General features: G+C 37.4%; 2 protein-coding genes across 2 annotated transcripts; both read left to right on the forward strand.

Annotated features, from left to right (window-relative positions):
- The first annotated feature begins 7469 nt into the window (after nt 1-7469).
- LOC128638747 (gamma-crystallin 2-like) lies at nt 7470-10129 on the forward strand. Its single transcript, XM_053690887.1, has 3 exons — nt 7470-7478; nt 8284-8530; nt 9861-10129. Exons 1-3 carry the CDS (start codon nt 7470-7472, stop codon nt 10127-10129), a joined length of 525 nt encoding a protein of 174 aa, XP_053546862.1.
- A 23224-nt stretch (nt 10130-33353) lies between these two features.
- LOC128638757 (gamma-crystallin 1-like) lies at nt 33354-37374 on the forward strand. Its single transcript, XM_053690897.1, has 3 exons — nt 33354-33362; nt 35932-36174; nt 37099-37374. The coding sequence occupies exons 1-3, from the start codon at nt 33354-33356 to the stop codon at nt 37372-37374; spliced, it is 528 nt and encodes a 175-aa protein (XP_053546872.1).
- Nucleotides 37375-72089: the final 34715 nt, after the last annotated feature.

The raw sequence follows: 72089 nt of genomic DNA on the forward strand, positions 1-72089 counted from the left end.
CTGCTGTGCCCACCTCCTTAGTGACTACTCAAATGACTGGGACACTTAATGTGATATCTTGGAATGTAGGGGGTATAACATCCCCAGCCAAACGAAGCAAAATTCTCCAACACCTAAAATCGCTGCATGTAGACATTGCGCTATTGCAAGAGACACATCTCACTGCGGAGGAACATGAAAAACTAAAAATTAGATGGGTTGGGCAAATCCTATACTCACCATCTGAGGGGAGGAAGCGTGGGGTGGCAATCCTAATACGCAAGCAATTACCCATAACATTTTCCAACACAAAGATTGACAAGCAGGGTCGCTACATTTTCACTTCGCTTCACATAGACACACGTACTTTTCAATTATGTAACGTTTATGGCCCAAACCATTCTGACCGACTTTTCTGGTCATCCTTGCAATCCCTTATAGCCCAACACTCGGAATCTCCAGTAATAGTGGGGGGGGGGGGACTTCAACATGGCACAGGCATACCCACTAGATAGGTTTCTTGACCCATCCCAACCCAATACAACAGGGAGGGGAATACATTCCAAACACAAACAAGAAACACAAATAATATCTATGTTTAGAGATGGACTGGGGCTACAGGATCTGTGGAGATCTCAACACCCTGATCAAAGGGATTATACATGTGTCTCTAAGACGCACCACACCCTCTCCCGTATAGACTTTTTCCTCACTTCCCCGCAAATCACTCCAAACATAATAAACACATCTATTCTCCCAATCACAATATCAGATCACGCCCCCATAAGAATAAAGCTTCAGCCTTTTGGAACTGAATCTACTAAAAAGACATGGAGGTTCCCATCCTACCTGTACACTAATGCAGATTTTAGACAACACCTGAAGGCGTTTTGGCTGGAATATACTTTTGACAATGGACAGCATAGGGACAATCTTGACCTGTTTTGGCATGCCTCTAAGGCAGTTATAAGAGGTAAAATCACTGCATACACAGCACACCATTTTCAGTCTAAAAAAAAAATCGCTACACAGCTCCTTTCAGAGCTAACTAATGCCTACAACATCTATCTAACTAACCCTACAGCAGCGAATCACCAGAAATACTATGACGCCAAGAAAGAGAGAGACACACACTTGCACATTCTTGACCACAAGTTCAATCTGCACAGACAGGGTAGGTTTTACCGCCACGGCAACAAAGCTGGCAAGCTCTTAGCAAATCTGGTAAGACTTCATACGCCTAAATCCATCATAGCTGCAATTAAGTCTGGAGCACACCTTAAGACAAATACCAAGGACATAATGGAGGTATTTACAGATTATTACAAATCTCTATACACTAAACAGATCATAAACGAAGAAGACAAACACACATTTTGGCGCAGCGTTACAGTACCTCGACTTTCTGAAGCTCAAAAAGACAGTCTTAATGCCCCCATACATGTACAAGAAGTGATACCCGCCATTGGTAGTTCAAAATTAGGGAAAGCTCCAGGTCCAGATTCACTCCCAATAGAGTACTATAAGATTAAGTCCAGATATAGCATCAGTGTTAGCCGACACCTACACTAGCTATTTACAAGGTACATCAATACCAGACGCAAGATTTACGGACGCTAATATATGCATAATCCCTAAACCAAACAGAGACCACACGCTTCCCTCCTCATACAGGCTGATCTCTTTGCTCAACAGTGACTACAAACTGTTTACAAAGATATTGGCGGACAGACTGGCAGAAATGCTCCCAGACATAATACAACCAGATCAGACTGGCTTCATCAAACGCCGCACCTCAGTAATTAACATCAGGAAAACGCTAGCTGTCATATCCCACTACAATAACTCATACTACCACGACTTTCAAAGACCCAATACAGACGCATGCCTTCTCGCCATTGACGCTGAGAAGGCGTTTGATAGAATAGAATGGGATCACCTCTACACCTCCTTAGAAAAATTCTGCATATCTGGGAACTTCCTCAATGTAATCCAACAATTGTATACCTCGCCCTCTGCTTCGGTAATTGTCAATGGCCAAACATCCCCTTCATTCCTACTGGAAAGGGGGACTAGACAGGGGTGTCCCCTGTCCCCGTTGCTCTTTGACTTGGCGATAGAACCCTTGGCATGTCACATTCGCCAAAGTAGTGAAGGCCTGAAAATTCATAGACAAATCATACACTTATCACTCTACGCCGACGGCCTTCTTCTATATGTTCCTAACCCTCACAACAATATACCCAAACTAAATTTGGTGCCATATCAGGCTACAAAATAAATATAGATAAATCAGAACTCACATGGCTACTCAATACCCAAAAAATCCTACTACAAGACATTGACCTGAAAATAACTGCAGGCCACTTCACATACCTAGGGATCCATCTACACGTCGACACTAACAAATTATACCACCTAAACATAGGCAAAACAATAGCCCTCATCCAAAACCAAGTGAAAGGTTGGAGAAACCTACCACTGTCACTCACAGGTAGAATCCAACTTTTAAAAATGATTATCCTACCAAAACTGCTATACCCCCTCCAGATGCTTCCTATCTTGCTAACAAAGAAAGATTTAAGTGAATTGGCAACCTTGTTTGGCACGTTTGTGTGGCGACATGGGAAGCCAAGGATTAACAGATTACACTTAGCAATGCCAATCGGTTCGGGTGGACTTAGTCTCCCAAATCTTAAATGGTACAGCTGGGCATCCTTGGTGAAGGTGATTGTGGGCTGGTTGGCACACTCAGATTATTTCTGTCACCCAGTGGAAAAAGAATTACTAGCTCCCACACATCCTGCTTTTTTGCCACACACCCCGCTACCATCCCTTCCCCCACAAATCAAGCAAAACATACTATTTAGAGATCCACTGAGGGCATGGGCCAGGCTTTGTAAAACATGGGGGATGACATTTACATTTAGTAAATACCTACCTCTTCAAGGTAACCCCAACTTCATACCGGGATACACGACCGCTGTCTTTAAAGACTGGGAACGTCAGGGATTGACAATGGTGGCACAACTGATTAACCCCGCAACACATCAAATAATTCCTTTCCCAGACCTACAAGCACAATATAATCTCCCTGGCGCACACAGGTTTGCCTACTTTCAGAGCCGACATTATGTTCAAAGTCTATTAACAGAGGGCCTAGCATCCTTAGCGGTCCCCAAAATTGTTACTCTCTGTACTTTGGCCTCTCAGGGAACACACTCTATCACGCCCATTTATAAACTCATAATGACACATAATGAGACGCAAACAATGCAGAGTATTACACTCAAGTGGCAGGGACAGGGGATTCCAGAGGTCACACAAGACCATATCACGCACAGCATATTGGCAGTCAGGACAGCCACACTATCCTCTTACCTACGTCAAATAAAATTACTACATCAAGCATACATAACTCCCAAAATCAGATCGAAATGGGTGAAAGACGCTGTAGATGAATGCCCCAAATGTTCAATACCTACCCCAGATATGGTACACCTGGTTTGGGGCTGCCCCAAGGTGCAGAGATTTTGGGGCAAGGTTACATTCTGGCTGTCCAAGATACTTAAAACTAACATAAAATTGACATCAGCACAGGTACTCTTCTTCCAGGACACCTCCATAACACATAACCGTCAAAGATTTCTAAACTTAGTTGTGCTGATGGCCAGGAAATTAATTCTACAATACTGGGTCAGAACTAGAGAACCTCCTTTTAAAAAGCTTACCCATGCATTATACCAACAGCTATTGATAGAACATGCAGACACCCAGGGGGACCGTGAAGCTAGAGTAAAGGCATTTATAACTAAATGGGAGGCATATTTACTTTACCTGCCAGATGGTCTAAGAAAAAAAACTAATACAGCCCTTTCAACATTCTGCATTCATCCTAAATGAAAACCTACATGGTCGCTGGTGCCTGCAGGGACTTGACTTAGACACATGATGGATTACACTGACATTATATAGACTATAGCCCGGGCGAGGCAACTCCCTGACTGTGACTGCACCCATCCGCCGACACGTGCATTTTCCTATGGAAGGGACACTCGATTCATTAGGTTTAATTACCACTGTTATTGTACTAATCACTATTTCAGTTTCCACTTCTTGAGTGAGGACACTGAGCACGACCAAAGGAGGAGAAACATGTACTGTTGTAAGTCAATCTATAACCAGATGTTGGCAGGTACCTTTATGTAATCTATGATATGATGCCTTCAGGCCTCAACCCCGCCCTTTGGTCGACATTAACCACTAATTGTTGTTTTAATGTTGTACTTGTTTATGTTTTATGGTTATATATGACGATTGGCTACGCCACACAGCTCAAGAAGCAAACTTATCGGACTCAAAACTAACTCACCTATATTGTTGAAACTGTATACTGTTACTTACACTAAGCTTTATGATGATTGTAATTGCATAATGTTGTGTGGAGCTGTCCAAGCTCCTCTTTAAAAATTTCAAAAATAAAGTTTTAAAAAAAAAAAAAATATTCTAGTGCAGTTTATGCTTGTGCTTGAGAGCAGCCTATAACTTTCATCTTGTAATACCAGAGCAAATTAGCATGGTCACAATATCTATTGAAAGTATAGGCTGCTCTTGAGTGAAGTCGGTCATGCTAACCCTTCTCTGGTTAGCGCGCTTTTCCATGGATTATGTAAAACTGGTTATTGTGCGATATCATTAGCTCACCACTTGCTATCTAGTCCTATGTGTTTAGAAATATGTGCAATACACTCAGAGATAGTACTGTTTTAGAGGTTTGTTTGTATATATATATATATGATCTAGATTAATTAAAGCTCAATTTATGTATAGTCCACCTCCAGGGGGGAGGCAGAAATTTTAATATTAACCCATAATTCTTAACAATAGGAAATAATAAACTGTTCTAGAATATTTTATTATTGACCTTTCATGTCCCTTTAAAAATTAAAAATACCAATGAAACCTCCTTCTTCAAAATCTTTTAGGTATTAATTCATTTAGAAGAATATCTTTCTTTTTTCTTTACCTTTTTGGCAAGACTTTAATTTTCAATAAACTTTTGTAAGGTCTATGACAATCATGGCAGTGCAACATGAGAACTAATCAAACAAGAAGAAGGAAGAACATGTTAAGAAGGAAGATGAAGTTCTATTTAAATGTAATATGTTTGCGACTTGAATATGTAAAGTCAAAATTAAACATTCATGATTCAGACAAAACATGCCATTTTAAACAATAACTAGTGTTCCAGTGAAGATATCACTAGAACACTTGTAAGATGCGCCTAGGATAGGTATTGATAAGATATGGTAGTAAAAAGAATAAATAAACTGTATAGATAAAAATAGTAAAAATAATTATATATAAATGTATATAAAATGACAATGACAGTATTATAATATTAGTATCAGAACATTAATTGTAATAACACTCGAAATTAAAATAAAAGTAAAAGTGTCAATGAAACCTGTAAATTTCAATGTATGTATTCTGATACAGAGTCCAAGAATATACAGTGGCAATATACCCTGGACTCTCCCTGGTGAGACGAGGAATCCCACCTGACGACATCCCTTGAAAGAGGTCTACCGGACGACGTGGGGTTCCGGACTGCGAATACTGCACATTAGTGCCTCACACTGTGTGAGTAAGATTCTTGTGATCCATTTGTTGTTGTTTTTATTATCTTTATGATCTGCACCATGTGGCGCCCTCTATCCTTTCCTTCCATTTTAAACAACTTTCCAATTTAATTATAATATTACATTTGTTTAGTTCTCTTGTTATCATTTGTTAAAGAGTAATCATGCGTAATCTCACAAGTGTGTACCTGTCCTTAGACATCTGGCAGAAGTGCTTGCAAAAAAGTTTATATCAATGTGATACATAGTTACAAACTCTGCTGCCCTAGAGTATCTGTAGCATTCTAAGGCAGTAGTATTTGTAACTATTCATAACATTGATATTAACGTTGTTGCAAACAATACGGCGAGATGGTTAAGAACAAGTGCACACTCCTGAGCTCACCTACTATTAATATTTAACAAAGGATAACAAGATAACTAAGTAAAATTGATGATAGAAGTACATTAGAAAGTTGTTTAAAATGCCATGCTCTATCCAACCCATTTAAGTTTCAATCTGACATTACTCCCCCTTTAAGGGCAAGATTACAAGTAGCGCGTAATGAGTTTTCTGCAAGCGATATGGTCTTTTCGCAATCAATTTCCATTGTGCAGCTATTACAAGTCTTGTAAAATCGCAATTGCATGTGCGCATTTGCATTTTACGCAACAATCCTTTCCACGCACAAAGAGCTGTAATTAACAGTTTTACGAAACACTTCAAAAATACATTACAAAGTACAGTTACACTCATATTAACACTGTCTAATAACAATTATTTTAAAAAATATTGCACACAAAAGTTATAAGGGCTAAAAGATAGGAGATCTCGGGAGAAAAAAACAAGCTGACGCAGGGATTTTACAATGACATACATACACATACATAGAGAAACATGCATTTATATGTATAGAGATATGTTTAACATTGGAGATAATGAAAATATTTTACATTATAATCTAATGCACATTAAACAATATGTCAGAGGGATTTTCAAAGAGATATTCGCATACAGATCTCGAGATATCTAGACATACTGTATATATATATTCATATGCATATCTCGCTATAAATAGATATATCAATCCAAAAATCATCACATATATAGAGAAATATTTATTTATAAGTAGAACATATTCCGTTACGAAAACATTTTCGCAATATAAAATATTTTCATGTACACTTTTCGAGAAGAATACGTCAAGGGCTTTGTGCAACATATTAGTTTTTTTTTTTTTTCCTATTTCTTTTCTCCATTGGCATCTATGGGGAATACGTGAACACACACGTGATTTGGCTGTTTGGATTACTTAACTTAACGCAACTTATAATAGCTGTGCAACCCCAAATGCGAAAAAGCCATAAAGCGGGCTGTGTTTTCAAAACTGATTTGCCACGCGACTTGAAATCTTGCCCTAAGTATCTTTAATTAGAAACGTGATCAAATAAAAACTGCATAAACTATTTCTTGGTTTATTAGTAAATATATAGCTTTATAGTTATCATAATCATTTTGTAATTCAAAAAGAAAATATTTAGCAAATATTATGTTTGCAGTAAACTCTAGCATCATTTCTTTTTTGTGAAATGTGGGACATTGTTTTAATTGAAATAATGGCTATGCTGACGGTCTGTATAGTGGACATTTCATTGGTACCAGCAATAAATAAAAACCCTGTGCTTAGAAAAGCTAACAGTGATATAAGACAAACAATTGTCATTACCTACCAGAATAAATCAGAGAATTACTGTTGGATCAATTGCAGTGGATGAAGCAATACATCTTTTGTTTCAATAAAGTGTAATAATGCTATAAAGGGAGACATGAGCTATATTACACTGAGGAGTTGCACAAGGGCAGACAACATGGGAAAGGTAAGTACAAAGCGAGTATATTCTCTTGCCTACACTAAAGTTACATTTGGTAAAAGATTATTGACCCTAGTATAAATGATAAATTCTGATACTGTTTTAATACATTTTTATATCTGTAATAATAGCAGTTCATTGCTAACTAGAAAGAAACCAGGGAGATTTTTACTGTAAATTTATAATTGAAATAGACATTATATGTGAGAAATCATCATCTATTCCCAGAGAGAACATATAAGTTAGCCCATCATTACATGGCAAAATACACAAACTCTCCTCTAGTTTTTTTCAGAGTTACCAGTTTCTATGTAGTTTTGTGTGTCTGTTTTACTAGGGAATTAAAAGATGAACAAGTCAGTGAACCAGCTGTATAAATACCATAGGAATTGTTGAAGGTGGGAAACAAATAAAAAATGTCTTTAGTGAGTTTATTCCATTTATAGGCAGGATTCTCTATGTATTTTCTAATAATGGTTTAAGTCATGTCTCTAGATTTGAAATTTGGATGTGATATAATACAAAGCATTACTAAGCAGACTAAGGACTGCAAAAGAAAGCTGTCTAAGAGAGATATGTCATTTTTCCTTTTAAAGAGATCTGAATTTTAGTTAGAAGATTTAACGGAATAAAAATTGAAACCTCTGAATCGGCATCTAAATAGTAAACAAAAAAAACAACAACAATAGTCTCATATCTAATATCTGCAATCTGGTTATTAAAACATTTTTGCCTTTTCTTCCACATATAGATCATGATGTCCCATTATTAAAGGTCAATCAGATAATTTGTTTTTTGCTTTCCATTATAGATCATCTTCTTTGAGGACAGGAACTTCCAGGGCCGCTCCTATGAATGCAGCTCTGACTGTTCTGATCTACACCCATTTTTTACCCGATGTAACTCCATTCGAGTGGAGAATGGAAACTGGATGCTCTATGAGCGCCCCAACTTTGCTGGTCACCAGTACTTTCTAAAGAAAGGAGAATATCCTGACTTCCGGAAGTGGTTGGGTTTTAACGATTCTATCAGGTCCGTCCGTCTAGTTTCTGCAGTAAGTATTTCTGAATAATGGGGAAATCTTTTTGTATGGTATTATTTGGAAAACAGTAATGTTTTGCTGATCACAATCCAAATTGTTGATTCTTATCAATAGATTTATGAGACCATTTTCATTCACTGAATTCCAATAAATCATGCTTTAAAAGGACTTGATAAACCCAGGGCAACAATGTTTGATGTATTACTGGCTACCCAAAAAGACTTTGTATGTAGCATGGGCAAAACACACTGACATTACCATGCTCTATATTGACTAAAGTTAGGAAGAAACGCCACCAAACAAATAAAAATGCTATATGCAATCAGTTCATGTTTAATAATAAGCCCCTTTACAGTAATAAAAACTAGCCAAATCGATAACTCAACAAACTCACATGCACATTATACTGATAATTCCCCAGATTAAAACCCTTAGGGACACACAGATATCTCTATGGTTTTGGTTAATTGCACACACACATTGCCTATTAGCATCACTACACATTATTAAAGGGCATCAAAAACATGCATGTCCTAAACCCAAGAAATCACCATTTTTTTGTCCTGAATCATGTGCATTTGTTTTTTGGTTTATAAAAACCATAGATTAAAGATGCAGATGAGCAATTTTATGTTGTGTTTTAAGGTAACAATTTCAAGTGTCGGGGGTATTAACAGCAGAGGCATTTTGGGACTGAGATCACTGAAGATGCCAGCTAAAGTTAAAAATCCTTATCTACCACAAACAAAATGGTACAGTTTTTTCCACACAATTTAAACCATGCAAAAATGTTAAAGAATTTAACAAAGAAGGAACTCAGGATCAAAGTAGCAGGTTTTTCCATAACCCCTCACAGTCCCATGCAATTCCCCTTTTTCAACATCAAAAAAGTTAATACAAAATTCTGCAAGGCCTTATAATCCCCCTTAGCAAAAAGTTCTGCATATTCCAGTTGCAATGTCACTGCAGATTTTCTTGTTACAGATAGGTAGTAACATTTGCAAATGGAATGGAATCTAGATCTAGTCTGGTCAACTGCAGCTTCTGCCTTCTTGATTCCTATAATACGGTCTTCAGAGAGAAACCTTCTATTGTTATTTCATGGATAACCTCTAGTCACATAAAATGGGTCACAAGGATGCCATACAATGCATTGGGATTGGCTAACTATGGTCTTAGAACATGGTTGTACTTTACTAAGCATATTTCATACATATTAACAGTAAGATCTGCATTAAGTATATAATGATGTTCTGTGATTTGTTATAGAATGGTGCTGAATGTGCTATAGCTCACATATAATTATATAATGTTATATCCTCCTATTCTGTTGTTACAGTACAGAGGGTCACATAAGATCCGTGTCTATGAGAGAGAAGATTTCAGAGGTGAGATGCTGGAGCTCAGTGAAGATTGTCCAACTTTGTTTGAGCAGTTCAATTATCTTGATGTCCTGTCTTGCAATGTAATTGAGGGCTCCTGGATATTCTACGAGCTACCTAATTACAGAGGAAAGCAGTACTTCCTAAAACAAGGAGAATACAGAAGGTTTACTGAATGGGGTGCCCTGAATAGTAAAGTAGGCTCCTTAAAGCGCATCCTTGACAGTTACTAAATAATTAAAATTGTGACTCTAACAGTACAGATAATAAAAACATAAAACATATATGATTTTTTTTTTATTTATTTGTTCACCTGCTCATTTAAAGGGACAGTCTACACCAGAATTTTTATTGTTTTAAAAGATAGATAATCCCTTTATTACCCATTCCCAAGTTTTGCACAACCAACACAGTTATAATAATATACTTTTAACCTCTGTGATTATTTTGTATCTAAGCCTCTGCAAACTGCCCCTTTTTTCAGTTCTTTTGACAGACTTGCAGTCTAGCCAATCAGTGCCTGCTCCCAGATAACTTCACGTGCACGAGCACAGTGTTATCTATATAAAATACGTGAACTAACACCCTCTAGTGATGAAAAACTGTTAAAATGCAATCTGAAAAGAGGTGGGCTTCAAGGTCTAAGAAATTAGCATATGAACCTCCTAGGTTAAGCTTTCAACTAAGAATACCAAGAGAACAAAGCAAAATTGGTGATAAAAGTAAATTGGAAAATTGTTTAAAATTACATGCTCTATCTGAATCATGAAAGTTTATTTTGGCCTAGACTGTCCCTTTAAGTGTGTATGACTGTATATATTTAATTCTACACAAACAAGCATATACTCTCATCTACCTGTTACATAACCACTCCATTTACCCATTTAAATACTTTTCTCACTCTTGTTTCTTGTTGTTAAATTATAAAAGAATTAAAACATGTTTTGGTCAGGGCTTAGGCTTACTTTTCACATCTCCTAGTAAGGTCTAGCTTTATCTTATAAACAATACAGTTGCTATACGGTATATCAAATGTGCCAGCAAGTGTTTATTTATATGTTCCCTTGTTTTGAGATGTTGGTCTTTTTTTGACATAAATGGTATGTGAATGAAAACAATTACAATATTCATTCAGATAAAATTAATAAACACAATAACATAATTATTTATAAATCTCCCTAAATGTAATTTTAGGTCATTCCAATACATTAGAGTATTAAAGGGAAAAATAATAAATACATATTTATATAAATTTATATTTATATCAATTTTAAAGATGTTTCATCAAAATACTGCATTTATGGAAGTAACATAATGAAGTAAAATGTAAAAAAATAACATTTATAAAGGAAAACCAGAAAAAAAATCAAAAACAACATTAATTTCTAAATGAATCTTAAAAGGACACATGTTCTTCATTCTCTTGGTATCTTTATATGAAAAGCAAGAATGTAAGTTTAGATGCCGGCCCATTTTTTGTGAATAACCTTCTTTTTCAAATAAAGATAGCAAGAGAACAAAGAAAAATTGATAATAAGAGTAAATTAGAAAATTGTGTTCAGTGTCCCTTTAATGTACATAATGAAACACAATGTGCATCACAAAATGTGCATCCAATTAAAATACACAATAATAATAGGAAGATCCAGTGCTAATTGTATCCAATTATGTTTTTTTTTAATTACAAAGCAGCAAATAGTGCAGGCTGTAGGATATTTTAAACGGTGAGCAATTAAAATACATTGCATGTGATACTATGGCCTCCATTTACTAACAGGCAGACAAGGCCCCCAGCCAATCATTTGAACAGATCTTCCCCTGCTCTCATGCAATCAGTTAGGTTAGGAAACAGTGTTCTTCCCAGTCATAGTTTAAGATAGTTCAGACATTCTATGTTTTAGGGAATAGCTACAAACTGTGAACTGGTTTCAGTACTATTTATGACACTCTATTTTTTTTTTCAGTGTAGCGTATGAAAAAGCTTTACTTAAAGCTACTCAACTATTCATGTCATTTGGCATGGATATAAGGAATATAAGGTAGCCTGACAAGCAGTGAGCATGCCAAGCTACAGTATGTATACCAGTTCAAACAATAAAACTGAATTTATTTAGATTAGATAGATCCAGAAGATATTTTTACACTCTTATAAAACTATTTTTGAGGTAAATAGGGAATGTGGAAGTTATTTAGAAGAGCTAAACGCATTAAAACAAATCTCTTTTGGAAATAGGTTTCATAGACAGATTGTTTCTAAACGCATGAGTCCGATGTGTCAAGACTTTTTCTTTGTAATCTATTTATAAAACTACAATCATAGAGCACTATGCTGCTGAGCTAAATATGACAGGGTCTTGGCACATACAAGGCAGTTAATATATTTTTTTAATAGTAATAGTTACGTATCATGGTTCAGACTAAAATTATCTATACTTACTGTAATGCTTGTGGGATATTCCCCTATCAGACCAAACTTGGCCAGTAGTCTTCTTATACCAGCGTCAAGGGGAAGGATAAGGAAATATCCCAGAACAAGAGAATAGATAAGTAAATGAGGTAACAGTTCTCACAGTAGAGAGGCAATCCTTCTCGGCACTACAGGGAATAACTGGAGAGTAGTCAGGCAAGCAGAGATCGGCAACAATGAGGTAATTCACAGTAACAGCAGTTCAGGGGTTAATCAGAAGAGTCGTCAGAGGCAAGCAGAGTTCAGAAAAAATTAGGCAATCCAACAATTCAGGGGTTAAACAGGCAGAGGGGTGAGACAGGCAGAGTTCAGTAACTAATAGCCAACCCAGCAATTCAGGGGTTAAACAGACAGAGTGGTCAGGCATGCAGAGTTCAGTAACAATTAGGCAATCCAGCAATTCAGGGGTTAACAGTCAGAGTGGTCAGACAGGCAGAGTTCAAAAAATAATAAAGCAATCCAGCAATTCAGGCGTTAAACAGGCAGAGTGGTCAGACAGGCAGAGTTCAATAACGATAAAGCAATCCAGCAATTCAGTAGCACCCAGGAGCACACACAGTAACACTGGAGGTAAGTAATGCAGGTACTTACAGAGGCGCAGATTAGCACCAAGAGAACTCACAGGTGATCTGACCAACATCAGATGGGAAATGGTCACAGGAACCGTCTTGTCCATGGCAACAGCCATAGCAACAGGACGGAGCAGCGAGAGGAGCACCGAGGAGTGGCGTGACACTTACAAAAAGATCCACAGTTCATTTATAATGAACAAAGAAAAGTTCAATGCACATTATCTTGCATGTATTTTGAATTCTACAAGGCTTTATTTTTTATTTAACTGGGATTTATGACATGGAGAACCCTATGCTACTTGAGTAGTATTCAAGACTCTCTCTTCTATCTGGACAATGTGCTACGTGCGCCCATGAGGCTGGGTGCACCATGGACACAAACAATTCCTGTCATTATGTTTATTATGGCAACAGCTAACCAGCTAAAGGCTAGATTACAAGTGAATATCACTTTCGCAAGGGCGATATTTGTGCGCTGGTATTACAAGTTAGGTGCAATGACCTTGCATTCGCATTGCACGGAAGCATTGCACTGACAAGAGTGCGCTTCCATAGGCTCCAATAGGATGCTAGTTCTCATGCCATGAGACACGTCATAAGAACCTTTGCACAGTGAAGGGGGTAAGTTGCGCAGTAATGAGCTGCAGATTCAAATATATATGTATATGCTTATATACACATATATTTATGTGTTTATATGTGCATATACACATAAATATATATGTATATAAGCATATACATTTATATTTACAGAGAGCACACAGTTCCCATAGGCCGCAATGTAAAGGCACTTTTCAGTGCCATTTTTTTTCTAAACGCCCCACACCAGTCAACTATGATCCATAAAAAATGTTAAATTTTTAAATTTGCGGTAATTTTTTATTCATTTTTTAAAATATTTTATATGTACTATTTCAATAGCATACGCTAACCTAAATCTAAATCTCGAAACATAATGTGATATATATATATATATATATATATATATATATATATATATATATATATATATTTACACATATGTATATACACTCACTGGCCACTTTATTAGGTACACCTTGTTAGTACCGGGTTGGACCCCCTTTTGCCTTCATAACTGCCTTAATTCTTTGTGGCCTAGATTCAAAAAGGTGTTGGAAACATTCCTCTGAGATTTTGGTCCATATTGACATGATAGCATCACGCAGTTGCTGCAGATTTTTTGGCTGCACATCTATGATGCGAATCTCCCATTCCACCACATCCCAAAAGGGCTCTATTGGATTCAGATCTGGTGATTGTGGAGGCCATTGGAGTACAGTGAACTCATTGTCATGTTCAAGAAACCAGTTTGAGATGATTTGAGCTTTGTGACATGGTGCATTATGGTGATGGAAGAGCCATCAGAAGATGGGTACACTGTAGTCATAAAGGGATAGACTGTAAGGGTTTTTTTCCCTGCTTTGTTTGCCATGTGCTGCTGGCAGCCATTTTACTTACCTCTCTTACTGAATCTGATACAGAGTGTGTGATACTGCTCATTTCCTGCACGCCAGACTGGTGAACATCATCCGTGTGAGACAGGTTGCAGTCTCAGAATTGTGATGTCATCACTTATTATTTAAAGGGCCTCTGTTCAGTGTGCTTTGCCTCAGACCTGTTTGTGAGTTCCTGTGTTCCAGTTCCTGTGTATTACCTGGCTAATCTGACGTCCCATCTGGTTCCTGATCCCTGGCTTGTTCCTGACTCTGTTGTTCTCCTTGTTCCTGATTCCGGCTTGTCTGACTACTCGCTTTAGCTCCTGACTCGGCTTCTCTGACTACCAGCTCTGGCTTTGACTCCTGGCTTGTTATTTTACTTATGGACTTTTTATTATTTTTTGTTTTTAATAAATGTGTGATTATTTTTGCACTTCTCGTCTCTGTCTGATTCCTGGTACCCTGACATAGACATGGTCATTAACAATACTCAGGTAGGCTTTGGTGTTTAAACAATGCTCAATATGTACTAAGGGAACTGTGCCAAGAAAATATCCCTCACACCATTACACCACCACCACCACCAGCCTGAACCGTTGATACAAGGCAGGATAGATCCATGCTTTCATGTTGTTTATGCCAAATTCTGACCCTACCATCTGAATGTCGCAGCTGAAATTGAGACTCAACCGACCAGGCAACATTTTTCCAATCTTCTATTGTCCAATTTTGGTAAACCTGTGTGAATTGTAGCCTCAGTTTTCTGTTCTTAGCTGACAGAAGTGGCACCCAGTGTGGTCTCCTGCTGCTGTAGCCCATCTGCTTCAAAGTTTGATATCTTGTGCATTCAGAGATGGTTGTAACCAGTGGTTATTTGAGCTACTGTTGCCTTTCTATCATCTCAAACCAGTCTGCCCATTCTCCTCTGACCTCTGGCATCAAGGATATTTGCTCTTTTTCGGACCATTCTCTGTAAACCCTAGAAATGGTTATGAATGAAAATCCCAGTAGATCAGCAGTTTTTTGAATACTCAGACCAGTCCATCTGGCACCAACAACCATGCCACTTTCAATGTCACTAAAATCCCCTTTCTTCCCCATTCTGATGCTCAGTTTGAACTTCAGCAAGTCATCTTCACAACGTCTAGGTGCCTAAATGCATTGAGTTGCTGCCATGAGATTAGCTGATTAGCAATTTGTGTGTTACCTAATAAAGTTGCTGGTGAGTGTACATACATATGCATATTAAGACATGTGTATGTATGTTCCTCTGTGTTAAAGCCTTTTATTATGAGGGTAAGAGTACTGTTAAATGTATTTTTTATGAGTTTTGTGCTACTTTATGTCTTGCATAACAGTTAACCAGAGTTCTGAAGTCACGCTAACTCGACACACGTTAAATTAGATTGTGCTCAAGCAAACACTTTTACTTTCAACTCGTAATACGCACGCTATTTCCGAGGAGCCCAAAGAGCTGTGAAATACCAGTCATCGCTTGTGTGTGCAACAGTTAGCGCTCCACTCGTAATCTAGCCCTTTAGTGGGTATAATCTGGATTGGTATATAGGGATCTATGCCATCCTTTAATGTTACATAAAGTGCAGCATACTAAGATGTTCTACACACATATAATGAATCAAGGGACCTCTAATCTCACAAAATGACAACATCTCAACCGTATGCACACTACACATCAACACATGATGGAGAATTCTGTCTGCACGGATATAACTTAGGCTCTATGTTAATCTGTAACAGTGTCTTGTTACAAGAAATATTGCACTTATAAATAAGTTGACTGTAAGATTAAATGTAACTGTTTGCCATGATCCATGGCACAGTTATGCAGATTTTACATTTTTATAGGCACAATTCTCCTATTTGGAGGAAGAAGAAGTGTCAATAGCACTGCCTAATCAGTAATTGTGCAAAGCAAAATATTTTCTTCCAGCACTGGTGATAGGAGTGCAGGCTTGAAGAGCTCCTGCCAAAGCTCCAAACAGATAGATCAAATGAAAAAAGTTCAAGCAGCACCTCCAATTGTACAAATTATTTCAGTTTTATTGTACCAAGGCACACAAAATCATGACGTTTCGGGCTCAAATACCCTTAATCATATGACTTAAACATACTAAACACCTCTCTTAAATACCCTCTACCACAGGTGTTGCTCATTATAACATTCAGTGTCAGAGAATTTTAACTCTTAAGTGCAAATGCCACCTAGTGGTCAGTATAAAGAATAACATATAATATACTTTAGAAAAAAGTCTAACCGTGCTACATACATGCAATGAAGTATACAAGGGACACTTTTTTACAGAATTTTTACAGAGAAACAATTTTTTTTACAAAAAAACCTCTTATAGAGTAGTTACAGATCTGGAGGAAAGGATTTCTTCTTCTCAATAATCACATTAGGAAAAGTAGAATCTAAAAAAATTCAAAAAGCAATTTAGAGAAAAATTTACAGAAAAATCTAGAGAAAAATGTAAAGATCCATTTCACGGTTCATACCCTTTGGGAACATACAGTCTAACCTATAGATCCACATAGATTCTCTTTTCTTTAAAATTAATTCTCTATTTCCACCTCTACGAGGGCAATTGAGTGACCTTTTGATAGAAAATGACTAGAGACTGGGGCATTTAGATCTTTACATCTTATATTTGATTTATGTTGGATAATCCTATCCCTTACTCTCTGGGTAGTCTCACCAATGTAGATCCACCCACACGGGCATTTGATAAGATAAATCACATAGCAAGAATTGCATGTAAGAAAAGCATTAATTTTATACACTTTGCCCGTGTGTGGATGTACAAAGGTAGAACCTTTTACCATGTTGTTACAATTCGCACAGCCTAAACAAGGGTAACAACCCAGATTTTTTTCTGTGATATAGCTCTGCTTGGTGGCGCTATATAGATGACATCTTTGGTGTCTGGTGGGGCGACATTGGATCCCTTCTTAAATTCGTGGATGATCTAAATAGTGCCACTAGACATATTAAGTTTACCCTCACCTGGGATGAACAATCCTTACATTTTCTTGACACTTTGGTCTATAAAGAAGGTGGAATGTTAAAATCAGATATATATAAGAAAAGTACAGACAAGAATAGTTTGTTGCACTTTACAAGTGCTCATCCACCGGCTCTGATTAGATCTCTACCTAGGAGTCAAATGACAAGAGTCAAGAGGATAGTGTCTGACAAAGAACTTGCTACTAAAAGGCTTAAAGAAATGGGTCAGAAATTCAGTGCTAGGGGTTACCCAACTGACCTATTGCATGAGGAAGTGAAAAGGGCTAGTGAGGATACATGTACCAATACCATTAAGGAACAAGATAAGAAGGATAAAATTATTTTTGTTTCAGAATATAGTAATCAAAGTTCAAAGATAAAAAGGATTATTAATAAGTATTGGTTTATGTTGAGAGAATGCCATCCAGGTGTACAATCATTTTCTAATAGTCCAATGTCTGCTTACAGGAAAAGCTCTAGTATTAAAGATAGATTGGTGAGGGCTGATATAGGCAGTAAAAAATTGAAGCAGAGCTATATCACAGAAAAAAATCTGGGTTGTTACCCTTGTTTAGGCTGTGCGAATTGTAACAACATGGTAAAAGGTTCTACCTTTGTACATCCACACACGGGCAAAGTGTATAAAATTAATGCTTTTCTTACATGCAATTCTTTCTATGTGATTTATCTTATCAAATGCCCGTGTGGGTGGATCTATATTGGTGAGACTACCCAGAGAGTAAGGGATAGGATTATCCAACATAAATCAAATATAAGATGTAAAGATCTAAATGCCCCAGTCTCTAGTCATTTTCTATCAAAAGGTCACTCAATTGCCCAGTTGAAATTTCAAATAATCGACCATGTTCCTATCCCTCGTAGAGGTGGAAATAGAGAATTAATTTTAAAGAAAAGAGAATCTATGTGGATCTATAGGTTAGACTATATGTTCCCAAAGGGTATGAACCGTGAAATGGATCTTAACATTTTTCTCTAGATTTTTCTGTAAATTTTTCTCTAAATTGCTTTTTGAATTTTTTTAGATTCTACTTTTCCTGATGTGATTATTGAAAAGAAGAAATCCTTTCCTCCAGATCTGTAACTACTCTATAAGAGGTTTTTTTGTAAAAAAATTGTTTCTCTGTAAAAATTCTGTAAAAAAGTGTTCTTGTATACTTCATTGCATGTATGTAGCACGGTTAGACTTTTTTCTAAAGTATATTATATGTTATTCTTTATACTGACCACTAGGTGGCATTTGCACTTAAGAGTTAAAATTCTCTGACACTGAATGTTATAATGAGCAACACCTGTGGTAGAGGGTATTTAAGAGAGGTGTTTAGTATGTTTAAGTCATATGATTAAGGGTATTTGAGCCCGAAACGTCATGATTTTGTGTGCCTTGGTACAATAAAATTGAAATAATTCGTACAATTGGAGGTGCTGCTTGAACTTTTTTCATTTAATCAGTAATTGTGACTACACCCTGAATGGGTTAATGTCTTGTATGCTATATAATCTCAGGGTAGGTGGTGCTGTGTATTATTTAAACTTAGACGAAAAAATGTAACACAAAGTTATGTGTGCATTGTGAAAAGATTCAGTACTAAATGGTTAGGAGAGTTCGCTAGAATAATTAAAACATAACTTTTATTAAATACGCAAAAAAACAGGAGATAAAATAAAGGGATGTGCGATTAAAAACAATAGCTGCCTGGGGAGTGATAAAAGGGGTCTCTTATATCACGATAAGTGCCTAAGTATAACGACTATAGGTTATTATGCATACTTGGGTATTGGCAGTATGGACTGCAATGCATAACAGATCTCTGCAGGAATTAGTAACTAAATTACCTAGGTTATGAGTAATCACCTTAAATAGTTAGTTTGCAGGGGATATGTTCAACATATATAAGTAGCAGATTCAGAACATATGTCCGATACTGTCTGGGTATTATCCAGAATGTCTTGTTAGCAAAAAATATGTTAATCAGATTTAGCACAACGGTACTTAAAGTACAAATACCATTTACTAGAAGATCAGTGTGATTGGTGCGTACTTAGGTATCCATACTCCACAGTTCTAGACAACACAGAGTTCAGCATAATGTCTTGTCTAATCAAGGTGGTTACACAATATATCACCTTTGTGCAGTGTAATGACTTGACCGGTTGAGCAAAAATGGTTAATTTGCAAATAGTTGCTAGATAATCTGGTGTAAATTTATCTGCGATAATTTCAGAGAGTATTAGTTCACTGGGCATATATTTGTATGTTATAATAAGGTATTGAATTGCAAATCTACTTTAAGATAATTGGATTTACACAGTAATGTCCCTAGGATAACTGCATTTGCACAGCAAAGAGTAATGTTTGTCTAAAAATAATTGACTTGCTGTGTGACATATAACATGTGAAGACCAATATCTAGTGCTCCACTGATCTTTGTGCCAGTTTTAATATAGTTCAATATTAAACAAAGTAAGCCTTTGCTAAGTTAATTAATTAGCTGGAATGCCACCAGAGTAACTAATGTCTTGCCTCTGTAACACTTGTGGAACTGTGATACAGCCAGTATTCAGCTTGAACCATAACCCTCTGTGTCTATTGAGAGTTAGGTAGTATTACGTTCCAATGTGCTAAAATGTAAAGTAAATGCTAATAAAAGTATGCAAATGTAACTTAATCGATTGTTCCTATTAGCAGTCTCCTACATAATCTATTTGTTATGCATATTGAATAGTCTATATCTAAATGGTGACAGATTCGAGGACGCTATGGCGGTAGATCGATAAGTAAAATTGACACCAAGTTTCACCCCAGGTTTAGCTAGCCCTAACATACACAGGAGCTCCCAGACTCCTCACCATTGCCCTAACATGTTTCGCCATTTCCCTTTGAGAAAGCTGTGTGAACGTCGAAACATGTTAGGGCAATGGTGAGGAGTTAGGGAGCTCCTGTGTATGTTAGGGCTAGCTAAACCTGGGGTGAAACTTGGTGTCAATTTTACTTATCGATCTACCGCCATAGCGTCCTCCAATCTATCACCAATCTGTTTTCTCTCTCATCATATATTACCAACATCTGCGGAAACTACCACTAATATTACCCTCACCATGAGTAGATAGGTCAAAATGCCTGTAGAACCTCCTTAGTCCACCATGTATTTGCTGCTTATATGATCTTTGTATCGACTTAATCCTGGATCCTTCCTTACTCTGCTAGCTTTCAGCGTGGCACAAGCTCCAAGTTGAGTATAGGCTGCATGGAATATTCTGGGCACTGACGTGTGTTTAACCCTCAATAGAAGTGGCTTTGGGCTAATTCCTGGCTGATGTATTGCTGATTCTATTCCTTTTATTTTGCCTTGTTCCGAGGGTAATAATTATTTAATACAACTACACATCAACCTTAAATTCACTAATTACTGAACTTCATACACATATAGATTTGGCAGATTAAAATAGAGAGTATATCAATGGTTCCACACAAAAACAAATACAGTATACTAACCATCTGAAATGGATAGAGAGACTTTTCTGACCATTTAAAAAGACCCAAGACAGTCTTAAAAAGGAAAATTCAACCACATTTTATTGTGAATAGTTCCATTTTAGAAGAATCCACTCCCCAGGTGTTGCAAAATTGATACAAAGAAAAGTCAGATTTTATCAGAACACTCATTTCAAGAAATAGATAGCTCTCTAAATATATTATATATTTCCCCCAATGAATCATATCCAAAGATTTATAAGTCCTAAAAAAGGCTTATCATTAGTCCCAGACCCTAAAGTTGGCAAATTTGAGTTAATAAACATTATACAACTATTTGTTAGAAATGTTTTACTTAAAACACATTTCTTTAATGAACACAATGAGAAAATTATAGACCAAAACAAGTTACAAGACCATCTATCTCTCTTGAAACAATCTGATAGGTACAATGATGAAGGAAATAACAATAGTTGGCAAAAATAAATTTAAAATATTAATACCAGTTCATTCCCCAGCTCATCTCTCTCCTCAATTAACTACTTTTCTTAACTTGGTCTGTCAAGAAGTTCTAAAAGTTAATGATAATTTTACACAGAAAAAATAATTTTATAAGAAAAAAAGGAAAATTAGTCTTTTTTTCTTGCAATGAGAAGAGAATCCAAATAAAACTTGTTAACAATGGAGGCAATATTGCTTTGTGATAGTCTTCACTATACATGCAAGAAGCCAGGAAACAATTATCAGATGAAAAAAATTATAAATGACCATTTAGTGATCCTTCAGAATTTTTTTAACTAATATGTCAATTTAATCAGAGAGCTTTGATACGGTAGCAATATATACTGAGGAAAGATGTAAAGAATAATCAAAAGATGCAAACTTAATGCCAAAAGTCCATGAAATTTTACTGAAACCACCTTGTAGACTCATTGTGTTGGTGATAAATTCTTATACTTAACTGTTGGTTGTACTTATACATTTGTATCAAAGTTAACTCTTAATTTACCTATGTGAATGAATAAGATAGTATCATATTAATAATAAATGAACAGCAAATAGATTACTGATTTGCCTATTATTATTTACCAACGGCTAGATTTAGAGTTTTGTCGGTAAGGACCCGCGTATCTAACGCTGGCTTTTTTCTGGCCGCACCTTTAAAATAACTCTGGTATTGAGAGTCCACAGAATGGCTGCGTTAGGCTCCAAAAAAGGAGCGTAGAGCATATTTAACGCAACTTCAACTCTCGATACCAGAGTTGCTTACGGACGCGGCCAGCCTCAAAAACATGCTCGTGCACGATTCCCCCATAGGAAACAATGGGGCTGTTTGAGCTGAAAAAAAACCTAACACCTGCAAAAAAGCTGCGTTCAGCTCCTAACGCAGCCCCATTGTTTGCTATGGGGAAACACTTCCTACGTCTGCACCTAACACTCTAACATGTACCCCAAGTCTAAACACCCCTAGCCTTACACTTATTAACCCCTAATCTGCCGCCCCCACTATCGTTGACCCCTGCATATTATTATTAACCCCTAATCTGCCGCTCCGTAAACCGTCGCTACTTACATTATCCCTATGTACCCCTAATCTGCTGCCCCTAACACCGCCGACCCCTATATTATATTTATTAACCCCTAATCTGCCCCCCACAACGTTGCCTCCACCTGCCTACACTTATTAACTCCTAATCTGCCAAGCGGACCGCACCGCTATTATTATAAAGTTATTAACCCCTAATCCGCCTCACTAACCCTATAATAAATAGTATTAACCCCTAATCTGCCCTCCCTAACATCGCCGACACCTAACTTCAAACATTAACCCCTAATCTGCCGACCTAATCTCGCCGCTATTCTAATAAATGTATTAACCCCTAAAGCTAAGTCTAACCATAACACTAACACCCCCCTAAATTAAATATAATTTTAATCTAACGAAATTAATTAACTCTTATTAAATAAAGTATTCCTATTTAAAGCTAAATACTTACCTGTAAAATAAATCCTAATATAGCTACAATATAAATTATAATTATATTATAGCTATTTTAGGATTAATATTTATTTTACAGGTAACTTTGTATTTATTTTAACCAGGTACAATAGCTATTAAATAGTTAAGAACTATTTAATAGCTAAAATAGTTAAAATAATTACAAATTTACCTGTAAAATAAATCCTAACCTAAATTACAATTAAACCTAACACTACACTATCAATAAATTAATTAAATAAAATACCTATAATTATCTACAATTAAACCTAACACTACACTATCAATAAATTAATTAAATACAATACCTACAAATAACTACAATGAAATAAACAAACTAAAGTACAAAAAATAAAAAAGAACTAAGTTACAAAAAATAAAAAAATATTTACAAACATTAGAAAAATATTACAACAATTTTAAACTAATTACACCTACTCTAAGCCCCCTAATAAAATAACAAAGCCCCCCAAAATAAAAAAATGCCCTACCCTATTCTAAATTACTAAAGTTCAAAGCTCTTTTACCTTACCAGCCCTGAACAGGGCCCTTTGCGGGGCATGCCCCAAGAAGTTCAGCTCTTTTGCCTGTAAAAAAAAACATACAATACCCCCCCCCAACATTACAACCCACAACCCACATACCCCTAATCTAACCCAAACCTTGATTACTCATTCCCCAGTTTTGCATTACCTTGTATCTAAGCCTCTGCAAACTGCCCCCTTATTTAAGTTCTTTTTGACAGACTTGCTTTTTAGCAAATCAGTGCTCACTCCAGGTTAACTTCACATGCATGAGCTCATTGTTATCTATATGAGAGTCTTGAAAAAGGTCTATGTTTGACCGAAACGCGTCGACTGGTGAGTAGCATTTCAATTCATTTATTTGTTTTAAAAACCATCTGCACTATTATTATTTCTTTCGGCAGAAGGAATATAAACCTGGGTGACGCTGGAGCTGAAAATTGTCTATTGACACTGAAGCCCAATCCCCGCTACAGGCAATAAATACCTCACATAGACTGTTAAACTACAGACTGTTAAACCACAGAAAGGGGAATTATCGTAACCTGGAACACTTTAATACTGACTATTAATGGATTTACCTTATTTGTAATCTCTATTTTTTTGTTATTTGTTATTTGTTATTTTTTTGTAGGCTGTAATCCTGCTGGTCACTAGTGATATCTGAGGAATCCTCTGAAGTACACTTTATTATTTGGGAGACATCTGTGTTTTAAAGTTTTGATTTTTATACACCTTTTTTCACTGCCGAATTTTTGGTTTGAAGTATCGTCTCACATTGTTTACTAGTATCACTAATTTTTGAATTATCTGTATAGTTTTCTGCTTTTTTGCATCTGGGATTTGTTAATTAGCACTGTTTATTCTAACTTTTTCACAAATTATTATGTCACATAATTAGCGTGTAGTTAGCACACATCCTCTTTTCATTCCGCTAGCGGAGAACGGTCACTGATCCTTGTGAGGTACAGTAGATCGGTTCTATTCTTTCAGCTAAAAGCACCAAAGGAACTAGTACGTTTTGGGGCCATAGCCCACTTTCAACTTGTTTAGAAATATATCTCCAGAGGGATAAAACTGCTCTGGTTATATCTGTGTGTAAAAGCAATTTTGAACATAACCGTATTAGAGATATCCCTAACCGGTCTGTTTCGAACTGTGTAAGAATTCTAGCAGGGAACATTGTCACAAAACCATATGCTTTATTGTATAAACTATAAACCGGTCTGATAACTATAGTAGGTAGCACTGCTATAGGAGAGTTTATTTATCAACAGGTAACACTGCTATAGGACCATTTGTTTTATTGTTCATCTCGAAGGCACCTTTTATTGTTTTATTGTTAATTGTAACATGTGGATGTATGTAAGATAATCCACTATATGTATACCGAATTTGTTCACCATCTGCCTTAGGAACACTAACTGTTTTACACCTTTATGAGATTGTCCAAAAGGTGCCTAGAAGCTATATTTTAATATTGTTTTAAATAAACCACTTTGTTTTAACTTTACTGTGAAGGAATAGGTTTCACATTTTTGAACCCTGCCAGTCAGCTGGCGCTTTGATATTTTCTGATTTTCCTTAAACGATTCTGACCACTAGGGGTCACCCATCAGAGCTAAGGGTTCATTTAGTAGTAGGCGCTAAGTGATTTCTTCCAATTGTATTACCTTGTATCTAAGCCTCTGCAAACTGCCCCCTTATTTAAGTTCTTTTTGACAGACTTGCTTTTTAGCCAATCAGTGCTCACTCCAGGTTAACTTCACATGCATGAGCTCATTGTTATCTATATGAAACACATGAACTAATGCCCTTTAGTGGTCAAAATGCATTCAGATTAGAGGCGGTCTTTAAGGTCTAAGAAATTAGCATTTGAACCTTCTAGAATTAGCTTAGGGATAAAAGTAAATTGAAAAGTTGTTTAAAATTACATTCCCTATTTAAATCATGAAAGGTTTTTTTGGACTTGACTGTCCCTTTAAGTAAGGTCATTAGGTCAGAGCAGGATGAACTTTTGTTACAAAGGGATCTGCAAAAATTAGAAGTATGGGCAGGTAAATGGAAAATTATATTTAATATGGGAAAATGCAAGGTTATACATTTTGGAAGTAAAAATAAGCAGGTAATGTATTATTTTTTTTTTATTTATTTTTTTTTAAATAATTTTTTTATTGAAGTTAAAGCATGTAACATCACAACAAGGACTCGCCCTAAGGCCAAAGTTACAACAGAGAAAGTAATACATTGTCTATAAAAAAGCATTATTGAGAAAGCAATATGCGCATAAAGCAATAAAAAATACATTTCAATTCTGATTATGAAGATAGACAGTATCTTAGGCGAGATGAAACAGAACTTCATTTTATATTATAATGTCAGCGTATGAACTCCACATTCTAATAATATTTAATCTAAGACCGACATAACAGCCTGTGGAGGGTTAGCATTGAAATCAGCCGCTCTTGGGCTGAGATGTATTGGGGAAGGGGATATTCAGCGGGTAAGCACCGCTATACGCATAGGGAAAGGAGGTGGGGGTGGGGGGGGCGGAGCCATATATAAATGTAAATAGCATATGATACTTGGTGTGGACTCATAAGTGTCCATTAGTCTACTTAGGAGTATATAGTGGAATAAAGTAACATTCCAACACAAAATGGAGTACCTAGGTAGGGGCTATAGGCCACTCTGTTGATTCATTCAGGGAGACCCAAACATTACAAATATAAACTACAAAGGAATGTATACATGTCACGATATTAGCAATTTACTTAGGTGCTCAGGACTGGTCTAGAGAGTAACGAAACAGGCAAAATGTGAGCTTATCTAAACATTGCGTAGCAAGCTTGCCCACTAATTAAAGTGGAGATTGATAGAAAATATACATTTCCATGTAACATTTGAGAAGGTAATAAACTGTTTAGGAACGATGAGATATATTTGGTCGTATAATAAACACATTACATTAGTAGTACACATCATAACCTGCAGGGAGGTAAGGCACTTTATAGAATCCCTTTAGCAATAATATATAATATAACTAAATAGGTTATCTTCTGGTCCTATATTATAAGAGTGTGACGTAAAGGTATCTGAGCATTTATAAGCACTAGCGCTAAACTGCCAACAGATGTGCTAAAAATGCAAACATTAACAGTGAGCAGACAGGCGCTTAATACTTGAGAACAGGTCACATAATCAGAAGTTACTATGAGGACTTTTAAGGAGCCTAGGTAGATTGATCCCCTGTTAATCAGCATAATAGCCAGAACAAATAAAAATTTAAACATGTTATATAGCCTACATCTCAAGTGTCTAACTTATGCCTCATATCATAACCTTAACAAGGTCTGGGAAGGCAGCTTTTCTAAAATATATAAGGTAATATAGGCTAGCATACCATTACACAGGTCTGACACTTTATACATGTGAGAAGGTATTGTCAAGAGAGAGACTATAACTAAAATAAAACTTTACATCTGTCTGGTTTACAACACGTGTGCTGAATTAATGGCTGAAAGACATGGCCCCCATAAAAGTGCAAGCTTTACAGTAATGTAGTATATCTTAGTAAGCAAATGCTATTATTATTGGGGGGAGAAATTATTAAGGGAGGAAAAGCATATATATTAAATTCAAACTTGAACTCTGTTCACTTATCCTCAGAAAGTATTTCGTATTGGAAGCTGAATTAACAATTAAACAGTTACTAAGGGCTAAATGGAAGAGGGAAAAGAGCCCCTAGGAGATTAAGTAGTCATAACCAGTGCCCAGTAGACTGCACATCAGACAATTTGTACATGTCGTCATTAACTGTAGTCTGTGGGTGTGGGGATTAGTTTAACATTCCACAAAAGGTATAAGTTATGTTTGCAGCCATCTTGGGGGTAAAAAAAAACAAACAAACAAATAAACTCAAAAAGACACACCAACCAAGTATTGTATCCTTACATAGGAACTGCATATTCAATTAGTGTATAGAATGTGAGTGAAACTAAAGAAATATACAATAACATTAAACAATACTTAAACCTAAAGGTAAACAGGCTAGTTATATGAGCAACTCTCTTCTGGAGGAAGTGTAAACTTAAATAGAGTATATGAGACTATAGAATCTATGTAAAAAGTATGCAGTGTGAAGCTGTACATATCTGTCTAATCAAAAATTTATTAGGATCTGGTCTGAGCGTTTTATATGTTATATCTATACCTGCAAAGAAAAAGTAGGGTTTAGAGTCTTATTAAGATATAGACAGCAGCAATGAAGATAGTAAGTTCCAGTTTAATTCCCTCTCAGCCTCAGTGTCCACATATCTCATCTTGTGCATGTGAAAGATGGGCAAAGAGGACAGGGGTGCTGCTGATCCAGATCTATCCCACACCAGTTCTAAGGCCAAACAATGAGGGAGCTGCAGTCTGTGTCAGCTTGGGCTTTGTCCCAGAAACGTTTAAAAGCAACGATACTATCAGTGGGACGTTCATTCGTTGTCTAACAGGTCTCTCTGTTAATGCCCAGATATATGTCAGTCGCCATCTAGAAACCCCTTTGCTTGAAACATAAGGCAGGATACTTATCTGGGGAGTTCCTTCCATGCAGATCCCGAGTTTCTCTGTGCAGTGTCCCACGATCTCAAGCGTAGGAGAGATAGTAGCAGCAAAATGACACGACCTGTCATCAAGTGAACTGATCGCAGTTAACGTATCTCTGCCTGAGTCCGCATCTCTCCCGACATCAGCGGTGGGTTGGGGCTGTGAGCTGTGTCTAACAGCGCTGTATTGCTGAGCGTTACTGAGCCGCTTCTGTTCCTCAGACAAAGTCTCTTTCTGGGAGGGCATTCCACAATAAGGAGAAGAGGGGTTACCTGCATAATCTATGGACGGTAGGCTCTTGTTCAGGAATGGAGTATCGCATCTGTTCTCCTTACAGATCGTAATAATGTCCTCATATTGGCGATCCATTTTACTCTCCAACTCCCGCAGGAGGAATCTGACGATTGCATGCGGGTCCTCCATTGGAAGGCAGTGTCCCAGACGTGCTGTATTCTATATTAGGTCACACACTTTAACTGTTCGGCCCCTCTGCGAGCGTTGTTACCCCGCAATTGTTAGGAGCCAAGTGGAGATAGGGGTTTCAGATGTCCCAGTCGATGTAGCTGCTCTCAGTACTCAAACCCTCTAAAGTCCCTTAGATAAAGATAGGTGTACATAGCTTTAGCTAGCGTCTGTGCTCTAGAGGGATATGGGCGCCATTTGCCGCCACCAGGGCCTCTTCATATCAGAGTACTATACCACCATTGCTGCACTGAAGAAGCGACCAAATGCACCTTAACTGTGTATATGGGCTCCTACTTGGGAGCGTGGATGGTATGATGGCTTCTTTAGGTCAAAAATCTCACTAAAATTAGGTAAATAAAAGGTTATAAGAGGAAGCCTCAGATAAACGTGTCTGCTCTCGTTGGCGGTTAGCTCCGCCCCCCAGGCAATGTATTATTTAAATGGGTCAAGACTTAGCCAAACAGAGGAGGAAAGGGATGTGGGAGTAGTTATAGATAACAAGCTAAAGATAGGTGCACAATGCAGGGCAGCGGCTTCAAAGGCTAATAAGATATTAGCATGTATTTAAAGAGGCATTGATTCAAGGGAGGAAAGCATAATTCTGTCACTATATAAATCCCTGGTAAGACCTCACCTTGAGTATGGAGTGCAGTTCTGGGAATGGATCACAAAAAAAAGATATTGCAGAACCAGAAAAAGTTCAGAGAAGGGCCACATAGTTAATAAAGGGAATCGAGAATTTAAGAGGATAGGCTAGCCAAACTGCGTCTGTTTTCTCTAGAATAAAGGTGCTTGAGAGGTGACATGATTACTTTATATAAATATATTCAAGGCCCATATACAGAGATGGCAGAAGCTCTGTTTATTAGAAAACTGTTTGTGACAAAAGGTCACAATTTAAGGTTGGAGGAAAGGAGATTTAATCTCCTGCAATGGAAACATTTTTTCAATGTAAGAGCAATAAAATTGTGGAATTCATTACTAAAGGATGTAGTGAATGCCAATTCCCTAGATACATTTAAAAATGGTTTAGATACATGGATATGATTGCTTGTATTAAATGGGTCACCTTTTAGTGGGATTAATTTATGCTCAACTGGAGCTTTTTGTAAGTATATTAGATTTGTATAGGTCAAACTCGATGGACTTCTGACTTTTTTTAAGCTCATCTACTATGTTACTATATTAATATTCAACCACCGTCATGGCTACTGTTCACCAAAAAAATGAAAAAATATATACAAGAAAATACAACTGCTCTCCATTCTGCCCCCCTGCTCTAAATAAACTGGCCACTCATCCTCATTTTGCTAGTCCAGCATTCTCTCCTCTCCTGTCAGTCTTCTTTCTCTGCGTGTCACAACTGTCGATATCTTGTAGATATGTATTCTTTGTTTTTACATTTAATTTATAGAGATGATGTGTTTTTTATTTGGCGCAATTCAATCATCATCAAAAAGGGTCTTAGCCACTGTTGGCATGGGCAGCGCCATTTTGTTTTTCTGGTCCAATCATTTGGAGGTCAGTGGTTAATATTATAATTGTTTATCCAGTGTGTGTTATCAGCTGACTGGTGGGTGTTGAGCATTTATAAAGTTTCTTTGGCTCTTGAAATCAATGGTCTATTTTGTTGCCAATATTTAGTCAATAATTTAGGTCGGCTGGATTGTAATTGCTGAAGTTAATGCTGTCTATGCATCGTTTGGGTGAATTTTCCAATATCATATATATATATATATTTATATATACACATACATACATATATATATATATATATTTATATATACACATACATACATATATATATATATATATATATATTTATATATACACATACATACATATATATATATATATTTATATATACACATACATACATATATATATATATTTATATATACACATACATACATATATATATATATATTTATATATACACATACATACATATATATATATATATATTTATATATACACATACATACATATATATATGTATATATACACATACATACATATATATATATATATATATATATATATATATATATATATATATATATATATATATATATATATATATATATATATATATATGAAATGCACTTTAATTATATGGAACAAATACTGCAATTTATCAGGAGTGACTGTTAGTTTAAAAAAATGTACTTAATTAAGCCTTGTACAAGATAAAATTATCTACACACTAAATTGTATTTTAAAGAAATACTTTGTGTAGTGTTAATAGATCTAGAGTAAAACATTTCTATTTAAACTTCATGCACATTTTGGGCTAGATTACGAGTGGTGCGCTAACTGTTGCACGTGAGCGAAAAGGGGCTTAATCATGGTTCTTTGCGTGTTGGAAGTAGTGTGCGTATTACAAATGGAAAGCAAACGCATTTGCTCAAGCACAATTGAATTTATCATGTGCTGGGATAGCGCAACTTCAGAGCTCTGGTTAACTGTCATGCTCAACAAAAAAGTTGCACTAAACACTCATGATAGCACTGCCTAATAAAAATAATTTTAACAAATTGCAATAAAAAGTTAGAAGGGCTCAAAGATATGAGGTCTTCAGAGTTTTAAAAAAGGACTGCAAAGGGCTTTAAGATAGAGGTACATACATATACATGTCTAAATATTTATGTTTTTATATATATATATATATATATATATATATATATATATATATATAAATGTGTGTATACATATGTATTTATATGTGTATATATGTATTTACAGAAATATATACACATATAAACACATAAATGCATATGTATACAGATATAGACATATATAAGTGCATTGGAGAAGTCAAGTAGCTGAAAGCATGACATTCATATTTAATAAAGTGTTTAAAGTGAATATAAGCTTTCACGAATGAGTGCCCGTTTTTTGAAAATACTACTTACGTCAGCAATGACGAATCCGTCTTCTTCCAATCACGCCCCCCCTCCCCCCAGAGCAAACATTGCCTGAGGTCACACACACACATATATATATATATATATGTGTGTGTGTGTGTATATATACATATATATATACATACACACACATAAATGTTGTCATACATACTTAGACATGCATATGTATGTATCTCTTTGTTAAAGTCTTTTGCCTGCCTAATTTTCTAACACCTGTGACCTCATATCTTTTATAACTTTTTTTAATAAGTTTTATTAGATAGTTTTATTGTAAGTGTAAATGTATTTTTAAATGTACTTTTGATGTGTTTTGTGCACTCACCTAACAGTTAACAAAAGCTCGGCAGTAGTGTTCAAGAAAATGCATTTACTTTCAACTTGGAATGCACGTGCTGCTTCTGACAAGTGCAAAGAGCCGTGATAAACCCCTTATTGCTGATGCGCAACAGTTAGCGTGCCGCTTGTAATCTAGCCCTTAAATTGGATAATACAAATATTTGCTTATATCCTTGCTAATAGGCTTACCCAGATCAGCCCTTTGCTCCATATCTCACAAGTAGAATAATCTACCCTTTTTCTAATTTTACTTGCCTTTTTTAATTGCCCATCTGTCTCTGATCTTTTTTTTCTCCTACAATTATGTTCATAAAAATGTGTATGGAAGAAATGCCTGCAAAAGCTGTTAAGTAGTCTTTTTAACAGGGTCTACATTGGAATTTTGAGCTCTAAAGTTGAAAGTGAACAATATTGAGACATTTAACGATTTAACGAAAGGAACACTGAAGTCATTTTTTCATCACAATACATTTCAGTTTTTGTTCTCTAGAAGACACATATCCTTATCTCGAATAAATTCACTGTTTTATGCCATACTTGTAGAGGCACTGTCCACTACTTAAATGGACAGTTCACCTCAAAAAATATCTCCAATTTGAAATGTTCCCAATGATTCATTTTACCTGCTGGATTGTATTTAATTGTTTACAATTAGCTTATTTACCCCTATTTTGGCCTTTTAAATAGCTGATTTAGCTTGTGGTATCCCAACCTACACTGAAACTTTTGATACTGGAGTCTCAGCTATTGAATAGCCTAAGTAAACAAAGCCAACAAAAGAAATGACACTCTCAGTGGGGCGCAGAATAGTTAAGTAATAACATGATCATTTTCCATTGTTCTCTCTATGTATTGAGCTTTAGTTTTCAAATATAAGCTAAGGAAGCAAGTGTGTGTACACAAAGTGATAACATAGTCAGATATATTACCTGAAGCTCAACCCATTGTAATAGGCTGTGATTTAAGAGCACAACACCAGCTACTTCATATACACAAATAAACCTGAAAATGCAATTTCTCATACATTTTATACTCTACAGCTGGTATAACAAGTCATTGAACATACATTAATATAAAAACAATTTTACAGTGTACTGTCCCTTTAAGCAGAGGCAGTTACTTTATCAGCCAGTGAGGATAAGCATGAAGTACAAAATCAATACCAGTATTAGTTTCAGTTTTAACAACGTTTACTTATTTTTCAAACAAAAAGAATGATATATTTGCAATGTGTATACATACTGCTCTTTCATATGCATGATGTACTTTTTTAGTACAATGTCCCTTTAAGGAATACTAACATCATTTAAGCCCTAACACATGCTGATATCTGAGGTAATCCTTTAAACAGCAGTATTCTCAACAATGTCTTTTGTTCAAAACAATTCTGTTAGTTTCAACAGCAAACCAGAAAATAATAGGTTGCATGCCTGAGTTAGTGATTTTTTTTGTTTCCAGCCCATGACGAGGAGAGTGCTGACTTTGCCAATGTTCTTTGTTTAATTGAGATATTGTTATGTAGATTTTGTCCTCAAGAGATATATATTGGAATACTATTTGCCCTTACTGTATCATCTGCATAACCAACACATACCAGAGATGGGAAAGGTAATTTAGTAGCTAAATTGTAATCTTGCAATCATGTTATATAGTGAGTGTTATAGAGTAAATACAATTAATTATACTGTAGTCTTTTATACCCAGGTCTGACTTACATTGATTTCTATAATATGAGAACATGCTTGCTTAAACATTAAAACAGTGGTTGACTGACCACTTATTTAAAGAGACGGTAACCTCAAAATTAAACATTCATGATTCAGATAGAACATGCAATAGAAAACACTTTCCAGTTTACTTTTTTCAGATTGATTTCTCTTGGTATCCTTTGTTGAAGAGTAAAATTAGGTAGGCTTGTAGTAGCTTGGGAGCATGCATGTGTCTTTAGTACTCTATAGCAGCAGTGTTTACAAAATATTGGCAAAGAAAATAAATTAATATGAAAGCTTTTTGGATGATTAGTTAAAAAAAAAATATTTGGTTCCGGTCTGGGGATTTATCTCTTAAATGTTTATGTTGTTTTCTTTTCTGTGACCAGTAAGGGAAAGATATAAGTGAGCTGTTGCACTGATCAAGCAATTCCTATGTAGCATTTTGCTGTAGAATACACAACCAGCCCCTCTAGGGCAGCAGCAGGAAAATTACATGAAAAGTGGACAAAATAAATAATAGAAGTATATTGGAAATTATATTTATTAGACATAATTAAACATGTTATAAAGAATTACATTTTTTGTTTAATTTCTCTTTAAATCAATATTAAACAGTATGAGATTGTAATATAAAATATTTAATTAATGAGTTGTTAAATAACTTTGCAATATATGTATTATTTATCTTATACCCTTTTCCAGACAAAATTGGACTCCACAAGAATGCATTCCAGTAAATAGAATCATTTTTATAATATACAAAAATGCTTCTAATAAAAGCTATAGCTGTTTTAAAAGTGTATTTAAATATGCACCGTGCACCAGCATTTTAAATACAGCTCTTTCTCAAAGAGTCTAAGGTGCTTGCACAATCTGATAATGATTCAATTTGTTAATTGTTGACATGATACAAGCCCCACTGGCGCTCCGAACTGCTACAGTATTTGAAATGCTGTTGCAGTGACAATATCTTGCTATGCTTCACATGCACGTGCAGAGACAATTGTTAGCACTAAAACAGTGATAACTTTTACTAGAAGCATTTTTGCCAATACAAGTATATTGCAAATATGTTTCTATTCAAATATATAATTCAACTATGTGCATTTCAATTTTGATCAGAATGTCCCTTTAATTTAATTCTGAAAAGTGTTGATATTCTAAATTCCACTGAAAGGCTATAAAGTAATGTGAGCAACCATGTTTGGACTTACATTCTCCCGTTTTCTCACTCTCCTGCTGAGGACAATTAGCGAAATATGTGAAACAAGCAATAAAAGAGACTGCCCAAACAATGCTTTGTGGAACATAGTATTATTTAACAGGTTTTTCACACAGCCGTGTTTCCACAAACTCTATTTTATTAAATAATATATAATTGATAAATGAGATACAGTAAATAAAAAACTAGTTCAAACATGATGGTGCCTATTACTTTATAGAAACTAGAGCACTTTATAGAAACTAAACCTTTGCACTTATATCTTCAAAATGTAAAGAAATAACATGATTGTAAAAAATATATCTGCATGTAATTCTAAGGCTAATTTTTGCTTTGAATACATCATCATGTCTAGTATTTACTGTATATATATAAGTGCATTTATATCAACACTACTTTTCACATGTTTTTCTTTTTTAGTTTTAATATGATAATTGTGGTTGGCAATTCCAGTCAAGTGCTACTACAAGTCAAAGATTTCAGACTTTCATTTTTAAAGTATGGGTGCCAAAATAACTCAACCTATACATGTCATAAAATCTAAAATCCAGCCTTGTAAACAACACTCGAGAGTTTGTATTACAGATATAGGTTGGGGTGTAAAAATATCTCTATGGTTTACTAGCCAGGAGTTAAAAGCTACTAGCCCAGAGGGAAAAAGTTATTAGTCCACTCATTGTTAAAGATAGGATAAAGTCAAACTTCTAAATAGTTCTTCTGCAATTTCTAAGTCGTTCCGGCAATAGTGGACCACTGGAAATTTCAAGCCCTGGATATAGGTGTTAAAAATGTTCGACAAAGGGGTTGATCACAATCTTTTAGAAAAATATATCTAATAATTTTTCTACCAAAATAAATAAATAAAAATAACCATTAACTAAAGATGTGCATTCAGAGGTTTTGTGAACCTCTGAATGCAGAAGAAGGTGTTTATTCTTGTGCAATAGCAAGATGCTAGAATCTGGATTTCCACAGATTTTAGCATCTTGCTGATGCACAAGAATTATTTTGGCAACGAAAATAGCTCAGCAGCATGAAGGGCTGACTTCCACATTCAGAGGTTCACAAAACCACATCTCTACTATTAATGTCTATGTGTATTTTTGTAGAGAAATTATTTTATAAGCTTTTCTAAAGGACCGTGGTCAACCTAAAAGTCTGCAATGTATAGAGACAGTTTGAGGAATGTCATTGGATTACATTAATATCTTATGATCAAAATAAATTGTAACTCTGCTTATAGATCATCTTCTATGAAGACAGGAACTTCCAAGGCCACTCTTACGAGTGCAGCTCTGACTGTTCAGAACTAAACTCACACTTCAGCCGTTGCAACTCAATCCGAGTAGAGAATGGAAACTGGATGTTATATGAGCGTCCAAACTATACCGGACATCAGTACTTTGTGAAGAGGGGAGAGTACCCCGATTGTCAGCACTGGTCTGGTCTGAGTGACTCAATCAGGTCCTGCCAGCTTATTCCTCAAGTGAGATACTGTATTTTATCATGTTAACTGCTAAAGAGTTGATTGTTCCCTTAAAAGATTTTTTTAATAATTTGACAAATAGTGCAGTAATTCCAAATTGTTGTTTTATGCTAATGAGAAGCATGTTTATAGTTTAGTAAATATAGTCTTTAGACTATCACAAATAAGGTAGTAAAGAAAGGTGTAGATGAGCAGTTAAGTGGAGAGTTTAATAGAACAGGAAATATATCAAGAAAATCATAAGTCTCATAATACATACAAAATTAACTCTTCTACCACCATTTCTAGGGGGTTAATGTGATTCTGAATATTTCTGTACAGTGGACATTTTTGCTTTACAAAACTGGATTTTGATATTTACATTATACTGGAGGAAAGGCTTCTAACTGGAAACTGGACCTTCTGTCTAAAGTAAATGGGTGAAATTTACTGATTCCTTTAATATTTTAGAATACCTAAATTAAAAAGGACCCTAACGCTTGATTTTCCAGCCATTTCATTATGTTTCCCTCATTGGAATCACACAGACAGCTAGGATTTCTTTGTGTTCCCAAGATTTAGTCATTTTAAGACTTGGTCACCCCTGAGGATGACGTATGTTACTGCAAACCACTAACAATTAAAATATTCTAGATGGTTATATGTAATCAAATTATTTCATATATTATTTACTGTACCTGTTGGATGGCACAAAAGAACCAGAATGCCAAGCCTTCCTAGATTTCTTTTTTAAGTATTATGTAAATTAGTTCTTAAAATTATTATTATTTGCTTTTTCCAGACACCCTTTACTTCCTTTTTGGTCTTTGTCCATATGACACTGGTGTCTTAGAGTTTTTGAAACTCACGCATTTCTTATAGTTACGTGAAAATAAAAAATAAAAATCTTTTTACATTTATAAGATTTTGTGTTTACCATCATAGCATCGTGGATCCTTCAGAATCAGAATTTATGAAAGGGAAGACTTCAGAGGTCAAATGATGGAATTAACAGAGGATTGTCCCCACGTGAATGAGGAATTCAATTATCATGACATCCACTCCTGTAATTTACTTGAGGGAATCTGGATCTTCTATGAACAGCCCAACTACAGAGGGCGCCAATACCTCCTAAAACCTAGAGAATACAGGAGATTTACTGACTGGGGAGCCATGAATGCCAGGGTTGGATCCTTGAGACGCATCATGGACTTGTATTAAAATGTTGACATTTTTTCATGTGCTGAAGCTTATTGCCATTTGCCTAATAAATTAATTTTCTTTCAAGATTAGTTGTGAGTAATTTTTTTATGTATCACATAAGTAATATATTAAAAGGCCCTTATAGCGTTAAAATGACATGCTCTAATCTGTTAACTGCCACTGATCCAATCAGCAGCACTATTCACACAACCTAGCTGCCTGACTAGAGCTGCTGATTGGATCAGCAGCAGTTTCCTCTTAGGGCCGGCAGTGCTCTGCAGGTCCCGAGCAGGACATTAACTATGTGATTAACCCCTCTTTGGAGGTTAAACACATAGCATTACAGTGTCTCTAGCATTAAAGTTATATGCTTTAACAGATTAGGACATGTAATTTTAACACTATAATGGCAGTTTAGTTGAAAAACTGCAGTCTGTGAATTCATAGATAATAATATATATTAATAAACCAGGCCTGGCTGACTCTGGTCCTCAAAATCTCCAAAAATAAATTATAAACATAGGCTTACTGAAATGTAGAATATAAAGAAGAACAGAGGGGCGCCTCATGTGCAGGATCCTCAAACACAAATATGAACTCGATATAATATAGGCCAAATGGGTACTCACATATTAATAGAGCACACCAATGTGCTAGTAGGTGCAAGCTGTAGAATTATCGGGTGTAACAGCTCACCTACAGCTGGGATTTTCAGTGTGCTGCAATAGATATAAAGCATAGATAGAAGGCACTACATGTGCAGATCAGAGTATAACCATATATTTTGCGAATGTCAAATGGATACTCACATATTCACCAAGAACACCAATGTGCTGGTAGATGCAGACTGAGAGATTTATAGCAGGTGTGTCAGCTCACCCTACTGTGGTTCTCCCAATGAGCAGGATCCAGGTGCAGGGAAGTGCCAATAATGGTACTCCAATAGGAACTCAATAATCACAGACAGGTAAGGTCTTTCCACTCAATTTGGATTTTTGTAAAATATGGTATTTATTAAAAAGGTTTAAAAACAAATGCAAAAGTGGAATAAGGGTATCCAAATGTTCCCATATACATGCAACGCGTTTCTCGGCACTATAAGGCCGTTTTCTCAGGCATAGTATACACCTTACCAATACACCTGCTTTATATAGCTCCTACCTAACTCAAATGAACCATATCCTCCCTTTTATGGGGCGTGTTCTCTAATTGATTAGTTGCATACACCTGCATATTCAGGCTGTACACTCAGATTCTACCCATATGACCATTAAAGCTGTATGCCCTATGTTACATCACATATATGGAGCAGCAATCTTAATAAGCAACATATATCCTATACCCACAAACGGTAACATAGAAAATAAATATATATTTCATTTCATTATACATCTCTAAAATAACATATATATATATATATATATAGATAGATAGATAGATAGATAGATAGATAGATAGATAGATAGATAGATAGATAGATAGATAGATATAGATATATATACAATATATATATATGTACATTTCATTTTATATTGCATCTCATCAGTCTCATCAGTAATGATTTTCACAGTTACCCAGCTGATGTAATACACATTTTTTGTCTCACAATGATTTACATTCCATCTTTCATTGAATACATTCTTATCTCACAAATATCTTCACTCTGTCTTACAATAATTGATGATGTCTTATATTTTTATAAATCCTTATTCTATCTATATATAAAACTCAATACATAAATATAGGGGGTGTAATATTTTTTTTCTTGGTGTTTATAAAGACGATTGGTATGTCAGTCTACTTTTTCCATCTGTTGTTATTATTTTTATTAATGTTTTCCACAATCATTTTTTATAAAATTTAGCATATTACTCTTACTTCTGTGTTTCATTTATGTTAAATTTCATTTAGCCAAGTGTCATATGCTGTGTACACAAACAAACTAGAGTGTGGGGGAAAAAACTGGACACATACTTTCAACACCTTGCACTGACGAAAACGGACACATACTTAGAACATCTTGCACAGCGCAACTAAATACAACAATAAAGGTAGGATTAACGTAGATAAGATAGCTAAGGGGCATTTTTAAACAAAAATTATTGTATCAGACATTGCCAACTATTAAGCAGTTTTACTCTTTTACAAGCGCCCTCTTAGATTGTATTATATTATTGCTTAAATGTAGGCCTTCTGATGGTGCGATAGTTCAGTTTACCAAGATTACCAGGAAGGAAAGCATCATGTATAGCCACAAGTTGCTTCCTAATTGTTTCAAAAACTGTGCAAAAACTGACCCTACTGACACAATTATGTACCCTGGGGTTGATTATAGCTGTAGAAGGGAAAGAAAGGAAGATATTAAACATTTAAAAAACATAGGACTACTTTTTTAATTAGTCAAGGGCTGTTGTTCCATCACTTCCCCACCCTTACAACAAGACTGTTCACCTCTACCAGATTTCAGTGAGTGAGCATCATGAGCATAAATACACTTCTTGCTAACTTATATACACTCCCTGGGACACTTCTATCCTCAGGTATATGACCCTAGATGCTTTCCCACTATTAGGTGCTCTAGTAACTACACATACACATCCTTATGCACACCCATCAGCTGTTGGACAAGTCTTAAATGCTCCCACTAGGCACTTTCACAATTTTACACATTTTACCAAGATGCTGTGAAACTCTTGCGTCACTGTGGGCACTCTTAATCAAATACTTTAGGCACTCTGCCACCCTTACCCAAACATCCCCAGGCAGTCTCACAAACATATGTATACACTCTTATGGTCACTCCCACCCTTGCACGCACACACAGGCAGACTCATAAACATCTGTATACACCCCAGGATTACTCTTACACACAGGCAGACTCACAAACATCTGTATACACCCAAGGATCACTCCCACCCTTACACACACACACACACAGGCAGACTCACAAACATTTGTATTCACCCCAGGATTACTCTTACACACACACACACAGGCAGACTCACAAACATCTGTATACACCCAAAGATCACTCCCACCCTTACACACACACAAATGAAGACTCACAAACATCTGTATACACCCAAGGATTACTCTTACACACACACAGGCAGACTCACAAACATCTGTATACACCCCAGAATCACTCCCACCCTTACACGCACACACACAGGCAGACTCACAAACATCTGTATACACCGAAGGATCACTCCCACCCTTACACACACACACACACACAGGCAGACTCACAAACAATTGTATACACCCCAGGATCACTCCCACCCTTACACACACACACACAGGCAGACTCACAAACATTTATATACACCCCAGGATCACTCCCACCCTTACACACACACACACAGGCAGACTCACAAACATTTGTATACACCCCAGGATCACTCCCACCCTTACACACACACACACACACACACAGGCAGACTCACAAACATTTGTATTCACCTCAGGATTACTCTTACACACACACACACACAGGCAGACTCACAAACATATGTATACACCCCCATGGTCATTCCCACTCTTACCCAAACATCCAGACAGACTCTGACCACACAACCCCAGCTACTATTATACAAACACATGACACACTCTCCCACTATTACACCTTCACACCCATGCGCTCTGCCATTCGTATGTATTCGCAACTGCCACTCTCCCACACACTAACCAAGGGGATTTCTACCCTTACACTCACATGCAGTGCATGACCTCATACCTCTATTGACCACAAACTCAGGTACTCTTTTACTCATATACAAACACAAGATGCACTCTTCCACTCTTATGTGCACTCAACTGTCAATTTCTCACACACAGACCAAGATGATTTCTACCCTTATACGCTTACATATGCCCCAAGAATACCTACAACCCTTGCACACACCCACACACACACTTATGCAAAATCATTCTGGCATTTTCCCAACCTTTTATATCCTCCTTGTGCTGTCCCACTCATATACACACACACCTAGGTACTCACGCACCATTACACATACACAGTCAGCTGTTTGTCCCATCCTTGTGCACTGTCTCAAGTGCTCTCAAGCCTTTACATTACATTACCTTACTAGCACGAGCTCCATCTTTAATGTTCACTGAGAGATGCTCTACTCTTACACACAGATGCCCAGATGCCCTACCACCCATGCACACATCTTCTAGGTCCTCTTGTACCTTGTTGTAATGATTAATCCCCTAATTTGAGAAAAAAAGAAGATAAAGGTAGATAAGGACCACAGCTGCAGGTTAATTTTTTATGTGTTGGATGGGTGATGGAGAGCACTTCCACATAGGTGAATAGGAATGTGGTAATTGTGGTGTCTCTACAATCCCCTTTCAGATAATATGCGGTAATGCTGTTTTACTTCTGAGATGGGAGAATATTACTTCTTTGCACAGGGTAAAAGCAGCGTAACCAATAATTGAGTGAATGTTGAGGATAACGTAAAGCCCTAGTTCTTGCAAGAAAAATAGTTAATATGCCAGCTTTGTAGAATTCCTTACTAAGCTAGGAGAGATTGCTTTGTGTATAAGTATTTAACTAATAAATAACAACAGTAGGTAATTTGTCTCATCTAGTATCCAGTAACAACAGTTTGAAAAACATATGTTTGAATGATTCTCATAATTACAATTATTATTTCAGATGAGGTCCGGTATGACTCCTAAGTATCAGTTTGTATGGTCACTTACCGGTAAGGATGAAGTTTGCTTAGTGGAGTAAAGTCCAGTTCAAAGTAGCAAAGTTGTCTGCAGCTAGATGCGGCTAACAGTTAAGCAGAGAGACGATGTCGAGTGCACTTCCGGTGGCGTGTGACGTCACACGATAGATGCTGGGAGCCGTAGTTCAGAAAGATTCCGAATCAGAGACTGTCTTGGAGCTTGAGTGCAATTGCTCAGAGTAAGCGGCACAAATACCAAGCAATTAGATAAGGGTGAGTTCATTATTTATAGGAAGTGGTTGTGTCGATATAGGTGCAAGAGCAAAAGGAAGCAAAGGATACTCAAAGAACAAGGCCATTCACAGAAATATGACAGGATCCCCCCCCAAATGATCAACTCCGGGGATCAGGAGCAGGACGGTCAGGATGACGGCTATGAAATTGGGCAAGGAGTCGAGGAGCTGAGAGGTTAGCAGCTGGTTCCCAAGAATCCTCCGAGTCGGGGTAACCCTTCCAATGTATCAAATACTGTAGAGAGCCTCTGAGGAGGCGAGAGTCAAGGATACTGTGGACCTCATATTCATCCGGAGGCAGAGGTAACGAAGGTAGATGAGGATCCTGCATAGAATGGTGACGGAGAGTACGATAGGGTTTGAGGAGAGAAACATGGAAGGTAGGATGAGTTTTCATCTGGGCTGGTAAGGTCAAGGTGACAGCGTTCTCATTCACTATTCTAGCAATGGGAAATGGACCTATATAAGTAGAAGAAAGCTTCCTGGAAGGGAAAGGTAGACGAAGGTTACGAGTAGAAAGCCAAACGTAATCACCGATCCGATATCCTGGGGATGGTGTATGTCTTTTATCATAGTGGCGTTTGTATGTTTCTTTGGCAAGCTTTATATTTTCAGTTGTTAATGAAAAAGCATCCGAAATCGTGTTTACCAGTTCATTCACCACTGGACAGGTGTTTTGGTTAGAATTCTGCCAATGAAAAGTGGGATGGAATCCATAGTTGATAAAAAATGGTGAAGCTTTGGTGGAACTGTGGTAGGTGTTGTTGAAAGCAAATTCAGCAGGAGGTAGGAGGTCTACCCAATTATCCTGTCGAGCTGAAATGAAACAGCGCAGGTATTGCTCAATCCATTGATTAGTCCTTTCTGTTTGACCATTGGTCTGTGGGTGAAATGAAGTACTGAGGCGGCTGGTGATACGGAGAGTGCGGCATAATTCTTTCCATAGTCTGCTGGTGAATTGAGTCCCTCTATCAGAAGTAATGGTCGTTGGAAGTCCATGTAGTTTGAAGACATGAGAGAGGAGCAGAGTGACGGTCTCAAGTGTAGTAGGTAGTTTATGGTAGGGTATAAAATGAGCCATTTTACTAAATAGATCCACAACTACTAGAATAGTGTTCTGTTTACTAGAAATTGGTAGATCGACGATGAAATCAATGGCAATATCTGACCAAGGACGTTCCGGAGTGGGTAGAGGTATCAATTTCCCTGTAGCTGAGGTCCTAGAGGATTTTGAGACAGCACAAACCTTACAAGTCTTTACATAATTTGCTGTATCTGATGAAAGTTTAGGCCACCAGAAAAAACGAGAGAGAAGTTCTTGAGTCTTGTTGATGCCTGGATGCCCACCAAGTAGTGAATCATGAAGCGTGTTCAAGACTTGTTCCCTAAGGACAGGGGGTACGTAAACCTTGTCATGATGATGATATAATCCATCGGGATATTGGTTCAGGACAGATTTAGGTAGGGTGGCATCTTTCATTTGTTCTTCTCTGAAGAGCTTAGTATGGGTTACAGAGAGTCCTAAAAAATGTTCAGGAGGGATTAGAGGAGATTCTTCATGATGGATAGGAGGTTGAGGAAATTGGTGAGAAAGAGCATCGGCCTTTTTATTCTTAGAAGCAGGTCTATAGGTGATGAGATAATTAAAACGGGCAAGGAATAAATTCCAACGTACCTGTCGTGCAGAGAGAGTCCTATTGCTTTTGAGGTACTCCAAATTTTTGTGATCAGTATATATCAAGATTGGTATTTCAGTACCTTCGAGTAAGTGTCTCCAATGTTCCAATGAAGCCTTAATTGCCAGTAGTTCCTTATCTCCTATCGGATAGTTTAATTCAGGAGAAGTCATAACCCTGGAATAGAAGGCAACTGGATGTAAGGGTTCGGAACTAGTTTGTCTTTGGGACAATATAGCTCCAAGTGCATAATTTGAGGCGTCTACCTCAAGGATAAACTGGAGTTTGGGATTGGGAAATCGTAAAATTGGAGCTGAAGTAAATGCAGCTTTTAAGAAGTCAAAGATTTGTTGTAATTGTTCATTCCATATGAACCTTCCCTCCTTTTTGGTGAGGTTGGTTAGTGGTCTGGTTAGGGCAGCAAAATCTTTTATAAATTTGCGATAGAAATTAGCAAAGCCCATAAACCTCTGGACATCCCTCTTAGTTGTCGGAGCTGGCCATTTGAGAATGGCTGATACCTTATTACCTTCCATTTGTATTCCATCTGGGGTGATTTCATAACCTAGGAAATTGATCCTTTTTGAGTGAAAAATACACTTTTCTAACTTCACATAGAGGGAATTTTCTCTAAGACGTGTTAAGACAATTTTGACGTGTTTTATATGCTCCTCTAGAGTGGGAGAATATATCAAAATGTCATCAAGGTAAATTACTACGAAGAGATCTAGTAAGTCTCTGAATATATCATTGATAAAATATTGAAATGTGGCAGGGGCATTACACAGACCAAAAGGCATTACTGTGTATTCATATAAACCGTAGCGAGTACGGAAAGCTGTTAACCATTCATGTCCTGATTTGATTCTAACTAAATTATAGGCTCCTCTGAGGTCTAATTTTGTGTAGAAAGAAGCATCTTTCAATCTATCTATTAGTTGAGGAATTAAGGGTAGAGGGTATCTGTTTTTTATGGTACGTTTATTTAATTCTCTGTAGTCGATGATAGGTCTGAGAGATTGGTCTTTGTTTCTAACAAAGAATATGCCCGCACCAGCAGGAGAGGTAGAGGGACGTATGAAACCCTTTTCTAAGTTTTCTTTTAAGTAAGTCTTGAGATGTTGTAGTTCAGAATCAGACAGAGGAAATATATGGCCATAGGGTATATCTACACCTGGTAGTAGGTCTATGGGACAGTCATATGTCCTATGGGGTGGTAGAACCTCTGAGTCCTTTTTACTAAAAACGTCAGTGAATTGGATATATTCTTGGGGTACAGTGACAGGTTCAGTGAGAAGCAACTGTTCATGGTATAGGCAATTGTCTTTACAATAGGAGGAATCAAATGAGACGGTAGATTTAGACCAAACAATAGTGGGATCATGTTTTTTGAACCATTGAATCCCTAAAATCACAGGAAAAAGGGGTGAAGGTATTACATCAAAAGAGGCAAATTCTGTATGATGTGTATCAGTGGTTATGCGTAGTGGAATGGTATGATGTGTTATCGGACCAGTGGAAATTTCTTTACCATCTACAAAACGAAGGAGACTTGGATTTAACTTTTTAAGTAACGGTATTTTATTTAAGTGTACATAGTCAAAGTCAATGTAATTGTGGCTGGCACCAGAATCAAGTATTGCCTGAGTCTGCAGTCGCTGATGTTCCCACTGCAACAGAATAGGTAGAGAGCAATGGTTAGTTGGTGAGTGTTTTAGGGAAAAACATATTTGTACCATCCTATGCTTACCATTCTTGCGTTGCAATTGGGTACAATCTCTGATGGTATGGTCTAATCCACCACAGTACATGCATAAGTCGTTAGCCTTACGCCTGAGTTTTTCCTGTGGGGTTAAAGGTCCTCTTATAAAACCAAGTTCCATTGGCACAGATGATGACTTGGTGATAGCTTTGGATGGCAAAATGGGAGTGTGGTAGACTTGTGGGTGTTTCTGTACTGTGTCTGGGTAACGTCTTTCAGATCGTCGTTCTCTAATACGTCTATCTAAGGTTATGGATAGGTCTATAAGTTTGTCAAGGGTGTCAGGTAATGGTTGTCTAGCAAGTTCGTCTTTAAGGCTGTCAGACAAGCCCAGGCGAAATTGATTTCTCAAGGACAAGTCATTCCAGAGAGTATCAGCTGCGTATTTTTTAAAATCTGTTATATAATCCTCGACATGTCTTTTGTTTTGGCGTAGAGAACGCATAGCAGTTTCAGCTGAGAGCTGTTTAAATGGGTCGTCATAGAGTTGTGCCATAGCTTTAAAGAATTGTTCAAGTGAAAAGAGAATTGGGTCATCAGTCTCAAAGAAAAAATTAGCCCATATGCGTGGTTCTCCCCGTAAATAAGAAATAGTGGTCAAGACTTTTAAGTGGTCATTGGGGTAAGTTTTCGGTTTTAACTGGAAGTATAGGTAACAGGAATTTTTAAATTCTCTAAATTCATTGCGGTTACCTGAAAAAGGTTGAGGAGGATTGGGCTGTGGTTCATGGGTACTTAATGTAACCTTTAATGTGTCAATTTTGTCATTAATGTACTGTTTAAGAGAGGTGTTCTCAGTTTGTAAGGCAGTCATTCCTTTTGTTAAAGTTTCTACAGTCAGTGTGAGTGCCTCCACATGGCTGATTAATCCTGCTGGGTCCATATTCAGGGCTTGGTATTAGTGTAATGATTAATCCCCTAATTTGAGAAAAAAAGAAGATAAAGGTAGATAAGGACCACAGCTGCAGGTTAATTTTTTATGTGTTGGATGGGTGATGGAGAGCACTTCCACATAGGTGAATAGGAATGTGGTAATTGTGGTGTCTCTACAATCCCCTTTCAGATAATATGCGGTAATGCTGTTTTACTTCTGAGATGGGAGAATATTACTTCTTTGCACAGGGTAAAAGCAGCGTAACCAATAATTGAGTGAATGTTGAGGATAACGTAAAGCCCTAGTTCTTGCAAGAAAAATAGTTAATATGCCAGCTTTGTAGAATTCCTTACTAAGCTAGGAGAGATTGCTTTGTGTATAAGTATTTAACTAATAAATAACAACAGTAGGTAATTTGTCTCATCTAGTATCCGGTAACAACAGTTTGAAAAACATATGTTTGAATGATTCTCATAATTACAATTATTATTTCAGATGAGGTCCGGTATGACTCCTAAGTATCAGTTTGTATGGTCGCTTACCGGTAAGGATGAAGTTTGCTTAGTGGAGTAAAGTCCAGTTCAAAGTAGCAAAGTTGTCTGCAGCTAGATGCGGCTAACAGTTAAGCAGAGAGACGATGTCGAGTGCACTTCCGGTGGCGTGTGACGTCACACGATAGATGCTGGGAGCCGTAGTTCAGAAAGATTCCGAATCAGAGACTGTCTTGGAGCTTGAGTGCAATTGCTCAGAGTAAGCGGCACAAATACCAAGCAATTAGATAAGGGTGAGTTCATTATTTATAGGAAGTGGTTGTGTCGATATAGGTGCAAGAGCAAAAGGAAGCAAAGGATACTCAAAGAACAAGGCCATTCACAGAAATATGACACTTGTGCACACCCAGGTGTACCTTTTGTGGAAATGTTATATAACTTAAGGTGTGCCCTTTTAGGAAGTATATACCTTTTTAGGGTTCCAATAGCTCTGAAGGATAGTTTGGCCCTGATCACTAAAGGATAGCATTTTTTTTAGCTCAAAACAGGTTACTTGCACAGGCCTATGGCATGTTGTATATTCTTGAACTGTGGTAGCCCTGATATTAAACAAATGTTGGGTATTTATGTGAACAGGAGACATGTGATATTCTTATTCTACAACTATATGCTCAAAAACCTGCTACAAATCCGGCATAAGATGTAAAGTTTCTTAAAAAAAGATTTTTGTAAACCAATTCATTGGCTAGTATTTGCATAGATGATGACATTTTGTGTACATTTATATTTCTTAAGATGCTCACTTTTGAAGAATATATATATATATATATATATATATATATATATATATATATATATATATATATATATATATATATATATATATATATATATATATATATATATATATATATATAGTATATCACAAAAGTGAGTACACCCCTCACATTTTTGTAAATATTTTATTATATCTTTTCATGTGACAACACTGAAGAAATTACACTTTGCTACAATGTAAAAGTATTGAGTGTACAGCCTGTATAACAGTGTATATTTTCTGTCCCCTCAAAATAACTCAACATACAGCCATTAATGTCTAAACCGTTGGCAACAAAAGTGAGTACACCCCTAAGTGGAAACATTCAAATGGGGCCTGATTAGCCATTTGCCCTCCCCAGTGTCATGCGACTCGTTAGTGTTACAAGGTCTCAAGTGTGAATGGGGAGCAGGTGTGTTAAATTTAGTGTTATCGCTCTCATACTCTCTCATACTGGTCACTGGAAGTTCAACATGGCACCTCATGGCAAAGAACTCTGAGGATCTGTAAAAAAGAATTGTTGCTCTACATAAAGATGGCCTAGGCTATAAAAAGATTGCCAAGACCCTGGAACTGAGCTAGAGCACGATGGGCAAGACCATACAGCAGTTTCACAGGACAGGTTCCACTCAGAACAGGCCTCACCATGGTCGACGAAAGAAGTTGAGTGCACGTGCTCAGCGTCATATCCAGCGGTTGTCTTTGGGAAATAGACGTATGAGTGCTGCCAGCATTGCTGCAGAGGTTGAAGGGGTGGGGGGTCAGCCTGTCAGTGCTCAGACCATATGCCGCACACTGCATCAAATTGGTCTGCATGGCTGTCGTCCAAGAAGGAAGGCTCTTCTAAAGACTATGCACAAGAAAGCCTGCAGTTTGCTGAAGACAAGCAGACTAAGGACATGGATTATTGAAACCATGTCCTGTGGTGCGATGAGACCAAGATAAACTTATTTGGTTCAGATGGTGTTGAGTGTGTGGCACCAACTAGGTGAGGAGTACAAAGACAAGTGTGTCTTGCCTACAGTCAAGCATGGTGGTGGGAGTGTTATGGTCTGGGTCTGCATGAGTGCTGCCGGCACTACAGTTCATTGAGGGAAACATGTGTAATGTCAAAGATACTATGTTGTAGTATGCAATAATTTAAATGAATCACAACTGCTGAGATTATAGGATTTGTAGCAAGGTTTAAACTGGATAATAACATGAATTACTAAAAGAAGTAATGTCAGAATCCGAGTATAAACTTAGCAATTTGTTATAGGGATAAATAGCATTAAATATTTCTATAGCTGTCTCGAGTAAATGAATACTGGAGGAACAACAGAAAAACCGTGTCTATAACCAGAGAAAAAATGAAACAGTGTTAACACAACAAAAAATAGCTACTATGTCAAAATAGACCTCACCCACAATATATCAGAAATTATGAGTAAATTTGGGTAGGAGATATTGTATCAAAGGTAGCAGCTTGTAAAAAGGCATGCGGTTACTGAATGTACCTGGAAGGTAAAACAAAGTTTTAGAGAGTTGAAGAGAAATCTCACAGCTTGAAGCGGAGAAGCGGTTGCAGCGCTGGTGCCGAACAGGTTGGCGTGTGACGTCACAGCTCCACGATGCAGGGCGGAAGATTCAGCTGAATGGAGCAAGCTGACAGCAACGGCTGGACAAAGAGTCAATCCGGTATCAAGAGAGGTAGGCTGGTTTCAGCAGGAGGAGTTGGTGAATCCGGAATGGTAGATTTTTGGATGAAATCCCAAGAGGTAACAAAATACTAGAGCTCTGTTTGAATCACACTATGGTTAGTGGAAAACAATAACAAGCAAAGTGGAGAGGGGGGAGGAGGCTTAAATAGCATAGCAGGTGAATTGATCAGACAATTAAAGGCATATTCTCAGTAAAATAACAGGTTGTTGTTAGGCAATATGTAATCGTGACAGGATGCTCCCCCAAATGAGCCACTCCGTGGATCAGGGATGAGGACGATCCGGATTCCGCTGATGGAAGCGCGAGATGAGTCTGGGGGCAGAAATATTAACAGCTGGCTCCCAAGAGTCATGTTCTGAAGTGTAGCTTTTCCAACTTATCAGATACTGTAAGTTACCCCGATACATTCTAGAGTCAAGTATGGATTTAACCTCATATTCAATGTTGGGATCAATGGAAACAGGAGGTATACATTGGCGTGAAGTGGCATCTCGTACAGATCGGTAGGGTTTCAGTAGGGAAACATGGAAGGTAGGGTGTATTTTCAGAGTGCTGGGTAACTGTAAATGAACTGCATTCTCATTTATGATTTTTATTATCTGAAAAGGACCAATGAATAATGGTGAAAGTTTCTTGCTAGGAGTATTAAGATGCAAGTTTTTGGTTGACAGCCAAACTAGATCTCCAAGGGAGTACTGTGGTGGAGCCATCCTTCTTAAGTCGTAATAATGTTTCTGTTTGGTTTTAGCTTGTTCAATAGCGATGCTGACTTTTGCAAAATTAGAAGTGATGGAACTTGTTAGATCACCGATATATGGTAGTGAACTGATTTGGGGTAGTAGTTGAAATGTTGGATGGAATCCATAGTTAATGAAGAATGGAGTCTGGTTGGTTGTGGAATGTACTGTGTTGTTGAAGGTAAATTCGGCATAGGGCAGGTGTTGAAACCAAGAGTGTTGGTCGGAATGACAGTAAGACCTTAGGAATTGTTCAATGCTTTGGTTAGACCTTTCAGTCTGACCATTAGTCTGAGGGTGATAAGAGGTTGAAAGTCTTTTGTCAATACTGAAAATCTTGCAAAATTCCGTCCAGAGAGAACTAGTAAACTGCGAGCCACGGTCTGTTAAGATCCGTTGAGGGAGACCGTGAAGTCTGAAGACGTGTAGTAGGAGCAAATGTATAGTTTCGGCAGCAGTAGGTAGCTTGTGGTAGGGTATGAGATGTATCATCTTACTGAACAAGTCAACCACAACAAGGATAGTAGTATTATTGGAGGATATGGGGAGATCAACGACATAATCCAAGGCTATGTCTGCCCAAGGTCGTGTAGGAGTGGGTAAAGGCATGAGTAACCCATAGGGCCTATGTTTTGATCTTTTAGTGGTAGCGCACACTGAACAGGTGTTAATGTACTTCGTTATGTCGGTATTCATATCAGGCCACCAATAGCTCCTTTTAATAAGCTCCTGTGTCTTGTGGATTCCGGTGTGTCCAGCGAATAAGGATTCATGAGCTGAATGTAATATCAAATCTCTGATAGAAGGGGGTACATATAACTTCTCATCAAAGTAATAAAGGGAATCCTGTTTCATTTGTAACTGTTGAAGAGGCTTAGTTTGATCTTTATGTTGTTCGTCTCTTAGGAATGGAATAGAATCAATGAGAAACAACAGGTATTTGTTCTCGGGAATTACAGATTCTTTTGGAAGAGAGAGATCCGAAGGAGTAGGCAGGCATGACAGAGCGTCTGCCTTCTTGTTCTTAGTAGCCGGTCTGTAAGTGATAAGGAAATCAAATCTGGAGAAATACAGATTCCAACGAACATGTCGTGCAGTGAGGGTTTTCGTACATTTTAGGTACTGTAAATTCCTATGATCAGTATACACTATGGTTGGATATATCACTCCCTCAAGGAGATGACGCCACTGTTCAAAAGCAACCTTGATAGCCAGTAACTCTTTATCACCCACAGGGTAGTGCAACTCAGGAGCCGTCAAACATCTTGAATAAAAAGCTACGGGATGTAGAGGTTTCTTTAGGTGTTCTCTTTGTGAAAGAACAGCTCCAATAGCGTAATCGGAGGCATCGACCTCCAATACGTATTGGAGTTGGTTATTTGGGTAGCGTAATATAGGTGCAGAGGTGAATTTTTGTTTTAGGAGATCGAAAGCCTTTTGGGATTCAGCAGTCCAGAGGAACTTAATGTTTGATTTTGTGAGGTTGGTAAGTGGTTTGGCAATTGCTGCGAAATTGTTTATAAATTTTCGGTAAAAATTTGCAAAGCCTAGAAAGCTTTGTACCTGTTTCTTATTACTTGGCTCTGGCCACTGTCAAATGGTAGTGATTTTAGAGTCGTCCATCTGTATGCCAAATTCCGAAATCTCATAACCAAGAAAGGTGATCTGTTTTCTATGAAATATACATTTCTCGGCTTTAGCATATAAAGAATGTGAGCGTAAGCGTGATAATACCTGTCTGACGTGTTTTGTGTGTTCTTCTAGTGTTTTTGAATAGATCAAAATATCGTCAAGATAGATCACAATATAGGTGTCAAGAATATCTTTAAAGATATCGTTAATAAAGTGTTGGAAGGTTGCCGGGGCGTTGCAGAGACCGAATGGCATGACGGTGTATTCGTACAAGCCATAGCGAGTACGGAATGCCGTCAGCCATTCGTCTCCAGCCCTCATACGAATGAGATTATACGCACCTCGCAGATCAAGTTTAGTGAAGACCTTGGCACCTTCCAAACGCTCAATTAGCTCTGGGATAAGGGGCAAAGGATACCGGTTTTTAACAGTAACCTTGTTCAGCTGCCGGTAGTCCACTATGGGTCTTAAACTGCCATCTTTATTTTTTACAAAAAACATACCGGCAGCAGCGGGGGAAGTAGATGGTCTGATGAATCCCTTCTCTAGATTTTCCTCAATATATGATTTTAAGTGTTCCAGTTCAGGTTTGGACAACGGGAACACATGACCGCAGGGTATGACTGCACCTGGAAGTAAATCAATAGGGCAGTCATAGATACGATGCGGCGGTAGGTTTTGGGATTCTTTTTTACTGAAAACATCTATAAAGTCGGCATAAACATTAGGTATCTCTATATCAGTGGAGATTTGAGGTGGTTGTAAAAGCAGAGTAGGGTAGCAAGTGGATAAGCAGTAATCAGAATTAAGCTGTACAGTGAGATTGGACCATGATATCAGAGGGTTATGTAATTTTAACCATTGTAGGCCTAGAATAAGAGGGAAAACGGGGGATGTAATGACATCAAAGGAAATGTACTCCCTATGGTGGTCTGGTGTGGATAGGAGTAGTGGTATCATTTCGTAAATTACCGGTCCAGAGGACAAAACCTCCCCATCAATTCCCCTTAAAGGTACAGGAGCCTTTTTTTTATAAGTGGAATTTTATTTTTTGTGGCAAAACACACATCAATGTAAGAGGCAGAAGCACCAGAGTCAATTATCCCTGAAACGTTCACTCGAAGTTGATCCCACTGCAAGAGAAGGCATAGGTTACAGTAGCTTGCAGAGTTTGATACAGCGTTGAAGGAATAAAAAGGATGGGAGTTCTTATTCTGTTTTTGGAGAATGGGACAGGCTTTGACAGTATGCTCTTCTGATGCACAGTACATGCATAAATTCTGGGAGCGCCTTCTTAACTTTTCTTGGTTGCTTAAAGGGCCTTTAAGAAAACCAATTTCCATAGGTTCAGTGGTGTTTTTAACATGAGAGTGTGTAGGTAAAGAAGGATTTTGTTTCTTATGTGTTGACTCATGATAAACTTTCTCGTGTTGTCTCTCCCTAAGCCTTCTGTCAATACTGATACTGAGATTAATTAGTTCCTCCAAAGTGTGGGGAATTTCAATGCGAGAGAGTTCGTCTTTAATAGATTCTGACAAACCCAATCTAAACTGGTTTTTTAGCGACAAATTATTCCATTGGGTGTCAGTAGCTAGCCTCTTAAAGTCTGCAATATAATCTTCTACATCCCTTCTTTTCTGCTTAAGAGAGCGCATTACAGTTTCAGCGGTTAGTTGTTTGTAAGGGTCGTCATAAAGCTGACCAAGAGTAGAAAAGAAGGAATCTAGAGAGTTAAGTATATCATCGTTTGTCTCCAGGAAGGAATTAGCCCAGCTTCTGGGTTCTGCTCTTAAATAGGAAATGGTAGTCATCACCTTAACTCTGTCAGTGGGATATGTGTATGGTTTTAGTGCAAACAGCAAAAGGCAAGAGTTTTTAAAATCTCTAAATTGTTTTCTATCCCCTGAGAATATATCTGGGAGACTAACTTGTGGTTCCTGAAAACGAGTTCTACTATCTACAAAGTCTTTAACATAAGTTTTCAGTCCCTGGTTTTCTTGTTTGAGGGTATTGAGGCCATCAGTTAAAGCATCCACTTTTTGAGAGAGAGTTTGTATCTGATTAGACATCTCAGCTGGATCCATGTTTTATGGCTTGTTATTCTGTATCTGTAATGTCAAAGATACTATGTTGTAGTATGCAATAATTTAAATTAATCACAACTGCTGAGATTATAGGATTTGTAGCAAGGTTTAAACTGGATAATAACATGAATTACTAAAAGAAGTAATGTCAGAATCCGAGTATAAACTTAGCAATTTGTTATAGGGATAAATAGCATTAAATATTTCTATAGCTGTCTCGAGTAAATGAATACTGGAGGAACAACAGAAAAACCGTGTCTATAACCAGAGAAAAAATGAAACAGTGTTAACACAACAAAAAATAGCTACTATGTCAAAATAGACCTCACCCACAATATATCAGAAATTATGAGTAAATTTGGGTAGGAGATATTGTATCAAAGGTAGCAGCTTGTAAAAAGGCATGCGGTTACTGAATGTACCTGGAAGGTAAAACAAAGTTTTAGAGAGTTGAAGAGAAATCTCACAGCTTGAAGCGGAGAAGCGGTTGCAGCGCTGGTGCCGAACAGGTTGGCGTGTGACGTCACAGCTCCAGGATGCAGGGCGGAAGATTCAGCTGAATGGAGCAAGCTGACAGCAACGGCTGGACAAAGAGTCAATCCGGTATCAAGAGAGGTAGGCTGGTTTCAGCAGGAGGAGTTGGTGAATCCGGAATGGTAGATTTTGGATGAAATCCCAAGAGGTAACAAAATACTAGAGCTCTGTTTGAATCACACTATGGTAAGTGGAAAACAATAACAAGCAAAGTGGAGAGGGGGGAGGAGGCTTAAATAGCATAGCAGGTGAATTGATCAGACAATTAAAGGCATATTCTCAGTAAAAGTAACAGGTTGTTGTTAGGCAATATGTAATTGTGACAACATGAATGCCAACATGTACTGTGACATACTGAACCAGAGCATGATCCCTCCCTTCGGAGACTGGGTCACAGTGCATTATTCCAACATGATAACGACTCCAAACACACCTCCAAGATGACCACTGCCTTGCTAAAGAAGCTGAGCATTAAGGTGATGGACTAGCAATTTATGTCTCCAGACCTTAACTCTATTGAGCATCTGTGGGGCATCCTTAAACAGAAAGTGGGGGAGCGCAAGGTCTTTAACATCCACCAGCTCTGTGATGTCGTCATGGAGGAGTGGAAAAGGACTCTAGTGGCAACCTGTGAAGCTCTGGGGAATTCCATGCCCAAGAGGGTTAAGGCAGTGCTGGAAAATAATGGTGGCCACACAAAATATTGACACTTTGGGCCCAATTTGGACATTTCCACTTAGGGGTGTACTCACTTTTGATGCAACAGTTTAGACATTAATGGCTTTGTGGTGACTTATTTTGAGGGGGCAGCAAATTTACACTGTTATAAAGGCTGTACACTCACTACTTAACACTGAAGAAATGACACTTTGCTACAATGTAGTCACATGAAAAGATATAATAAAATATTTACAAAAATGTGAGGGATGTACTCACTTTTGTGAGATACTGTATATGGTATTAAACTGGATATATGCAATAGTTTAGCCCAGCTATGGTAAGTATGGCAAGTTTTAGTTACATTATGAAAACACCATACTGAGCAAGCTTATGAAACTGCACATTGCCAGTTTGTGGGCTATGCTAACCATTGGGTTAAGAAAACATATACATACTTAATATCAATGTAAAAAAAGTTATAGGGCATTTTTATTTAGCCCCTTATGTATTTTACCTACAACTAAATGCTGAAAAATCTGTAATGAGGTCTTCACTACTGGGAGCTTGAAAAATATATTGGTTAAGCCAATAAAAAGAGGCATATATGTGCAGCCATCAATCAGCATCTAGCTCACAGTACTGTATTACTGATCCTAAGCCTACCTAGGTATTCCAACAAAGGATAACAAGATAACTAAGAAAATTATAGATGCTATAGTATTAAATTAAAACTCTGAGTCAGCAGATTGTTTGTACTCTGCATTTTATTTGTAGCATGGATGACTATGTCTATGTCTTAAAAGATAAACTTGATTTTTGTATTGGGAGATATGGAGGAATTAGGAATAAACAAAGAGATGGTAGACATAGGGCTTGATGGTCTCTGGGTTTTATTGACATAATCGCCTTGTATGTAAAGGCTAGGAAAAGAATTCTTTTTTTCTTCTTTCTTGCACAGAACAACATTTTGTTGATATCTTTAAAAGTTTGAGAGCTGGTGCTGCAGAATATTCTGTAATCGTGCTTTGGATATATTTGAATGAGAATGTTTTGTAAGATATCTTGATTACTATTATCATTATTATACCAATACAATAATAACAAATTAACAAATGAAGGTTGATTGAATTGATTTTGTTCATTGACCTCAAGGCTACATTTAGTAACTTAATTTCCAACTGTTATAATTCATATTGTACTTCGCTCATGAACAATAGCCTCTTGCACATTATCCCACATATCACTACTAGATAAAAAAAATTGTAAAACCCATAAAGGGACATGAACCCAACATTTTCTTTCAAGATTCAGATAATGCATACCATTTTAAACAACTTTCCAATTTACTCCTATTATCAAATTTGTCTCATTCTCTTGCCATGCCTTGTTGAAGGATCAGCAATGTACTACTGGCAGCTAGCTGAACACATCAGGTGAGCCAATGACAAGAGGCATATACAAGTATGTGCTCTATCTGAATAATGAAAGAAACATTTGGGGTTTCATGTCCCTTTTACTGATGTGTCCAAACATGGTAACGGGAATTTGCTGTCTCCGATTAACTATAAATATCCTTTTATCTCAAAGAATTCTATAATGTAATTATTGTCAGAATTTTCAACATATATTTTATTTTAATTTTCTCTAGCATCACACAAACTTGCTATAGACATTTTTAAGACAGCATTGGCATTCTAGACACATTTTGTGCTTAGATCTATTCAACTGAAGACTTTGCAAAGGCATTATCCTAAATAATAATACTGACAGAGAGCACCTGGCTCAGGCTGTTGAGGATACAAGAGCCTTCTGGTAGAGTTATTTCAAGCTTGTTCAACAACAAAGAAGCTTTGAAGGATATTAACAATGTATTCAGTTTACAGACTGGCCACAAAACACCTGTGAGTTTGATACTACAATATTAAAGTTAAAGGTATCCCTTGGAAACAGAATATATCCAATCAGACGCTGAAGACAAGCTGTCACTCAATATACTCTGCATCAAAATAATCACATCTGAATTCCTATTCATTTCTTTTCAACCACTCCTAAATCAATAGGAACGCTGGATAAGTTATTGTATAAGTTACTTCTTGAAAACTTGCTATTTGTGGTTGGGTATCAATTCCAGAATCTATATACAAATATGATGGATGCAGAATGTATCATGTGTCACAGGAGTACATGATGGTTACAGCGGCTGCAGAACATATCATGTGTCACAGGAGTACATGATGGTTACAGCGGCTGCAGAACGTATCATGTGTCACAGGAGTACATGATGGTTACAGCGGCTGCAGAACGTATCATGTGTCACAGGAGTACATGATGGTTACAGCGGCTGCAGAACGTATCATGTGTCACAGGAGTACATGATGGTTACAGCGGCTGCAGAACATATCATGTGTTACAGGAGTACATGATGGTTACAGCGGCTGCAGAACATATCATGTGTTACAGGAGTACATGATGGTTACAGCGGCTGCAGAACATATTATGTGTCACATGAGTACATGATGGTTACAGCGGCTGCAGAACGTATTATGTGTCACATGAGTACATGATGGTTACAGCGGCTGCAGAACGTATCATGTGTTACAGGAGTACATGATGGTTACAGCGGCTGCAGAACATATTATGTGTCACATGAGTACATGATGGTTACAGCGGCTGCAGAACGTATTATGTGTCACATGAGTACATGATGGTTACAGCGGCTGCAGAACATATTATGTGTCACATGAGTACATGATGGTTACAGCGGCTGCAGAACATATTATGTGTCACATGAGTACATGATGGTTACAGCGGCTGCAGAACGTATTATGTGTCACATGAGTACATGATGGTTACAGCGGCTGCAGAACATATTATGTGTCACAGGAGTACATGATGGTTACAGCGGCTGCAGAACGTATCATGTGTCACAGGAGTACATGATGGTTACAGCGGCTGCAGAACATATCATGTGTTACAGGAGTACATGATGGTTACAGCGGCTGCAGAACGTATCATGTGTCACATGAGTACATGATGGTTACAGCGGCTGCAGAACGTATCATGTGTCACAGGAGTACATGATGGTTACAGCGGCTGCAGAACATATCATGTGTCACAGGAGTACATGATGGTTACAGCAGCTGCAGAACGTATCATGTGTCACAGGAGTACATGATGGTTACAGCGGCTGCAGAACGTATCATGTGTCACAGGAGTACATGATGGTTACAGCGGCTGCAGAACATATCATGTGTCACATGAGTACATGATGGTTACAGCGGCTGCAGAACGTATCATGTGTCACAGGAGTACATGATGGTTACAGCGGCTGCAGAACGTATCATGTGTTACAGGAGTACATGATTGTTACAGCGGCTGCAGAACGTATCATGTGTTACAGGAGTACATGATGGTTACAGCGGCTGCAGAACGTATCATGTGTCACATGAGTACATGATGGTTACAGCGGCTGCAGAACGTATCATGTGTCACATGAGTACATGATGGTTACAGCGGCTGCAGAACATATCATGTGTCACAGGAGTACATGATGGTTACAGCGGCTGCAGAACGTATCATGTGTTACAGGAGTACATGATGGTTACAGCGGCTGCAGAACGTATCATGTGTCACATGAGTACATGATGGTTACAGCGGCTGCAGAACGTATCATGTGTCACAGGAGTACATGATGGTTACAGCGGCTGCAGAACGTATCATGTGTTACAGGAGTACATGATGGTTACAGCGGCTGCAGAACGTATCATGTGTCACATGAGTACATGATGGTTACAGCGGCTGCAGAACGTATCATGTGTCACATGAGTACATGATGGTTACAGCGGCTGCAGAACATATCATGTGTCACATGAGTACATGATGGTTACAGCGGCTGCAGAACATATTATGTGTCACAGGAGTACATGATGGTTACAGCGGCTGCAGAACGTATCATGTGTTACAGGAGTACATGATGGTTACAGCGGCTGCAGAACATATCATGTGTCACATGAGTACATGATGGTTACAGCGGCTGCAGAATATATTATGTGTCACAGGAGTACATGATGGTTACAGCGGCTGCAGAACGTATCATGTGTCACAGGAGTACATGATGGTTACAGCGGCTGCAAAATGTATCATGTGTCACAGGAGTACATGATGGTTACAGCGGCTGCAGAACATATCATGTGTCACAGGAGTACATGATGGTTACAGCGGCTGCAGAACGTATCATGTGTCACATGAGTACATGATGGTTACAGCGGCTGCAGAACATATCATGTGTCACATGAGTACATGATGGTTACAGCGGCTGCAGAACGTATCATGTGTCACAGGAGTACATGATGGTTACAGCGGCTGCAGAACGTATCATGTGTTACAGGAGTACATGATGGTTACAGCGGCTGCAGAACGTATCATGTGTCACATGAGTACATGATGGTTACAGCGGCTGCAGAACGTATCATGTGTCACATGAGTACATGATGGTTACAGCGGCTGCAGAACATATCATGTGTCACAGGAGTACATGATGGTTACAGCGGCTGCAGAAAATATTATGTGTCACAGGAGTACATGATGGTTACAGCGGCTGCAGAAAATATTATGTGTCACAGGAGTACATGATGGTTACAGCGGCTGCAGAACGTATCATGTGTTACAGGAGTACATGATGGTTACAGCGGCTGCAGAACATATCATGTGTCACATGAGTACATGATGGTTACAGCGGCTGCAGAACATATTATGTGTCACAGGAGTACATGATGGTTACAGCGGCTGCAGAACGTATCATGTGTTACAGGAGTACATGATGGTTACAGCGGCTGCAGAACGTATCATGTGTCACAGGAGTACATGATGGTTACAGCGGCTGCAGAACATATCATGTGTCACAGGAGTACATGATGGTTACAGCGGCTGCAGAACGTATCATGTGTCACATGAGTACATGATGGTTACAGCGGCTGCAGAACATATCATGTGTCACATGAGTACATGATGGTTACAGCGGCTGCAGAACATATTATGTGTCACAGGAGTACATGATGGTTACAGCGGCTGCAGAACGTATCATGTGTTACAGGAGTACATGATGGTTACAGCGGCTGCAGAACGTATCATGTGTCACAGGAGTACATGATGGTTACAGCGGCTGCAGAACATATTATGTGTCACATGAGTACATGATGGTTACAGCGGCTGCAGAACGTATCATGTGTCACAGGAGTACATGATGGTTACAGCGGCTGCAGAACGTATCATGTGTCACAGGAGTACATGATGGTTACAGCAGCTGCAGAACATATTATGTGTCACATGAGTACATGATGGTTACAGCGGCTGCAGAACGTATCATGTGTCACAGGAGTACATGATGGTTACAGCGGCTGCAGAACATATTATGTGTCACATGAGTACATGATGGTTACAGCGGCTGCAGAACGTATCATGTGTCACAGGAGTACATGATGGTTACAGCGGCTGCAGAACGTATCATGTGTCACAGGAGTACATGATGGTTACAGCGGCTGCAGAACATATTATGTGTCACATGAGTACATGATGGTTACAGCGGCTGCAGAACGTATCATGTGTCACATGAGTACATGATGGTTACAGCGGCTGCAGAACATATTATGTGTCACAGGAGTACATGATGGTTACAGCGGCTGCAGAACGTATCATGTGTTACAGGAGTACATGATGGTTACAGCGGCTGCAGAACATATCATGTGTCACAGGAGTAAACAATGAGCTAAATTTACATTTTTCTTTCAAGATTCAGTCAGAGCATTCAGTTTTAAACAACTTTCTAATGTACTTCTATTATAAAATGTTCTTTGTACTCTTGGTATCTTTTGTTGAAAAGCAGGGATGTAATCTCAGGAGCGTGCAAGTGTCTGGAGCACTATATGGCAGCAGTTGTGCAAGAATGTTATCCATATGCAAGAGCACTATATGGCATTACTATTCCCTGCCATGTAATCCTCCAGACAGTACCTTGGTATCTCTTCAACAAGAATACCAGGGGAACAAAGCAAATTTGATAATAGAAGTAAATTGGAAATGTAGTAAAAAAAATTGTATGCTCTGTCTGAATCACAAAAGAAAATGTTTGTGTTTCCTTTAAAATACAAATATCCTTCCAGTTAGGCATAGGTAATACAAACAGTTAAATAGTCTGTCCCTAAAAGAAACAATTAATACATCAATTCATTTTTATTTCAACTAATAAAATGGTATGCACGCTACATTAATGGGGCATTACAGTCAAAATAAAACTTTTATCAATCGGATTGAGCATGGCATTTTAGACAATGTACCAATTTTCTTTTATTATCGAATTTGCTCTGTTGTTTAGGTATTCTTTGATGAAGACTACACCTAGGTAGGCTGATAGCAGCGTGCACGTCTGTCTATAGCAGCCTTTGGCAGAGGTGTTGCTAACTACTGTATGTACAATATTGCTATATACAATGTTTCAAACGCTGCTTCCAGATGGCTTAAACCACTGTTTCTCAACCCTAGTTCTCAAGTACCCCTAACAGGCCAGATTTTTATGATATCTGAATTAGTGCACAGGTGAAATAATCAGCTGATCGGTAACCATAGTTTCTAACCTGCTCTCACCCATCAGTTGATTATTTCACCTGAGCTTTAGTTAAGATATAAAAATCTGGTGTGTTAGGAGAACTTGAGGAAACACTGGCTTAAGACACGTGCAAGCTCCTGCGCTCACCTAGGATTACTCTTTAGTAAAGGATACCAAGACAACTTAGCAACATTTATAATAGAAGTGAATTGAAAATTGTTTAAAGTTTGAGTTTCATTTTGACTTTACTCTCCCTTTAATTTCACTAAGGGACAGTCACAGCAAAGTTACTGTTCTGGTAAATGTTAGGGCTATGATTAGGGAAAGGGTTAAAATTTGCAAACAAGAGACCACCAGTTAACTGTACATTGTCCCCAAACCTATCAACTGTTTTTCTCCTGTTTCCAAAATGTGCAGGGACAAAACTACAGGGGGTGCAGAGGTCGCAATTGCGACTGGGCCCTCCAAGGGTGGGGGCCCAGCTTCAAAAAACATGTTTTTATTTTTTTTTTTACAATAAAAAACGACCTGCCACTGCCTGCACTGATATCATGTGAGTGTGACATGATGCTTCACTAGTATCTCTGACTACAGGGGTTAGTGTTTCTGTTTTACCCATTGGTGTTTATGCATGTGTATGTGTGTTTGTATGTATGTGACTATGTGTGTGTATGTGTGTTTGTATGTATGTATGTGACTATGTGTGTGTATGTGTGTTTGTATGTATGTATGTGACTGTGTGTGTGTATTTATGCATGTATGTGTGTGTATGTTTGTGGAACCAGCAAATTACAGACCTTGTTACTACAGCATGGGGGGGCGGGGGTAAACAGTGTCAGTATATACAGTACCACTATATACAGTACGGGGGGGCTGGACCATGTCACAGACTACTGTGGTCACTTTATAAATTACTGGGGCAGGTAGGGTCAGGCCAGTCATCTCACCGGCAGATTACAGACTGTGTCACTGACTCACTATATACAGTACTGGTGGGTTAAACAGTGTCACTATATACAGTAATAGGGGGTCAGACCATCTCACAGACTGTGGGCACAGGGTACCTCCTTTTGCAGACGTAATCTGATTTACATTTTTTTCTGTGTTAAATGTAAAAAAAAAAAGAAATGTAATAAATTCACTTCTTAGATTCTTGCACCTGGGCCCAGTGGTTTCTAGTTACGCCTCTGAAAATGTGGCTAAATTTTGTCCTTACTGCAGCCCATTAAAAGTGGGATTTGTGCCAAGCCGCCTGTGGGGGGGGGGGGGTTCTGCTGCATGCATGAGGATGGCAGCAGAGACCTGAAGCTCCGCAAAAAAGTCTCCCTGCCAGAATGAAGATATAGTTAAAATGCCTTGATAAACTGCAAGGAGCTACTATATTATTCCCCCTTGTATTTTGCAAACAAACCGCTTCGTTACAGCAAAAAGAAATTTTTCTCCTAATATAAGCACTTTACCTGTAAAAAAAAAGCCGGGTCGGCGTGTGACGTCAGCGGCCCCAGGTGGCGGAGAGGACAAGCGGCACTGTAAGAGCGCGGGCTGCTCTCACAGACTATTCCCAGGGAATTGGTGTAACAGAAGAACGGCATAGATACTGGACACCCGGGAGGAGGTGAGAGATAAGCGACCTGCCGAATAGGCCCAGAAGAAAACCCTGCGGGCAAAAAGATAGAAGCGATGTAAAGGCCCATAGCGATACGGAGAAAGGGCACCGCACAGAAGTTCAGGAGAGAAGCGTTAACCGAGACGTTAAGGTGCAGCTGAGTGGTGCTTAATCTGATACAAACTTGTATTTTGCAAACAAACCGGTCCGCTACGGCAAAAAGAAATTGAACCCCTAATACAAGTATCTTACCTGTGAAGAAGACAGGTGACGTTAGCGACTGCGCTCACAGACTAATCCCAGGGAATTGGTGTAACAGTAGAGCGGCATAGATTCCGGACACCCGGGAGCAGGTGAGAGATAAGCGACCCGCCGAACAGGCACAGAAGAAAATCTCGCGGGTACAAAGATAGAAATGGTGCAAAGGCCCATAGCGATATGGAGAAAGGGCTCCGCACAGAAGTACAGGAGAGAGCCACTAACTGAGATGCTAAGGTGCAGCTGAGTGGGGTTTAGCCTGATACAAACTTTTGTACAAACTTTTGTACTATAACTGTTTTGTAGGAAACCTTTTGAGGATAAGGGGTAACAAACAGCCCCAGATACGCAGAGCCTAGAAGTTGAATCTTGGCCTCAACCTCTATGTGGAGAGACGTAAGGAGCCAGCCCAGGTAAACACCAATATATGCCTCAGAGACATTTGCTTACTGTGAAATTTGGGCTGTATAAGGGTGAAGAGTAGTGGGGACACCAGCAATAAAGAATAAATCTTTATGCAAAGATATAAATAAACCCGGAGGGGCTCTGAAAGAAAAAAAAAAGAGAAGAAAAATAACCTTAAAAGGGGGATATAAAATGTAAATTGCAAACAGTAACCTACTTAGATCACTATATGTAAAAGTAATACTGTCCAGGTGCTGAGTGGCACGGAGTGCTTGATTTTTACAAGTCTTTCTGAGAAATTACCAAAGAAGTGATCCCTGTTCTCCTCCTAAACCTTTGGGTTTTAATAAGAAGAGCTAGGTTTTTTCTAAAAAGGAGAAAAAAATATTTTAGAGGGATGGCAGCAAAAAAAGCGGCTAAGACAGACAAAGTGAATAAAAATATTAAATCCCCAAGTATGAAAGACAATCCCTTTTTTCAAAACTTGAGTATGGAGAGTCATATTACCCCTAAAAATACGGGGGGAAAAGACATGGATAACCTAGCAACCAAAGAGATCCAGATTAATATAGAGGAGATAAGAAAATTAGCTACTAAAGAAGATATTGTGTCTATAAAAGACTGTATAGTTGCAGAAATCTCAGAATTGAAAAAAGATTTGAAGGAGGTGGGCCAAAGGGTCAATTCATTAGAAGAACAACAGGAGGAAATAGAGAAAAGCCTCTCTCATGCTAATGAAATAATATCAGCCCAATCTCATATTATCTATGATATTCAAAATAAACTTGCAGACCTAGAAGATAGGTCTAGAAGGGAGAACCTGAGAATAAAAGGTATCCCAGAAGAGATCAAAGCAGAAGAACTTAAAACCTTTACACAAAACTTTTTCTGCTCTCTTAGCTCGAATTTACAGAGCAGAGAAATAAATATAGTCAGAATTCCTAGATTAGCAAGCCAGGGCCCAACAGGGAGGCCAAGAGATGTGATATTAAAATTACAAGAATTCGAAATAAAAGAACAAATACTAAGAATTGCTAAAAAAGAACATGTCCTTAAATTCCAACAATGGGATCTCCAGATTTTTGCAGACCTGAGCCTGGCAACAATGAGTAAAAGAAGAGAACTTAGATTTCTCACTAGATCCCTGCAAGAAAAGGGCATTAGATATAAGTGGACATACCCCTTCGGTTTAATTATCTCATATAATGGAAATAACTTATATTACAAAAGAAAAGAAGATATCTATCAACTTAATACTAAACTACACTTACAACTAGAGGTTCCTGAGGATTTCGTATGGGCTACACATGAGGAGAGTAGACAAAGCCACTTTATGGGCAAGGACCATAATAAGAATCATTGGGAGGAGATCAGAAAAAAAAGAAGGACTTTTCAAGACAAAATACTCTAGCAGTATCTCCAACATAATTACAGAAGGCTCATCCTGGAAGAAGGACTGATTAGTATCACTGTATTGCATTTTATATATGAGGATAAGCTCCTTATGAGATTATAAATAGGGGGGAAAAAAATTCTTTTCTTTTTCTTTTTTTTTGCACAAACAATTCTTTTTTTTTTTTGTACAAATATTTTTTTTTTTTGTACATATACCTATTTTTTTTTTCTCTCTCCAACACTAGATACACTTTAACATAGAAGGCAAGACCTTCCCTAAAATATTCTTCACTATATTTATTCATTTTTTTAAGCAGAACACAGGATCACCTTATCACGAGGGTTGCTGTTTGTTTTTTGTTTTTTTTGTTTTGTTTTTTTTTGTTTGTTTTTCAGCACTAGACACACTTTAACTCGGAAGGTAAGCCCTTCCTTAAAAAAAAATTCACGGTATTTAACTAATTTTATTTATTTATTTTTTGTTTTTTGTTGATATTCAACACTAGATACACTTCATCTTGGAAGGCAAGACCTTCCCTAAAAAATTTTCACGGTATTTAAGTTTTTTTTTTGTTTTTTTTTTATTTTCAACACTAGATACATTTCATCTTGGAAGGCAAGACCTTCCCTAAAAACTTTTTCACAGTATTTAAGTATTATTTTTTTTTTTTTCTCTCTTTCTATAAAAGAAAAGGTAACAATTCCGCCAGGGAGGAATGTCTATCCCTTGTTCTTAAACTTCTTTTTTATGTTTCTTTTTCTTTTATTATTTCTATTAATGTTTAGGCTAAGAGCTAGACTGATTTTATTAGAGTTTAATAAAATCAACTATGGTTTAAAATATATAATGTTCCAGTTGAGGGGGGGATGCGGAAGGCTTTCATGGATACTCTTCTGGATAGTCTTTAAATGACTGATATACATTTTATCTCTATAAATGCCAAAGGGCTAAATACTCCTCAGAAGAGATCCATGGCACTGAGGGAGATGGAGAAGTTGAAAGGGGATATTTTATTATTTCAAGAAACTTACTTTAGAAGAAATAAAGAACCCAAGTTCATTAATGAAAAATATAGCTCATGTTATTCGGCTTCGGACAGAGCCAGGAGGAATGGAGTCTGCATATTAGTACATAAAAAATTGAATTTTCAATTAAAAGACCAAATAAAAGATAAAGAGGGAAGATATATAGGAATAAAAGGAAATTTACAGGGGGAACCCGTGACTATTTTTAATCTATATGGCCCGAACACAAAACAGAATATATTTTTTAAGAAGATTCTTAACCCCATCTTGGATTTTCAAGAGGGGACTAAATTAATGGGGGGCGATTTTAATGTGACATTGGACCCAAATTTAGATAATTAAAAAAAAAATCCTCTACGCCAAAATATATTATAAAACAAGTTAATAAAAGCTTAGACCAGCTCACCTTACAAGATTCATGGAGATTATTTCACCCGGATCAAAGAGATTATACTTTTTTTTCTCATCCGCACGTATCTTATTCTAGATTAGATTATTTTTGTTTGGATCTTAATTTATTAACTAAAATAGTGGGAATAGAAATCTTTCCAATGACCTGGTCAGACCACGCCCCGGTAAGTCTGAAGTTAAATTGGGCTTCCCAGGAAGATAAGCAGTATAATTGGAGACTAGATGACGCTAAATTAAAGAAACAAGAAGATAGGGATAAAATTGCTGGATTATTGACAGAATACTTTAATATCAATAATACAGATGATATCTCACACTCAATCCTCTGGGACGCACACAAATGCGTTATGCGTGGAGAACTAATTAAACTAAGAAGTACTCGAAAAAAGATAAGAGAAAGACAGTTCCGGGAAACAATGAATAGAATATATGTTCTGGAGAAAAGCCATAAACAATCCCCAGAAAATAAAAATATTTTAGAGGAATTAGTGAAAGAAAGAAGGTCCATGCAGGAATACTGGTCGAGTATTAATAAAAGAAAAGGAATATGGGAAAAAAAGAAAATTTTATACAGAAGGGGATAAAAATGGCAGATTATTAGCTAGAGCTATTAAGAAAAAAGAAATAAGTAATGGGATCTATAAAATAAAGAACGAGAGTAATAAATTTTGTAAGAACCAAAAAGAGATTAATACACAATTTGTAAATTTCTACCAATGTCTATACAATTTAGATACTCAAAGAAGTAAGGACTTAGATTGGAGAGCCTATACAAACAAACGTAGTTTAATTAAGGTAACAGAAGAAGAAAATAAAAAATTAGATCAACCAATAAGCCTTCAGGAAATACATGAAGCCATAGAGGGATTAACAGAAGGGAAAGCTCCCGGTCCAGACGGGTTTTCGGCCCTATATTATAAATATTTTAAAGATATTCTATCCCCATTCTTATGGAAATTATATATTTCAATAGATGAAGGAAAGAAGTTCTCCATAGAAATGCAGGAGGCGAGTATAAGTATGATTCCCAAGATAGGCAAGAACAAGGAGTATGTGAAAAATTTTAGACCTATTTCATTGCTAAATTTGGATTTAAACATTTATGCTAAGATTATGGCCAACCGGTTAAAATATATCCTAGAACGAATTATACATCTGGACCAAGTAGGTTTCGTTCAGAATAGGGAAGCGAGAGATAATATCATTAAGAACATACATTTACTAGAATTTGTCCGAATAAATAAGATCCCATCGGCGTTCATTTCGGTGGACGCCAAAAAAGCGTTCGACCGGGTTAAGTGGTCCTTTTTGGAAAACACGTTAAGGCTGTTTGATTTCAATCAGATAACGATTAAGAGAATAATGGCACTATATTCAGATCCATCAGCAAGGATAAAAATAAATGGGAGATCCTCTGATAGCTTTAAAATTCGAAACGGGACAAGACAAGGGTGCCCATTATCGCCAACTTTATTTACGCTAACTATAGAAATTCTAGCAGCTCTAATTAGACAAAATACATATATCAAAGGGATTACCATAGGAGACACGGTGTATAAAGCTTCTTTATTTGCGGATGATATCCTCTTGTCCCTGTCCGAACCGGAAATATCAATGGCAGCCCTTCTAGAAGAATTGAAGGTATTTGGATCAATGTCTAATTTTTTGGCAAATGTGAGTAAGTCAGAAATAATGTATGTGGGAATGGATGTAAAGATGCAAGATACAATAACTAGGGTTTCACCTTTTAAAAGGATGGAGGTACTTAAATATTTAGGTATACACTTGTCTGAATCAATAAGTAAAATATATGACCTTAACTATGGAAATTTAAAAAAAATTATTACAAATGAACTATTGTCATGGTATCCTAAAAAGATTTCATGGATAGGGAGGATAAACATTATCCAGATGAATGTTCTACCAAGATTCTTATATTTTTTACAGGCTCTCCCTATACATTTTACAAATAGATATATGGAAGAACTTCAAAGAATGATTAATAACTATGTTTGGGGTAAAATCCATCCGAGAATAGGGATAACCACTATGTATAGGAAAAGACAAGCAGGGGGTATGGGTTTACCCAATTTAGGAATGTATAGACAAGCATCCATGCTGCAAAGGGAAATAGAGTGGCATACCAAAAAGGATATGAAACTTTGGGTGAAAATAGAAGCAACCCTTATAGACAGTAGTGAAATATGTAATCAATGTTGGATAAATCCTAGAGATAGATCTATACACATAGAGAAATCCAGTATTCTGGAAGAAAATTTTAAGATATGGGATAAATTGATAAGGAAAAAAGAGGGAATTTCTTCTATACCATCCCCATTATTATCTCTAGTTGAGAATAAAGCATTTCAGGTGGGACATTTTAAAGGAGATAAAAAAAGATAATAAATATCGAATAATAGATCTATTAGAAAAGGGGAAATTAATGACTCTACAGGTAAAGGGAATGGTGGGACTTAGCGATTGGTATACGTACTTACAAGTTCATCATTATCTTCTAACTATTAAAGAAAAGGATAAGATAGTTAGGCCCCTAACAAAATTAGAGAATCTAAGGCATATGGTATTTTACAAAATAACTTAGATATCCCTCCTCCATATATTAAAAACTGGCAAGTGGAACTAAATGTGGATATTAATATTAAGACTTGGATAAAGATCTTCCACAGCACAGCCAAATCTTCTATATCAGCTAGAATGCTGGAACAAAATTTAAAGATTTTAACTAGATGGTACCTCACCCCTACTAGAATTAAGAAAATTTAACCACACACCCAAGATAGTTGCTGGAGATTATGTGGGGACAGAGGCTCACTATCTCATATCATGTGGTTCTGCCCAAAAATTAAGCCTTTCTGGGCTAAATTATTTCAAATAGTAGATAATAAGGAAGATAAGAAGAAATTAAACAACTTTCTGACAGCAATATTAAACAATTTGGATTTTAAAAGTAATACACCTAGAAGATATCTTTATCAAATTATGCTTAATAGTGCAAAGAGTTTAATTATAAGTAAATGGAAAACAGCAGAAATTCCCACAAAAGAAGAATGGGTTAGAAAAGTTAAGGAAAATTTGTTAAATGAGGAATACTTTTTTTTATATATTAGCAAATATGAAATCCCCACAGAAGCAAAGGTTATTTGGGAAAAATTAATAAGGGATTCTCCATCTCCCTCAGAGGAAGGGGTAACGGAGGGAGAATAAAGAGAAAGAGATTCCGTTTTTCCATTTTTTCCGCTACCGTACAAAAACTGGTAATTAGTAAGGTGATTCATGTTTAATGCGTATGCATATTTAATTTTGTGTGATGATTTTGTTTTGTCTTTTTTTTATTCTATTTTTGTTTGAAAAAAAATTTAAAAATAAAAAAGCATTGTAAAAAAAAAAGAAAAAAAAAAAAAAAAAAAAAGGGGGATTTGTGCCCAGGATTTATGTTTCTCATTTTGGTTTGCAATCTGCAGCCACACTACTTGTTTGTCTATAAAAAGGGTTACCTGGGTGAGGTTTAACTGAACACACCTCTGATCTCATTAGAGATGGTTGCAGCAACAACACAAGATATGGGTGCACAGCATAAATTATTTTAAATGTCTCACTTATGGAAATATATTAGAGAAGGACTCACCTATGGGGTTTGCCTTGATGTGCAAACTTTGGTAAATATGGTACTAAAACCCCCATTTTGGGAATAGTGCAGGTAACTGTTAATGCCAGAGATGAATGCAATGTCTAGCACCTTTCACTGGTATCCAAAATGTCAACAAGAGTTAACATTAGCTCTGAATCTCACAACATTGTCAGACGTCACCAGTGCTACGCAAATACTTATTCCAAAATATTGTAGAGGTGAGGTTTGTGCTTTAACAACATTTACAATATTGGAACACAATTGCTATAGTAAAAGTGTAACTTAGGCCCAGGATATGTTATTTCCTTTAAATCACTGGTTTTCAAATCTGTCCTTAAGCCTCCCAAACAGTCCAGGTTTTCTGGATAACCTTGGATGAGAGCAGGTAAAATAACCATGGTTACTAATCAGCTGATTGTTTCACCTGTGCTCTAGTTCAGATATCCTTAAAATGTGGCCTGTTAGGGAGACCTGAGGACAGGTTTGAAAACCAGTGCTTTAAATGTACTTAACATCATTTTCTTAAGGGTGTGAACTATAGGATAATACAGTGTTTATCACTCCAAACATCTAACAGATTTAGGATCTCCCTTTCTGCATGCAGCCGAGTCATTCTCATGAGCTATTTAGGTTGAAATATTTTTTATTAAGGTTTCACATCAGATATATCATGACAAAACGGTAGACATATAAACATGACTTAGGGAAAGCCAAATACATGAGTCAAAATGATACATTTCAAACCGTCTCTAGTCCCATTTTATTTCCTTTTTTTTTATATATATAGTTTTCCTCCCCCTACGCCCTCCCCTCACCCTCCTCCCTCCTCCCTCTTTAACTCCCAAACTCATAAACTTCTTCTAACTATAAACCTTGAACCGTTCCCGTCGAGCAGTATCCATCAAAATATGCATTTGTTATTTACGTGTTATGGCATTAAAGAGTAACCTATGTCCTATAGCGTTTCAAGAATTTGTCCTACTTATTGATATTTATTCAGGGTCCAATGGATCCAAATGTTATGGAAGTTTTCTACAGTACCCTGCATCCAAGCTGCTGACTCTGACAATTTATAAATATCCTCAATCTTTTCAAGCACCTCGCTCCATTTCGGGGCTCCCACCTTCCACTTCCTAGCTATGCATAATCTAGTAGCTGTGCATACTATGTTAATCCATCTATTCGAGGCTGAGTTTAGGGAATCTAAGTGAGTATGTAGTAGAGCTTTTGATACTGTTAGTGTAAAGGAGTCACCCAGTGTTCTCTTAATCAGCTGTTGTAGTTTATCCCAGGTTGGTTGTATTTTTGGGCATTCCCACCACATATGTAGATAAGAACCTACCTCTGCGCATCCCCTGTAACATGATCTATTGCATTCAGGAATATAATGTGAAGTCTTTGATTGAATTTTCTATCAGATCTGCTCCTGTCAG

This window comes from Bombina bombina, chromosome 1 (genome assembly GCF_027579735.1).
Source record: "Bombina bombina isolate aBomBom1 chromosome 1, aBomBom1.pri, whole genome shotgun sequence".
NCBI classification, from domain to species: Eukaryota; Metazoa; Chordata; class Amphibia; order Anura; family Bombinatoridae; genus Bombina; species Bombina bombina.

Coding starts and splice junctions, on each gene's coding strand:
- LOC128638747 (XM_053690887.1), top strand. Junction 8,531..9,860: donor CCGTCTAGTTTCTGCAGTAA/GTATTTCTGAAT, acceptor TACAGTACAGAG/GGTCACATAAGATCCGTGTC.
- LOC128638757 (XM_053690897.1), top strand. Junction 36,175..37,098: donor CCTGCCAGCTTATTCCTCAA/GTGAGATACTGT, acceptor TTACCATCATAG/CATCGTGGATCCTTCAGAAT.